Below are 60,948 nucleotides of genomic sequence, written 5' to 3' on the forward strand. Positions count from 1 at the left end.
TGACACTCCCGCCGCCAAATGGGACAACCTGCTGCACACCGTTGGGGGCGTAACGTTCACCCCGACGTCTGTAGACACGTGCGCGCCCATCAGCACGTGTGAGTGGGAAACGTGACTCGTCAGTAAACAGTACATTTCTCCACCTTGCACGTGCCCATCTAACCCTCTGTTGGCACCAAAGCAGACGGTCCGCCAGATGACGTGGGGTCAATACATGACGTCGAACAGGTCTTCGTGCAAAAAGTCCAGCCTCCCTCAGTCTGTTGCGTACCGTTTGATCTGATATTCTGCGTACCCCAGGCATCTGTGTGGTTGTAGACGTGGCTGTGGTAGTGCGGTCTCGGAGGTGTCGCAGCCGGATTTATCGATCTTGTGCTTGGGTTGCCACCCTTGGTCTTCCTGACCTTGTTCTGTCGTCAATTCTGTTGGTGTTGTTGTATCGGGTCCACAGTGCGGATATTGTCTGTCTGGATACGCCAAAGTGCCTGGCCACTTCTTGCTGAGTTGCTCCAGCTTGTAATCTCCCAATGGCGTTGTTCCGTTGAGCTGCATTCAGGCTTGGCATTCTGTCACCGCCTCTACTGCCGTTATAAGGACTGTATAAACAGCCGTTGATGTGGATTTTTATACCCATTCATCAGGGGGGCCTGCATGCCTAAATGCAGGATCCTGTGCTGCGCGTTTTTATAGGCGGTTGCGTTTGGATGAAGCTGTAAAATTGATCCCCAAACGCTACGTTTATGTGCTTTGCATGTGTTTTCGCGAATTATAGACACATCATCTTTCTGTTTGACTTATTTGGTTCTCATTTAATGTAATTATTTTAGATATTTGGCAAAAAGTGTTTTTACATCTATGTCAAGTTTCTTTTTTTGAAGAGTATATTTTAGAAAGAAGACGTTAGTTTTTCAGATTTCTGTATTTGGTCAAAATATATTGGAGATAATGTGTTATATTATCTGACAGGAAATTCCGACGCGCCACCTGGCGCATTAGTGTATCGGTGTTTGCCATTAAATAAAAGCGGCAAAAACACAGTTAATAATCTGACATAAAAGGTTTCCTGTTAAGTTAAAGTATAATACAACATCTTGTATAAGTCTTATGAAAGGATTAACGTTGCAATTTCCGATAGGGGCCACCAAGAAAGTCTTGTTTTTTGTTGTTTAACGCCGCGCTCAGCAATATTCCAGCTATATGACAGCGGTCTGTGTAAATAATCGAGTCTGGACCAAACAATCTAGCGATTGATATCATGAGCATCGATCCACGCAACTGGGATACGGTGACATGCATTAACCAAGTCAGGGACCACCCGATCCCGTTAGTAGCCTATTACAACAAGCATTGTCGCCTTTTACGGCAAGCTTGGGTTGCTGAAGACCATCTCTTCCCCGGATCTTCACGGGTCCTTCCAGACTTGTAAACAGTAAACTGTTCGACATTAAAACAAAGCACGGTGATGTGTAATAGATGGTTTGCAAATATTTCCGGTAATCTGACATTATTGATAAAAAGAGAATCTTACATAATATAACAACTGTATGAACATGAGATGATTAAAGTAGCAAAAGGAAGCCGAGGAGACGGGTCGAAAAATGAACTCAAATTGTAACGTTGCTATGCTATGAACTTACAGATATGGAACATTTTGAACTTGAACTCTACTCATCAAAGAGTTCAACCAATGGGTGATCAGGAAAGTAGTATCTCCAAGGAGATATCGTTTGTACGTATACTTACACAAACGGTATCTCCTGTGAACGCCAGACCTGGGTGAAAACTTACGTATGAGTAGAACCATTTCTTTGAGAAGCTGTTGTCAGGTACCTTATTAAAGTGTTGACAAAACAACGCTCTGACTATAAGAGACTACCACAAATCCTCAAAAGGCACCCAAGCAAACAATTACGACATGATTTCAGTCGGTATGTTATTGTTGAGGTACCAAATGAAATTCAATAAAATATTACAATTATCGCTTTATGGCCTTGTTCATAGAAAAACGAAATATGAGCTGAAACATGTACTGGGTGTTTACCACAAGGAATAAACCCACCAAATAAAGTAAAATATGAAAGAGAACCAAACCTGTCGCACCGAGCACAGTAGCTACCAGTATACACACCAGTGCACTAGCCATCGTCCTCCAAAATGAGCTACTGTCGTGTGTTGCAATGATATCCTCCAAATCTTGAGAGTATTTGGGAGAGGGTATCCATGGTGACCCTTTTTTTAATACTAATGCATTGGTTTGAGTCAACATGCATTGAACGGACAACGGGTGAATATAATATACTTTAAATCGATGCTTCAAAACCTCTGTGCTTTAAACATATTTCGTGCATATTAATATGAAGCACTACATTTACCTGCAGACATTGTTTACTTTAAAGACGGTGACATTATCTTACTTTCATACAGGCTTTGTATCTAATTGATCTTCGTGTGTACAAATCCAGATAGAGATGAGGCGGGTATTGCCATGTATTATTTGCATAACTACGTATGTTTACCTTTTGAGACATAGCGCTCATTAAGAATACACGAGGCTCATTAAGAATGAAACGAGTAAACACCACTTATCATATAATGAGTAGGTTTCTCGGCAGGATAAAGCCAACGAATAAAAACGATACTGGGATAATTGCTCTCATTATCAAAAGAATAGTCTGGTGTACTGGGGGTCGGTGTCTAACGTAGCTAAGTCATTTTACAAGTTTTAGCAACTTCGGAGACATAAATTGCGAATCAATTTTGCGAGCACACTAGCCAAGCGCGGGATCAGTTTCAATATCTGTGCTTGTAGACCTCTGCGGCTTGGAACACTTTCCTCAAACTATCAGTTGGATTTGGCTATGTCCTAATTGTTGCCATGTTTCGTTTTGTAGCTGTGTGAACCTCTGACTGCACTTCGTGACGTTATGACAGAACAGACAGACTCAACAAACGTGACGTCTCATAGAATATAGGGTTAGAGTAGCTTCCCTTTGATAAATGGCAGTTACTCTAGCAGACAGATCGATGGATTGCCGCGTAAGGCAAGCATATATATATATATACAAGTAGAGATTGTTGCAGAGCATCAATAGCTCCCCGCAATATAATGTTATGTCAGAGGAAGGAAGTGTAAGCTATGGAAGGAGAGAATTTGTGTTAAGTACAAATTGGTTGGTATTAATGTACTTAATACAATAAAAAGCACATTAAAAGAAATAGTGTCTTTAATTGGTCAGCACAAAGAAAACTGGGCCTGTCAGGCAAAACTTGATATATACCCACTATTAGTACCAATAAAAAAAAATCCTATATAGATAACACAACAAATGTCATTCTAAAGCATGCTATTGCAGCAAATGTCAATATTTCTGGTCAAAATGTTGGTTGGGTTAAATAAAGCAAACTTTTAAAATAGTAAACACAAAAATGTAATGAATCCACTCTAAATATACTTCAGTTCAAATGTAAAAATTCACGCAATCATTAATAGATTCCCAGTTATCTAGCAGCAAGTTAGGAACATACAGTTTGGTCACGTTATCTATAAATATTGAGAATTATCTTACATATTGTAAAAACAAAGGCCATAGGTCACTTTTCTCAAAACTTCGTTTAAGTAATCACAAACTAAAAATTGAAAAAAATGAAGATATACAAAAACACCAACCCCATTTGAACAACGTCTCTGTGACACATGTGATGTCTCAGAAGATGAACAACATTACGCACTGTCTTACATAATACAACCATGAAAGAGAATCACAAATAATCCCCAATCATGATAAAGAATTTGGTACACCCTGTTAAAAGGAGCAGATGCTTAATAAGTTTACCAACAGTTTTCTAGAAACAACTCCCAAGATCTGTTATCATATCAACAATTACAAACAAATTCCTTGTACATGTATGTACAACTTTACCATAGTTTTGCCCAATTCTCATATTGTTTCCATATCATTATAATACACTTGTTATTTAAATAAAATTGTTATAATGTACCTACTTTGAATGTTGAATGTTCCTGTGTTTTTTAATTGTAGTTTATTGTGCATGTATTTTGTAGTTTGTGATTGTGTAACATTGCCACTGTTTCTTCATGGAATGTTCCGCAATACATATCTCATCTAAAACATCTTTGTTGTATTATAGTTTTTTACAGTAGTTTACGGGGGCATGGTTGGCCCAGTTGCCGAAGGCGCTGCAATTCGCTAGGCAGAGTTGTGTCCCTTGGGCACGCCAGAAACCTATGACAGTGTGTTTGAATCTCGGTTCGCCCCGATTTTGTTGTCAGCACAAAACCCTTGCTCGTTGGTTTCACCAAAGTGGTGAACGTCTAAGACCTGCATCACTTCAGACTTTCCTCCCACATCAAGCTGACACGGAATACTATTCAAGACGGCGTTAAACCCAGCTACCTCACTCACTCTTGTGTATGGTTCCGTTTGGTTAACTGGGTTTGTGTTGTGATTGCTTCCGGCTTAGATTTGAAATTTGTTTAGAAGAATGTTACTATGTTCAACCCAAACATCGTGAAGATATCATGCAACCGTATTATCTTTTTGGAAAATAATTGCAAACTACAGACCAACCTGTTGATTTCCTATGTATCCAGAAGCAAAGAACATATACAGGTGTATGATCTCTGCTGGAAGTTAATTTTTTTTGTCAAAGCAATAAACCATGCAGAAACGTAAACCGCCGCATGAAACGGTATGTTCCATACATTACATACAGTGAAGTATTTAAAACAATGCTGTGCTCAACTATGCACAGCAAGCGCCATACATGTGATTATGAAGACAACTAATAAAAAAATTCTCATATCAAACCCGTTGTTTTACATGTGTTGTTTATTTAACAAAGTCATAATTTATAGAAGCCTGTTATTTAATCGTGTTGAACAATATGTTGCAATAGCAGTGTGAAAATTGAGTGCGCGTGACAGGCTTGGCCTAAATTCCTTCCTGGAACGTTTCTCGATGGCTGCCTGAATAACATACGATACATTGCAAAGGTAGTGCGCAATTGAGTTGTTCGGGTAAGGGAGATAATCACTCACTCTCAGTGATACAGCTTGAATAAGATACGATGTACAGCAGTGCGTGATATATCACTTCTATACTACACCTTTAGCTAAAGGAGATAATCGCTCGATGCGCAATAGTATATTCTTACAAAATATAGACCGGTTAAATTTAGCGAAATGGGATCATTTTTAGCTCTTTTAAAAACAAAATGAACAAATTTCATGGGTTATCAGCATTACGAAAAGTGACTAAGTGACTAAGTTACTGAGGTCTTGCATGGTGTGACCCTCAGCTTTGAGTCGTTTGATGCCGTTTCTAAGTAAAAAAGTAATCGTTTTATCCTCATGGGCGGACCATTTGATTTCATCTGCTCGTAGATACAGAGTATTTCGTTAGCAAAGCCATAATCTTTGACATAGAGGCATGAGAGGCGGTATGTCTGTAACACTTATTTATTAATAATAATTTCATCTCTCCCCTTTAGATGCTCTATAAATAGGCTATATCATGCAAGTCACTGTGTTGTATGCCATGTTTGTGATATGCCTGAAACCCTTGTTGACTGTGCTGTATGCCAGGTTTGTGATATGCCTGAAACCCTTGTTGACTGTGCTGTATGCCAGGTTTGTGATATGCCTGAAACCCTTGTTGACTGTGTTGAATGCCAGGTTTGTGATATGCCTGAAACCCTTGTTGACTGTGCTGTATGCCAGGTTTGTGATATGCCTGAAACCCTTGGTGACTGTGTTGTATGCCAGGTTTGTGATATGCCTGAAACCCTTGTTGACTGTGTTGTATGCCAGGTTTGTGATATGCCTGAAACCCTTGTTGACTGTGTTGTATGCCAGGTTTGTGATATGCCTGAAACCCTTGTTGACTGTGTTCTATGCCAGGTTTGTGATATGCCTGAAACCCTTGTTGACTGTGTTGTATGCCTGGTTTGTGATATGCCTGAAACCCTTGTTGACCGGTGTTGTATGCCAGGTTTGTGATATGCCTGAAACCCTTGTTGACTGTGTTGTATGCCAGGTTTGTGATATGCCTGAAACCATTGTTGACCGGTGTTGTATGCCAGGTTTGTGATATGCCTGAAACCCTTGTTGACTGTGTTGTATGCCAGGTTTGTGATATGCCTGAAACCCTTGTTGACTGTGTTGTATGCCAGGTTTGTGATATGCCTGAAACCCTTGTTGACTGTGTTGTATGCCAGGTTTGTGATATGCCTGAAACCCTTGTTGACTGTGTTGTATGCCAGGTTTGTGATATGCCTGAAACCCTTGTTGACTGTGTTGTATGCCAGGTTTGTGATATGCCTGAAACCCTTGGTGACTGTGTTGTATGCCAGGTTTGTGATATGCCTGAAACCCTTGTTGACTGTGTTGTATGCCAGGTTTGTGATATGCCTGAAACCCTTGTTGGCTGTGTTGTATGCCAGGTTTGTGATATGCCTGAAACCCTTGTTGACCGGCGTTATATGCCAGGTTTGTGATATGCCTGAAACCCTTGTTGACCGGTGTTATATGCCAGGTTTATGATATGCCTGAAACCCTTGTTGACTGTGTTGTATGCCAGGTTTGTGATATGCCTGAAACCCTTGTTGACTGTGTTGTATGCCAGGTTTGTGATATGCCTGAAACCCTTGTTGACTGTGTTGTATTCCAGGTTTGTGATATGCCTGAAACCATTGTTGACTGTGTTGTATGCCAGGTTTGTGATATGCCTGAAACCATTGTTGACTGTGTTGTATGCCAGGTTTGTGATATGCCTGAAACCCTTGTTGACCGGTGTTGTATGCCAGGTTTGTGATATGCCTGAAACCCTTGTTGACTGTGTTGTATGCCAGGTTTGTGATATGCCTGAAACCCTTGTTGACTGTGTTGTATGCCAGGTTTGTGATATGCCTGAAACCCTTGTTGACTGTGTTGTATGCCAGGTTTGTGATATGCCTGAAACCCTTGTTGACTGTGTTGCGAAATGTCCATTAAGTAGCATCTTATCATACAACAAATAACAAATGGTGTACAATTAACAATTGCATTACAAAATTAACTAGGTTCACAAATCAATACAAATTACTGCACAGCAATTGCAATGGCAGTACACAATAGAATTGTTGTACAATATGCAATGGCAGTATAAAATGTGCTTGCAGGGGAAATGACAATGACAATAATAATAATCACCTGGCCGCAACAGTTGTCGAGCTTCCGAGATAGGCCCTGGCTCGGAATCGAGGGTGAAATGAAATTTTCACATGTAAACTGGCCTCCATGTAATGAGCGAGTGTGAGTGAGTGAGTATGGTTTTGAGCCGCTTTTAGCAATATTCTAGCAATATCACGGTGACGGACACTAGAAATGGGCCTCACACATTGTACCCATGTTGGGAATCGAACCCGGGTTTTGGGCCTGACGAGCGAACGCTTTAACCACTAGGCTACCCGACGGGGGACACCAGAAATGGACTTCACACATTGTACCCATGTCTGCGTGAAACAAGACTCACTCACTCACTCTAATATTATTGCGGTAGGATAGATATCTTAATTTTGTTTGTTAGTTGGTGAAGTCGAGGCATTGAGTATATGCTCAAGGCGACATTGTTTAATGATGCTGAATGCAATATATAGATACAAACTTGCAAATTCCCCCCCCTCTATGTTTTTGTATGAGATAAGTACGCGATAACTAGCAAAGAACGAATTGTGCTTGTGTTGGTCGATAAACAGCTCCCACTCGTCGTTTATTTCTTATATGAGATACTAGTATCACGCGACTATGCTTGTCGTAAGAGGCGACTAACGGGATCGGGTGGTAAGGCTCGCTGGTTGATGCATGTCATCGATCCCAATTGCTTGGATGGATGCGCATGATGTCAATCCTGGATTGTCGGGTCCAGACTCGATTATTTACAAACCGCCGGTAGAATAGGTCTTCAGCAACCCATGCCTACCGTAAAAGGCGACTGTGCTTTCCGTAAGAGACGACTAACGTGATCGGGTGGTCAGGCACGCTGACTTGGTTGATGCATGTCATCGTATCCCAATTGCGTGGATCGATGTTCATGATGTCAATCCTGGATTGTCGGGTCCAGACTCGATTATTTACAAACCGCCGTCATATAGCTGGAATATTGCTGAGTGCGGCGTTAAACAACAAACAAACAAAAACTATATGAGATATCAACATCATGTACAGCCTCTTTAAGGGCGATAATAAAGTGTACAAGCTTTAACCATATTTACCCGTATTTAAATAATGATGACTCCCTGAATAGCATCCAACCTATGCAATATTGGACAAGTCCATTTTGGGCACAGGTGGCTATTTCCCGCATATTCTCAAAATGCTGATGTCAATTACCTGTACCTTTGCTCCTAATACCGTCATACCTCCTCCTATTGGATGCGATCGTTCAGCCTTCGCGTTTATCTGCGTTGTCCAGCTTTGGGGAACTCACTAGACACTCCCCTCTTAAAAAACGTCCCCCAATAAACGACATCAAGTTCCGAGTATGTTCGAATCTCCAGGAATGACGTTCTTATAGAACAATTTGTTCTTCATTGTTCTTTGCGCTTATCGCGTAGCTATCTTATTTTTCACGATAAAACAGTGTTCTATCATGACGTCATCTCTGTAGATTCGAACATGTGCTCGCAACTTGATTAGTCGTAAATTGGACGACGTTATTTCTTAGAGGGAAGAGGAAAGCGTTGTTCCCCATTCATAGTTTATTAACCATACCGAAAAAAACAAACAAAGCCTAAAACATTTGAATTTTCTTGTCATATAACGTATTTCAGCTCATAACCTGATAAATAATTAACCTTTTCACTAATGGTGTAGCTTTATGGTGGTCACGAGTGGCCCATTCATCTCAAGCGTCGCCATTCGATGTGCAGAGTTGCGTCCCTTGGGCGCGCCAAACACCCGTGATTGTGGGTTCGAATCCCGGTTATGTTTCGAGGTTTGTCAGCAAAATACTCGTGCTCATACGTTTCACCAAAGTGGTGACGTCTGAGACCTGCTTCACATCGGGATTTCCTCCCACATGAAAGTGACACGCAATGACATAACTGGAATACTGTTAAAAGCGGAATTATATCCAACTCACTCACTCACTTAGCCACAGACAACATAACGAAAATGTTAAAGAAGTTTTTAATCAACGTGAAGTGCACATGACAATCTAGGGCTCTCTCACAACCACAGACAACACGATATTGTAGTCGAGAAACACAGATTATGGACCACACACGACTTGAATACATGTGTTGTTATACAACGTTGACTATAACAGTTTATTATACACTGCAGTGTGAAAGGCTGAGCTTTTCTGTAGTTGAGAAAAGCGATATTGTCATTGCAGTGAACATAACACTTGATATCTCACTTCAGTGAACATAACACTTTGACGGAACTATTTTCACGTAAGAGTTAACTCCCCTTAAATTGTCTCCCTTTATTGTAAGTGTCTTATCCCGTATACAAAAAAGTTGACCTCCTTTTTACGTTAGTTCCACATTGACAAGGCAAAGTAATGACAGATGGTAATTTAAGGAGTTAATATCACTTCTTGCCGTTTGTTATTCTCTCGAAAATGTTTCGTTATGAACTGTAATTTTCTCATTTAACTCGTCAATTGAGACTGATCGTTTCGCAAAGCGCCATTTTTGTCACTTGACCAGCGTGTATTCTTTCGCTTCCAACAGCGGTCTCCTAGTTTTGGAGAATATTTTATTTGTTGAAGTTGATTTTACAAAAATACCATATTTAAATGTATGATAAAGTATTTTCGTGACCCTTAATATATTTTAAAAACTTTTATAGTATACCATTACGGAGAATCTGTCTCTCAAGAATTAATGTTGAAACTTCCTCGCCATGGCCCGGAACTTAAAATAGTAGCTCGCCAGGGACAGATAATCCTTAATTCCTCTACCCGTGAAGATTCCGGGGTAGAAGATGTCTTCAGCAACCCATGCTTCCCGTAATAGGCGACTAACGGGATAGGGTGGTCAGGCTCGCTGACTTGGTTGATGCATGTCATCGACCCAATTGCATGGATAGATGCTCATGATGTCAATCACTGGATTGTCTGGTCCAGACTCGATTATTTACAGACCGCCGTCATATAGCTGGAATATTGCTGAGTGCGGCTTTAAACAACAAACCTTCATTTCTCAGTGCTCGGTTTCTCTGTAAATAGTCCACACTGACGTAAGCACGTGTATTCAAGTCGCGTATGTGAGTACGCTGGAACCACACTCTGGTGCAGTGATGACTGTACTAGGCTGGCCACAAGGAACTCTTGGTCGGAGAGTGCGTTGGCACATGTACATATTCTATAATTAAAGGTATGCAGTTATCCATACCAATTCATCGTTTTGCCTTATTAAAGCTTACAACCAGAAAACATGAATTTATACGGCGCTATACATGTACGTCAAAATGCATAAATATTCAGTCTTTTTTTTCGTTCCCACGACGTAAGGTATCTTACGAATGGTCGGCGTTTTCCTGTTGCTGTCTCAAAATACACGTTTAAATCCATGGTTTCATGTTTCTACTAAAGAAGAGTAATGTCACTGACGAAAAAGAAAAAGAAGAACCGACATTTACACGTGAACCGAGAGGAATCGCGTTGAGCAAGCAGGGCAGGAAGTGTTTTAGCTAGTGGTAACGGACGGCTTATGACAGGCCATTATTGGCCAATTGGAAATGTCAAAATAAAAAGTTACTATAGTTACCGGTTTTGGATTTGGGATATAGTCGAGTGCTCTGAATATGTGTTGAAAATCAGATGCGGAAAAGAAATAACGATTGTCTGAGTGAGTGAGTATGGTTTTACGCCGCTTTTAGCAATATTCCAGCAATATAACGGCGGGGGACACCAGAAATGGGCTTCACACATTGTACCCATGTCGGGAATCGAACCCGGGTCATCGGCATGACGAGCGAACGCTTTAACCACTAGGCTACCCGACCGCCCCGTAAATCAGTGGAAGGGAATTGGCTATGTGATGGTTATTGAATAATATCAGATCATCGATATACCTGAAGCTTAAGTTAAACGTCTTGGCCAAATTCCCTTGTTTTAATTTTGGCAATTCGAGCAGATATTGAGTTATCTGTCAGACAGTCCAGCATTTCACACCCTGAAGCTGGAACCACTAGGCTACCCGACCGCCCCAACATTTGTCCGAAATGCAGAGGGTATTTTCTCTTTCGAAAGAGACTTTTTTTTTCTATAGCGGGACGACATACATTGAGTCCAATGAATGTGAGTGTGAAATTGTTTATATATTTTATATTTTAATTTTTTTCTTGACACTTGATCACCTAAAACAATACCTTTATGAAATTAAAAAAACTTGCTTCAAAGGGGGACTCTGTTCCAGGAAGAGGACTTTCCCGAGGCAACAGTGTCCACCAGCCTATATCAAAGCCTAGCTTCCACCCTTGCCATTTCAAACCCACTTTTCTTGACTCTATCGACGGCGCCCCGTGTAGAACAAGAGTTATGTCCCTTGTGGTAAAAACGCAATAGCCAATCAGATCGATGTTCTTATTTCAAACGGCTTCACAAAGATGACTACCAAATCAGACGACCTGATCGATGAAATAACGAAACGATTTTAAATTTTATCCCTGAGAGACAAACAAAATGATAGATTACCACAGTAAAGATACCTACTATTGCCACATTTCGCTTTAACAATGATAGATGCTTACATACTACACAGTATCAAGTAACACTTCACATTGCGGCCACATTAACGCTCAACAGGGGGCGTCTAAAACAAGTGTTTAGTTGTTCGAGTTAAAACTCAATGAAGTTTCCACTCAAATATATAAAAGCACTATGACGAAAAAACTTACAAATATTTTAGGAATAATTTCAGAGAAAAATTGGCAGGCAATTGCTGTGGCCATAGCAGAGACTACATTTTCGGAACTCGGAGCCAAAACCCCTTCAAGGTATTCTTTTCACCTGTCCACATTCTCGAGCGTCATTGCCTGAGATACAATATTCTTATAGTTTCCGTTTGAATGGTCATTTAAGGGTGGGCAGTTACATCGTAATACACGCCTAGAGACTGAGACTGTGCTCAACTGGTTAACACACGCAGCAACAAATATTATAGTTGTGACTTCAAAGGGCATCCTTTTATGTCACGTGACCACGATTTCCTCCGTTGTTTAGTGCTCTCTAAATATTCATTTTAATTAACTTTTCGATATAAATAACTTAGACTTGCTAAAGGTGTAAATTTGAAGCATTACGTAATGATATGACAACGCACGATTATAGGATTTTCCTATTGAATTGAGCTCTTGTCCTCCTGATTATTAGTATTGGTATTTTGTTCGGGACACAATGGTGTGTTCCTTCACATAGTTTTATTTTGTCATCAAGTTCAAAGGAAGTTCCGAAAAGACCAAAATCTTTTGTTCGGCTGTGACAAACATACGGTCCCTATGACAGTTTAAACTTTTTACGTGTGTTTTACGTCCAGCATGTGTTGGAGTATTTGTCACCTGCATCGTTTTTACGATTTCCCTAATAATGAAATATGCTCACGGAAAAATATAAGGGAACATCTAAGAGATACCGACAATATATTGACAAATCACATTCTAGTATTTCACTGATGGCTTTGTTGATACGAAGCATTTATGTTGAACACATTGATAACTCATCTTTGCTATATAGACAGGTATTTTCCCCGTACCGTAGATGATAAATGAAAGTGTTCACCGGTAGAAATGACTGTACATCTACGTCACACATGACGTCACACAGATTGGAACTACACCAGATTCAAGCGCTTGTCCTGATATATACAATGATAAACTTGAGTTCCAGGTCCAGGTCCAGTGGATCCTCACGATCTCTGGTCCAAGCCGAGCTGTTTAAAGTTGTCCAAATACCGATCGTATTCGTCGGAAGTCGATACCAGCAGGGCGGGCGGGATCTACAATCATACAAGAGTCACGTGTATTAGTGATAGTGAGTGAGATGGGTTTAACGCCGCTATGAACAGTATTGCAGTTATATCACTGTGTGTCAGCTTAATGTGGGAGGAAAGCCCGAAGTGATGCAGGTCTCAGACGTTTACCACTTCGGTGAAACCCACGAGCACGGGCATGGTGCTGACAAACCTCGTTACATGATTGGGGTAAACCGGGATTCGAACCCACAATCATAGGTTTCTGTCGTGCCCAAGGGACGCAACTCTGCACGGCGAATTGCAGTTCCTTAGACGACTGGGCCACCCGTGCACCCTGTATTGGTGACATGTAATATGACATTTAAACCCTTACCTATAAAGATCGCATAAATAAATGTTATCTGAGTGAAGTATCCGTCCACAGGTGAAAGTAACAAAACACGACTGAAAATGTGAGATTTTAATCAGAATATGTGTTTTAACATACTTTATTCTTCTACAGGGCCCTCTTCTAAAAATGCATATTGTGAGGACTACCACCCTGGTATCATCCCCTACAATAATAATAAGGCGGGGCGGGGGTAGCCTAGTGGTCAAAGCGTTACCTCATCACGCCGTAGACCCGGGTTTGATTCCCAACAGTGGTACAATGTGAAGCCCATTTCTGGAATATTGCTAAAAGCAGCGTAAAACCATACTCACTCACTTACAATAATAGGGATGTCCCTGTGGGGATTCCGTGTTAGACTATAAATACCAACTAACCTATACTTGTAAGAGGCGGGTAAATGTCTTTAACCTTAAATGCAAATGTGTGAAGCCCATTTCTGGTGTCCACCGCCGTGATATTGCTGGATTATTGCTAAAAGAGGCGCGGGGACACGGGTGGCCCAGTCGTCTAAGGCGAATCCCTTGGGCACACCTGAAACCTATGATTGTGGGTTCGAATCCCGATTCGGCCCAATTTTGTTTCTAGACCTGCATCACTTCGGGCTTTCCTCCCACATTAAGCTGACACGCCGTGATATAACTGGAATTCTGTTCAAAGCGGCGTTTAACCCAACTCACTCACTTACATAAAGCTGCGTAAAACAATACTCACTCACTCACTTACTCTTACGACATTCGTAACTGTTTCGCGAAACCATCGTAGTTGTCACAGATATTTACGACAGTCGTATTGCTCGGCCCGCTATCGACTCTCGAATGTCGTATTGACTGCGTTAAAATGACGATACCCTCTTAAAAGTGTGGCTGTGAAACAGGCCCTACCTGAGAGAGTTGATGGTAGGCTCTGGCGTGGAATACTGTTGCAGAGATGAGGAGATTGTTATACGGTTGTTTCTCCATCTTCCAGTCCTGGCCGAACCCGATGAGGATCTCTGCGGACGGTGGTGGACATTCCCCGTTCAGGGCTCGCTGCAGGGTTGGGAGGAAGTAGTCCTGGTAGTCGAACACCTTCACCGGCGGCTTGTTCCGGTACAACTTCATCGGCTGGTCATAGGGACTTTGGGGCTGTGACACGAATATGACTAATCTGGAGAGAAAGAATAGGCGAGGAATGAACAATTGAAAGATTATTGCACTTATATATCGACGTGCATACATGTGTGTGTGTGTGGAGGGGCTGCTTGTACTAGTCCGGACTGATGCCGATTTTATCATGCTAGCCCACTGAGATACCATGCCGTAGTTTAACATGGATATCTCAGATGCACAAACAGCATACTGACTCTAGCGCTTGTTTTATCCCCTTAATGTCGAGAGGGCGGTCGGGTAGCCTAGTGGTTAAAGCGTTGGCTCGTCACGCCGAAGACCCGGGTTCGATTCCTGACATGGGTAGAATGTGTGAAGCCCATTTCTGGTGTCCCCCGCCGTGATATTGCTGGAATATTGCTAAAAGCGGCGTAAAACCATACTCTCTCACTTAATGTCGAGAACCAGGCGGGGTAACAACAACCACCGACCTTTCGCTCTCCGGACAGACGCTCCATCCACTGAACAACGGAGGCGTTCAGAGAAGGAAGATGAGGGAGTTGGGGATAGGGATGTAAGGCTATTTAAGGTATCCTGGGTTATTTAGAGTATATTAATCCCAATTCTATTATGAAAAAGGCCCTGGACCCATCCGCCACTATAGCCTCGTTTCGGAAGTGCCGTTACAATCTCGCGTATCACTCATTTGGCACAGAAACTCTCTCGTTCATTTTTGGGTGGTGCCACACGAATCAGGTTCAAAATATGGTGACGAATTTGTCAAAATAAACTGCCGGCCGAAAGAGAATATTCACTTGAACATTGGATTTGATCAAAAACTTACAAACGTTATCAAAACGTTAGTAGTCTGAAAACAGTTGCCGAAACGCTGCAAACTTGAGGTCCAAAACACATCTATGGTACCCATATCAAATACATCACCATCGAATAATCATTTCTTGTTTGTCATTTTTAGCCACCATCTTACATGGGTGTTTGCTAAAAGTAGTGTCCCCGGCCGCGTCATACCAAAGGACGTTCAAAGATGGTACTTGTTGTTACCCTGCCTGGCGCTCGACATTAAAGGGCTAAAACAATGACTGGTCGGCTCGGAGTCAGTATACTGTGTCTGAGTGGGGTATTCGTGTTAAACTGCGGCATGGTATCTGAGTGGGCTAGAACTATAAAATCGGCATGAGTCCGGACTAGTACAAGCAGCCACCCCCCACCCCTCCACACACACACCTCCTCAACAAATACGCCAACACGCAAACACTACGCACGCCCACCCACTAATACCGTTATACAGCAAGGATCTATATCGTAACGTCGCCTTAACAGTAAACAAATAAGTTGGTATCCATAAATTGTGTTTACTTTGACTGAACTTATCGTTTAATCGGTACACCGACAACTACATACTACTCAAAATATTCAAAATAAATCACAATATTTTCTTTTTTGTCAGATACTCCCGGAAACAATTCGTTATTTCCCAGTTCACTTTCACGATGAGTTCACTTTCACGATGACTCAAGCAATCCTACAGCTGTGTATATATTACTGATTTTCCTCCTAGCAGGATATTGTCAATCAGCTCATTATCTCAAGTGGCCAACCTGCACTTCCTCGTGGCGTATACGTCTCCGTTGACGGACTCCAGGATGAGACCACGGTCCAGCACATTCAGCAGCTGGGTCGTCAGGGTGCTCTGTCGGTGGTTGTCGATCATGTTGTCGCAGAGTGGGAAGTGCAGCTGGTCGAGACCCGCAGGGCCGTACATCTAGTGGCATAACAATACAGATTTATGTCATAGATCTAGTGGCGTTACAGTACAGATTAATGACATAGATCTAGTGGCGTTACAATACAGATTATGACATAGATCTAGTGGCGTTACAATACAGATTATGACATAGATCTAGTGGCGTTACAGTACAGATTAATGACATAGATCTAGTGGCATTACAATACAGATTATGACATAGATCTAGTGGCGTTACTATACAGATTAATGACATGGATCTAGTGGCATTACAATACAGATTAATGTCATACATCTAGTGAAATTACAAGACAGATTAATTACATGGATCTAGTGGCGTTACAATAAAGATCCATCGAACATGGTATATGTTGATGACGTATGTCTGGTGACATCGAACCATGTATATGTTGATGACGTATGTCTGGTGACATCGAGCCATGTGTATGTTGATGACGTATGTCTGGTGACATCGAACCATGTGTATGTAGATGACGTATGTCTGGTGACATCGAGCCATGTATATGTTAATGACGTATGTCTGGTGACATCGAACCATGTATATGTTGATGACGTATGTCTGGTGACATCGACCCATGTATATGTTGATGACGTATGTCTGGTGACATCGAGCCACGTGTATGTTGATGACGTATGTCTGGTGACATCGAACCATGTGTATGTTGATGACGTATGTCTGGTGACATCGAACCATGTGTATGTTGATGACGTATGTCTGGTGACATCGAACCATGTGTATGTTGATGACGTATGTCTGGTGACATCGAGCCATGTGTATGTTGATGACGTATGTCTGGTGACATCGAACCATGTGTATGTTGATGACGTATGTCTGGTGACATCGAACCATGTGTATGTTGATGACGTATGTCTGGTGACATCGAGCCATGTATATGTTGATGACGTATGTCTGGTGACAATGAAGCATGTGTATATATTAATGACGCATATCTAGTGACATTGAACCATGTGTTGACATAAGTGACCCTCACATTCGGACAAAATGATTTTTTTTATTTGGGTATGAATAAATGGGGTTGCCATGTTACTGTCCAAATATGGCTAACAGTCAGGATTATTTTCATGATAAAACACTACTTTGCCTCAAGGAGAAACATTTTCCGAGGCTCAAACACATGACTGGTATTAGTTTAGTATCATGAATAAAACAAATATAAACACGCTTGTCTTGCCACGTGCGTCATACCATCTGTCGGGCACTGAAACCACTTGACGTCCTAAGGACATTGCCATGTATTATTTCCTGTTTATGGTAATCTGAACTTGTATGCACAATTGACATTAGTATGTGCACTTAATCCATTACTGGTCGATCGAGGCACTTCATGACCATTGAGCAAATATCAGTACTTCGGTTTACTCGAACAAAGAACCACTTGACACACGTTCTACGTTCCAGTGACATTGAAGGTATCCTCGTGTGTGGCCCTTTTGGGGTTGTTTTGTTAACCAGTTGCCTACATCAGATGTTATTTGGTTTGTTCGTTGTAATTTAACGCCGCAATATTCCAGCTGTATATATGACGCTACCATCGAGTCTTGACCGGACAAACCAGTGATTGATATTATGTGCAATGGTTGACGCTGTCACGAGAACGAAGACACACTATCTACTAAAGTCACGGAGGCTCGCCACCCGTTCCGTTAAAAATTCCCTTACGACTTGCCTAGGTTGCTGGGGGCCAGTTCTAACCAGGAATACCTACTGGGCGTTATTAAGATAACACGTAAACATTTCCCACATCTACAAATTATCAAGCACAGTTCCATTGATCTCACTTTCCCTTGTCCATTCCTCATTAAAAAGGACCCGTGAAGGTCCGGGTAGAGAATAGGTCTTCAGCAACCCATGCTTGCTGTAAAAGGCGACTATGCTTGTCGTAAGAGGCGACTAACGGGATCGCGTAATCAGGCTCGCTGACTTGGTTGATGCATGCCATTGCGTAGATCGATGCTAATGGGGTCAAGCAGTGGATTGTTTGGTCCTGACTCGATTATTTACAGACCGCCGTCATATCGATGAAATATTGCTGAGTGCGGTGTTAAACAACAAACATTAATCCTCATTTCAAGGTAGTGTGTTCCTCAACAAAACACTCCCAACCGGTGACCCCAGTCACCATCAAAGTTCTCATCCATACATATCAATTCTGATGACGACCACTATTGAGGCTTATCAAAACCAGAATGAACCACCGCATGGACGCTTGTTTCGGAATAATGAGTGAGTTAATATTTAACGTCACATCGCACACTATACAGTCGTAGTGTGCGCAGTAAGACAGTACGGTATAAAATAATTGTATCTCTCAATGAGAGAAAACACAAACTTGTGATTTTAAATACGTTTACGGCAATACTGCAATTCAGGGGAAACTTCGATAGATTGTAACTTAGACATGTTAACTTTGTTCAGGACAGTCGGACATGTTAACTTTGTTCAGGACAGACGGACAAGTTAACTTTGTTCAGGACAGACAGACATGTCAGCTTTGTTCAGGACAGACAGACATGAGCTTTGTTCAGGACAGACGGACATGTTAGCTTTGTTCAGGACAGACGGACATGTTAACTTTGTTCAGCACAGACAGACATGTTAGCTTTGTTCAGGACAGACGGACATGTTAACTTTGTTCAGCACAGACGGACATGTTAACTTTGTTCAGGACAGACGGACATGTTAACTTTGTTCAGGACAGACGGACATGCTAACTTTGTTCAGCACAGACAGACATGTCAGCTTTGTTCAGGACAGACAGACATGAGCTTTGTTCAGGACAGACAGACATGTCAGCTTTGTTCAGGACAGACAGACATGTCAGCTTTGTTCAGGAAAGACAGACATGAGCTTTGTTCAGGACAGACAGACATGTCAGCTTTGTTCAGGACAGACAGACATGAGCTTTGTTCAGGACAGACGGACATGTCAGCTTTGTTCAGGACAGACAGACATGTCAGCTTTGTTCAGGACAGACAGACATGAGCTTTGTTCAGGACAGACAGACATGTCAGCTTTGTTCAGGACAGACAGACATGAGCTTTGTTCAGGACAGACGGACATGTCAGCTTTGTTCAGGACAGACAGACATGAGCTTTGTTCAGGACAGACGGACATGTCAGCTTTGTTCAGGACAGACAGACATGAGCTTTGTTCAGGACAGACGGACATGTCAGCTTTGTTCAGCACAGACAGACATGTCAGCTTTGTTCAGGACAGACAGACATGAATTTTGTTCAGGACAGACAGACATGTCAGCTTTGTTCAGGACAGACAGACATGTCAGCTTTGTTCAGGACAGACAGACATGTCAGCTTTGTTCAGGACAGACAGACATGAGCTTTGTTCAGGACAGACGGACATGTCAGCTTTGTTCAGGACAGACAGACATGTCAGCTTTGTTCAGGACAGACGGACATGTCAGCTTTGTTCAGGACAGACGGACATGTCAGCTTTGTTCAGGACAGACAGACATGTTAGCTTTGTTCAGGACAGACAGACATGTCAGCTTTGTTCAGGACAGACAGACATGAGCTTTGTTCAGGACAGACGGACATGTCAGCTTTGTTCAGGACAGACAGACATGTCAGCTTTGTTCAGGACAGACGGACATGTCAGCTTTGTTCAGGACAGACGGACATGTCAGCTTTGTTCAGGACAGACAGACATGTTAGCTTTGTTCAGGACAGACAGACATGTCAGCTTTGTTCAGGACAGACAGATATGTTAGCTTTGTTCAGGACAGACAGATATGTTAGCTTTGTTCAGGACAGAGAGACATGTCAGCTTTGTTCAGGACAGACGGACATGTCAGCTTTGTTCAGGACAGACGGACATGTCAGCTTTGTTCAGGACAGACAGACATGAGCTTTGTTCAGGACAGACGGACGTGTTAGCTTTGTTCAGGACAGACGGGGATGCTAACTTTGTTCAGGACGGACGGACAGACATGAGCTTTGTTTAGGACAGACGGACATGCTAACTTTGTTCAGCACAGACAGATATGTTAGCTTTGTTCAGGACAGACAGATATGTTAGCTTTGTTCAGGACAGAGAGACATGTCAGCTTTGTTCAGGACAAACGGACATGTCAGCTTTGTTCAGGACAGACGGACATGTCAGCTTTGTTCAGGACAGACGGACATGTCAGCTTTGTTCAGGACAGACAGACATGAGCTTTGTTCAGGACAGACAGACATGTCAGCTTTGTTCAGGTCAGACAGACATGAGCTTTGTTCAGGACAGACGTCTAGACATGTCAGCTTTGTTCAGGACAGACAGACATGAGCTTTGTTCAGGACAGACAGACATGTCAGCTTTGTTCAGGACAGACAGACATGAGCTTTGTTCAGGACAGACAGACATGTCAGCTTTGTTCAGGACAGACGGACATGTCAGCTTTGTTCAGGACAGACAGACATGTCAGCTTTGTTCAGGACAGACGGACATGTCAGCTTTGTTCAGGACAGACGGACATGTCAGCTTTGTTCAGGACAGACAGACATGTCAGCTTTGTTCAGGACAGACAGACATGTCAGCTTTGTTCAGGTCAGACAGACATGAGCTTTGTTCAGGACAGACAGACATGTCAGCTTTGTTCAGGACAGACAGACATGTCAGCTTTGTTCAGGACAGACGGACATGTCAGCTTTGTTCAGGACAGACAGACATGAGCTTTGTTCAGGACAGACAGACATGTCAGCTTTGTTCAGGACAGACAGACATGTCAGCTTTGTTCAGAACAGACAGACATGTCAGCTTTGTTCAGGACAGACATACATGAGCTTTGTTCAGGACAGACAGACATGTCAGCTTTGTTCAGGACAGACGGACATGAGCTTTGTTCAGGACAGACGGACATGTCAGCTTTGTTCAGGACAGACAGACATGAGCTTTGTTCAGGACAGACAGACATGTCAGCTTTGTTCAGGACAGACAGACATGAGCTTTGTTCAGGACAGACGGACATGTCAGCTTTATTCAGGACAGACAGACATGTTAGCTTTGTTCAGGACAGACAGACATGTTAACTTTGTTCAGCACAGACAGACATGTAAGCTTTGTTCAGGACAGACATACATGGTAACTTTGTTCAGCACAGACAGACATGTTAGCTTTGTTCAGGACAGACGGACATGTTAACTTTGTTCAGCACAGACGGACATGTTAACTTTGTTCAGGACAGACGGACATGCTAACTTTGTTCAGCACAGACAGACATGTCAGCTTTGTTCAGGACAGACAGACATGAGCTTTGTTCAGGACAGACGGACATGTCAGCTTTGTTCAGGACAGACAGACATGAGCTTTGTTCAGGACAGACGGACATGACAGCTTTGTTCAGGACAGACAGACATGTCAGCTTTGTTCAGGACAGACAGACATGAATTTTGTTCAGGACAGACAGACATGTCAGCTTTGTTCAGGACAGACAGACATGAGCTTTGTTCAGGACAGACAGACATGTCAGCTTTGTTCAGGACAGACAGACATGAGCTTTGTTCAGGACAGACGGACATGTCAGCTTTGTTCAGGACAGACAGACATGTCAGCTTTGTTCAGGACAGACGGACATGTCAGCTTTGTTCAGGACAGACAGACATGTTAGCTTTGTTCAGGACAGACAGACATGTCAGCTTTGTTCAGGACAGACAGATATGTTAGCTTTGTTCAGGACAGACAGATATGTTAGCTTTGTTCAGGACAGAGAGACATGTCAGCTTTGTTCAGGACAGACAGACATGTTAGCTTTGTGCAGCACAGGCGGACATGTTAGCTTTGTTCAGGAGAGACAGACATGTCAGCTTTGTTCAGGACAGACGGACATGTCAACTTTGTTCAGGACAGACAGACATGAGCTTTGTTCAGCACAGACAGACATGTTAGCTTTGTTCAGGACAGACGGACATGCTAACTTTGTTCAGGACAGACGGACGTGTTAGCTTTGTTCAGGACAGACGGGGATGCTAACTTTGTTCAGGACGGACGGACGTGTTAGCTTTGTTTAGGACAGACGGACATGCTAACTTTGTTCAGCACAGACAGGCATGTTAGCTTTGTTCAGGACAGACAGACATGTTAGCTTTGTTCAGGATGGACAGACATGTTAACTTTGTTCAGGACAGACAGACATGTTAGCTTTGTTCAGGACAGACAGACATGTTAGCTTTGTTCAGGGCATGTTGGTCCCGGTCAAACGTGTCTGTCCTGAGGATGCTAGCACTCCTGTCAGAGTATCTGTAGTGTCTCGGTCTCACCTCTTCCTGTAGGTTTTCCACCATAGTGTCCATCATGGGCCCGTAGAAGAGCCGGCAACCGATGGGGTTCTTCACGTGGTGTCCGGCTACCTCTGTGTGGCGGTACTTGAGCTTGACGATCACCTCGTGAACTGGGGACATGTGCAGTATACATTAGTACATGAGTACATAGAGCACATTACATGAGTGTTCATGTCATACGACACGAGTTTCTTAATATCGGAATTTAGACACATAATATGACATAAACACGAATATGATGTCCTATTTATTATCGAAGAAAATATCTGCATACAGAGATGAATTTTCTCTAAAAACATACGAACAGCAAGTCGCAACAGCAGCGGAACCACAATTTGACGAATGACGCCAACAATCTTCCGCTATGACGTCGTTTCTAGTGTGACGTCATTCCGACCTCACGTCACAATAAGATTCGAATGACATCAACATTGCCGTCAGAATGACGGAAACAATACACTGTTGCCTCTAGACGTAATATGACCCTAGGGCACATATGATTATTGTGATTTGGTTGGTTGGTTTGTTGTTTTACGCCGCACTCAGCAATATTCCAGCTATATGAACCCCAATATGTTTGCCCTCGGAGGTAATAAAAGTCGTTTTACGACACAGTCAGTAATATTCCAGCTTCAGGTATATCGATGATCTGATATCATTCAATAACCATCACATAGCCAATTCCCTTCCACTGATTTACGGGGCGGTCGGGTAGCCTAGTGGTTAAAGCGTTCGCTCGTCACGCCGAAGACCCGGGTTCGATTCCCGACATGGGTACAGTGTGTGAAGCCCATTCCTGGTGCTGGAATATTGCTAAAAACGGCGTAAAACCATACTCACTCACTCCACTGATTTACCCATCTGAACTAGAAATATAAGAGGCCAGTGACGCCGTCTCATCTGTTTCATATTTAAATCTATGCATTAAGATTCAGAGTGAAAAAAGATTATCCACAAGATAGAAATATGACAATAGGGATGACTTTAACTTCCCAATAGTCAACTTTCTCTTTATATCGAGCAATATTCCAGCAGCTCCATTCTTTGGTGTCCACATTTCACACTTTTGGCGATCAATCGAGCATGCCCTAAGTACGGTGGCCCATAAGGGACATGGAGTATGTTTTTCAATTTTTTGATGTTTCACTTACTTTTATCTTACCCTTTAGCAAATTAACACAAATTGTCATACAAATATGTAATAAATCATGTTTAAAAACAACCGAAAACACGGAAAATGTACTTTCAAGTAGCTATTGAGTCGCTGAAATGTGAAGCAAAAATGTCAAAAACTAAAATGGAAATGTCAAAAACCAAAACGAAAATGTCAAAAACCAAAACGAAAATGTCAAAAACTAAAATGAAACCACAGAAGACTATTTCCACCGCGGTGTTAATATTATCACCGCGGTGGAAACATTTTTTTGTATTTTCATTTTAGTTTTTGACATTTTCGTTTTTGTTTTTTGACATTTTCATGTTAGTTTTTGACATTTTCGTTTCACTTTTCTACGATTCAAAATCATCTTTACACATGATATATCACATATTTGTAAAGCAAATCGTGTTAATTTGCAAAAGGTAACGACAAAAGTAAGTGAAATATTAAAATATGGACTCCATGTCCCTTATGGGCCACCGTACCTAAGGACCTGAGAGCCGTTGTACAACCCGATATAAGGTGATCGTAACTTCCACACCTTAACAGACTTACGACAGTCGTAGCGCTAAAGTTGTGTTGTACAACTCCACCTTGTTTCTAATTATCGGTCTCATACGAGAAGCGCCACGGGCGCTCTACACACAGACTTACGTTCAGGCTCCTTGTGTAGGCGTCTTAGCATCATCAGCTGATGAAGGGACGAGTCTGCTATGGGCATCCCCCGCTCGCCGTGGCCGTGATTGTGGGCAGATGGGGCTCCAGTATGGGCGTCTGTAGGGTAGGGCCTTTCGTCAATCACAAGGTTGTCTTCTAACGAGATAATACATTGAAACTTAAAACCACAAACCAAATGCTAAAACGCATCTTGAAACAACCCCTTCAACTCTTTGAAACGCGTACATACACCCTTCAACTATTTTTATTATTGAGAGTAATATATACGCTGCAAAATCAAAGTTTCTGTACTACCCAAGACCACAGGGACCTCCACTTGTGAAAACCTCGTGCATTCATCCTTGAGACATTTGTGGCTTACAATATTATATATTGGGGCCACTGCGTAAATATCTTCTCTCATCTACCTTGACTTTTGACTATTGCAAAAAGCAGGACACATTTTGCTTATTCGAAAGGTATAGCGGGCTTGGGGTGTTGGACTTACAAGGTTAATTTCAAACTCTGAATGAATTAAATGAGTGATCCAGTGAGATGGGTTAAAAAACCGCTTTCAAAAATATTCCAGTTATATCACGGCGTGTTAGCTTGATGTGGGAGGAAAGCCCGAAGTGATGCAGGTCTCAGACGTATACCACTTAGGTGACACCCACGAACACGGGTATGGTGATGTCAAATCCAGAAACATAATCGGAGCGAACCGGGATTTGAACCCACAATCAGAGGATTCTGGCGTGACCAAGGGACGCAACTCTGCACAGCGAATTGCGGCGCGCCCCTTGACTGTATGAGTACCGACCGTACACTCCGCCTTTAACACACTAATGTATGGAGACTAGTACTTCACCTGTATCCATCTCTTCCTCTTTGAGGGTGTAGGTCACATGTGATGCACCCACGGAAGGGGCTCTCCTATCCGGTAGGGGGATAAGATCTTGGACATCGATGCCCCCTAGATCCGACCCCAGACTGCTGACTCGGATGCCTGTCTCGCTCTCTGCAACATAGGCAGGTGTACAGTTATACCAAACATCCACGGCTCCTTTCTTGTTCAGTACAGTCAAAGTTTATTTCTCGGAAAACCCACCAACTGTGGTACAAGAGTATACATATATATATACACATCATGTAACCAATAAAGGTCCAGTTGGCAACATACTTAAGTGATTTAGACACATTTATGTAATAATGTATTTAAATGTAGAATAAATCTGGACGGGTATTTTTAGGAAATAATTATTTACGTATTTGACACATATTTTGCCCGATATAACAATTTTTTGGGATATAAAGAAATCGTTGTTGGAGGAGAGCTTCACACCTTAAAATATTGTGAAACTCGTCTCAGCAGATGAATTGCCTAGTGAACAGACATGTTCTCCTCTCACCTCACCATCGGCCGGTTTTAATGGGCTATTATGATATGATGTGCGAAATTTTCAAATAGGTAAATATATATATTTTTTTAACGAACTTTTTAAATTATGGTAATTCTTTAAAGTGTTGGTAATAAGAGCCTTTAGAATTTTGATAAATAGATATGTTAATAGATAGTTCAAATTCTACACCTACCTCCTGAAATAGTATCCGATACTGTCTTAGGAATATTGCTGGTCATCTGGAAATGAGGTTGTTACATTAATAACATTTACCAACACACTTCCTTACTCTGATAATATATTTTACTGACATTATAGCCTGATAACAGCATTTACTGACATACTTTAATCCTGAACAAAAGCGTATTACCCTCGTGTGTTTCCGCATCGTAAATATTATATACTACTCAAAAGAAGTTAAAGAAAACCCGATTCTTCCATATTACTATAGTTACATGGCATGACAGATGGACTATAGTAGTATGAAAGAATCGGGTGTTCTTTAACTTCTTTTGAGAAGTATATCTCAGGAATAGCAAAATATGTCACCAAAGGCTCGCATAAAACATAATGTATTCCTTATAATCACGTATGACGTTTTCGCCAAGGAAATACACTCGTCTAGTACTAAAATTTACTAACATATTACATATTTATTGACAGCCTCCGTGGTCTAGTGGTAGAGCGTCCACCCAGAGAGCGGAAGGTCCGGGGTTCGATCCCCGGCCGCGTCATACCAAAAGACGTTAAAAGATGGTGCTTGTTGGTACCCTGTCTGGCGCTCGGCTTAAGGGGATAAAACAAGGACTGGTCGGCTCGGAGTCAGTATACTGTGTTAAACTGCGGCATGGTATCTCTGTGCTAGCACTATAAATCGGCATCAGTCCGGACTAGCACAAGCAGCCACACACACACACGTACATGCACGTCGCTATATAAGTGCAATAATCTTGGACGCGACGTAAAACCCAATTACACCTCACCTCACATATTTATTCGGTGCACACATGATGTTCATATTACAAACGTAATACTGAGTGAGTGAGGGACTTCAGTTATATCACGGCGTGTCAGCGTGAAGTAGGAGGAAAGCCTAATTGATGTAGGGGGGAAGCCTGTTTGATATAGGAGGAAAACCTGTTTGATGCACGTGTTTACTACGAGTATAGGCATAATGCTGACAAAACCAAGAAACGTAGCCAGGGCGAATCTGTGATTCGAACCTATAATCATAGGTTTCTGGAACTGGACACAGCTTGTACAGCGTAATGTGGCGCCTTAGACGAGTGGGCCAGTCGCCCCTCAAAAGAGAATATAAACTTTCGATCGAAAAGCCAGTCACATAAGAAAGATATAAGATATCTTATATAATATCTTTGATATAAGATCAAATTGCCGCATTACTGAGACAATTCGATATGACGTCATCCATTGTTCATGATGTAAAACCTCATGACGTCATCAGCACAATAGGTTGACCGCGGTGGAAATGCCCGTGTATGTTTGATATTCATAAATATTCGTAAAATCACAATTGGTAATATAAAGAAACACTTAAATAGATATCCACCTCTTGTGAATACATGCTGTACTGAATATCAGTCTCGATACATAACCATTCATTGAAAAGGAACAGCCAATACCCAAGTCCTTGTAGCTGGTTGGGTTTTCTCCGAATGTAAAGCGTCTTTCATTGAATGTTCGAGTACTTCAAATACACTGAAGTAATACGGTCTCATGCTGGAGCCTAATACTGAGGCCCAGCGCTAAAGTCGAATCCTGAAATCTTATGTGATAAACTATCAGGACGTACCTCTTGTTTAATGGCGGAGGAGTGGGCGTAGTGGTCGTCAGCCTCATAACGTGGTGGTACGCCGTTACGGCGGTGAGGTGATTCTTGACCTGGTAAATGAATAATTTTATATAAACATTATTTTTGTTAAATGCGGTGGGTTTCCTGTGTTCATGCATGACAGCAGTTTATTAGGGACCTACAAAAGCCTTAGATGATGTTCAAATTGTTTGGCCAGGTTAGTGTGGGGAAGTTCTAGTTCTTGACTGGCTCATTGCATTACAGTTCCTCGGCCATGCCATCTTGTTGCACGCAACGCCCTCCAGTACCACACTGAGTTACCTTAGCTCAGGTAACTGTCAGATTTCAACATCCACTTACCCTTTATGGATATGATCCTGTATCCAACACTCACCCTTCTAGGGCAGGATCATGCAGAAAACACTCACCCTTCTAGGGCAGGGTCATGCAGAAAACACTCACCCTTCTAGGGCAGGGTCATGCAGAAAACACTCACCCTTCTAGGGCAGGATCAGGCAGAAAACACTCACCCTTCTAGGGCAGGATCATGCAGAAAACACTCACCCTTCTAGGGCAGGATCATGCAGAAAACACTCACCCTTCTAGGACAGGATCATGCAGAAAACACTCACCTTTCTAGGGCAGGATAATTCAGACAACACTCACCTTTCTAGAGCTGGATCATGTATCCAACACTCACCCTTCTAGGGCAGAATCATGCAGAAAACATTCATCATTCTAGGGCATGATCATTCAGAAAACACTCACCCTTCTAGGGCAGGATCATTCAGAAAACACTCACCCTTCTAGGGCAGGATCATGCAGAAAACACTCACCCTTCTAGGGCAGGGTCATGCAGAAAACACTCACCCTTCTAGGGCAGGATCATGCAGAAAACACTCATCCTTCTAGGGCAGGGTCTTGCAGAAAACACTCAACATTCTAGGGCAGGGTCATGCAGAAAACACTCACCCTTCTAGGGCAGGATCATGCAAAAAACACTCACCCTTCTAGGGCAGGATCATTCAGAAAACACTCACCTTTCTAGGGCAGGATCATTCAGACAACACTCATCTTTCTAGAGCAGGATCATGGATAAAACACTCACCCTTCTAGGGCAGGATCATGCAGAAAACACTCACCCTTCTAGGGCAGGGTCATGCAGAAAACACTCATCCTTCTAGGGCAGGATCATGCAGAAAACACTCATCTTTCTAGAGCAGGATCATGGATAAAACACTCACCCTTCTAGGGCAGGATCATGCAGAAAACACTCACCTTTCTAGGGCAGGATCATTCAGACAACACTCATCTTTCTAGAGCAGGATCATGGATAAAACACTCACCCTTCTAGGGCAGGATCATGCAGAAAACACTCACCCTTCTAGGGCAGGGTCTTGCAGAAAACACTCAACATTCTAGGGCAGGGTCATGCAGAAAACACTCACCCTTCTAGGGCAGGATCATGCAAAAAACACTCACCCTTCTAGGGCAGGATCATGCAGAAATCACTCACCCTTCTATGGTAGGATCGTGTATCCAACACTCATCCTTCTAGGGCAGGATCATGCAGAAAACACTCATCCTTCTAGGGCAGGATCATTCAGAAAACACTCACCCTTCTAGGGCAGGATCATTCAGAAAACACTCACCTTTCTAGGGCAGGATAATTCAGACAACACTCACCGTTCTAGAGCAGGATCATGGATAAAACACTCACCCTTCTTGGACATGATAATTCCGATAACACTCACCTTTTAGGGCAGGGTCATGTATCCAACACTCACGCTTCTTGGACATGATAATTCAGATAACACTCACCCTTCTAGGGCAGGATCATTCAGACAACACTCAGCTTTCTAGGGCAGGATCATGTAGAAAACACTCACCCTTCTAGGGCAGGATCATTCAGAAAACACTCACCCTTCTAGGGCAGGATCATTCAGACAACACTCACCCTTCTAGGACAGGATCATGCAGAAAACACTCACCTTTCTAGGGCAGGATAATTCAGACAACACTCACCTTTCTAGAGCAGGATCATGTATCCAACACTCACCCTTCTAGGGCAGGATCATGCAGAAAACATTCATCCTTCTAGGGCAGGATCATTCAGAAAACACTCACCCTTCTCGGGCAGGATCATGCAGAAAACACTCACCCTTCTAGGGCAGGATCATTCAGACAACACTCAGCTTTCTAGGGCAGGATCATGCAGAAAACACTCACCCTTCTAGGACAGGATCATTCAGAAAACACTCACCTTTCTAGGGCAGGATCATTCAGAAAACACTCACCCTTCTAGGGCAGGATCATTCAGACAACACTCACCCTTCTAGGGCAGGATCATGCAGAAATCACTCACCCTTCTATGGTAGGATCGTGTATCCAACACTCATCCTTCTAGGGCAGGATCATGCAGAAAACACTCATCCTTCTAGGGCAGGATCATTCAGAAAACACTCACCTTTCTAGGGCAGGATCATTCAGACAACACTCACCGTTCTAGAGCAGGATCGTGGATAAAACACTCACCCTTCTAGGGCAGGATCATTCAGACAACACTAACCTTTCTAGGGCAGGATCATATATCCAACACTCACCCTTCTAGGTCAGGATCATGCAGAAATCACTCATCCTTCTAGGGCAGGATCATGTAGAAAACACTCACCCTTCTAGGGCAGGATCATGCAGAAAACACTCACCCTTCTAGGGCAGGATCATTCAGACAACACTCAGCTTTCTAGGGCAGGATCATGCAGAAAACACTCACCCTTCTAGGGCAGGATCATTCAGACAACACTCAGCTTTCTAGGGCAGGATAATTCAGACAACACTCACCCTTCTAGGGCAGGATCATTCAGACAACACTCAGCTTTCTAGGGCAGGATCATGCAGAAAACACTCACCCTACCAGGACACGATCATGCAGAAAACACTCACCCTTCTAGGGCAGGATCATTCAGAAAACACTCACCCTTCCAGGACACGATCATGCAGAAAACATTCACCCTTCTAGGGCAGGATCATGCAGAAAACACTCACCCTTCTAGGGCAGGATCATGCAGAAAACACTAACCCTTCTAGGACAGGATCATGCAGAAAACACTCACCTTTCTAGGGCAGGATAATTCAGACAACACTCATCTTTCTAGAGCAGGATCATGTATCCAACACTCACCCTTCTAGGGCAGGATCATGCAGAAAACACTCACCGTTCTAGGACAGGATCATGTATCCAACACTCACCCTTCTAGGGCAGGATCATGTATCCAACACTCACCCTTCTAGGGCAGGATCATGCAGAAAACACTCACCGTTCTAGGACAGGATCATTCAGAAAACACTCACCCTTCTAGGGCAGGATCATTCAGAAAACACTCACCCTTCTAGGACAGGATCATGCAGAAAACACTCACCTTTCTAGGGCAGGATAATTCAGACAACACTCACCCTTCTAGGGCAGGATCATTTAGACAACACTCAGCTTTCTAGGGCAGGATCATGCAGAAAACACTCACCCTTCTAGGACAGGATCATGCAGAAAACACTCACCTTACTAGGGTAGGATAATTCAGACAACACTCACCTTTCTAGAGCAGGATCATGTATCCAACAACTCACCCTTCTAGGGCAGGATCATATATCCAACAATCACCCTTCTAGGACAGGATCATGCAGAAAACACCCATCCTTCTAGGGCAGGATCATGCAGAAAACACTCACCCTTCTAGGGCAGGATCATTTAGAAAACACTCACCCTTCTAGAGCAAGATCATATATCCAACACTCATCCTTCTAGGGCAGGATCATGCAGAAAACACTCACCTTTCTAGGGCAGGATCATGTATCCAACACTCACCCTTCTAGGGCAGGATCATTCAGACAACACTCACCTTTCTTGGACAGGGTCCTGTAGCGACACTCACCCCTCTTGGACAGGATCCTGTATACAACACTCACCCTGCCTTGGCAGGATCCTGTAGTGACACTTACCTTTCTAGGGCAGGATCATGTATCCAACACTCACCCCTCTAGGTCAGGATCCTGTAGACAACACCCATCCCTCTAGGGCAGGATCCTCTAGACAACACCCATCCCTCTAGGGCAGGATCCTGTAGACAACACTCACCCTTCTAGGGCAGGATCCTGTGTACAACACTGATCCTTCTGGGACAGGATCATGTAAACAACACTCACCCTTCTAGGGCAGGATCATATCACCACCTCTTTTTGACAGGAGTTGAAGGAAGCTGTCGCCAACATTCACTCACCTTTCTTTGGCAGGAACCTGTAGACTCTGAAAGGGCTGTTGCCGTCCAGGTTGCTCATGTCCTTGATCTCCTGGATGTCAGGAAGTTTGTTCAGGGCACAGCGGAGCCTTGTCTTCCAACTCGGCCAGTCAGGCTGGTCGATCCCGTCCCGGAACCGCCCAGTGTGAATTGCCCACTCCTTTAACATGAATGACATGTAGTTAATGCACTGTATCTTCTGGTGATGCGGTTCACCTCAATGTCAAGGCGAAGTGAGGTGAAATGGGGTTTAACGTCACGTTCAAGGTTATTGCACTTATACAGACGTCTGGACTAATGCCGGTTTTATAGTGTGAGATACCCAATGAGACACCATACCGCAGTTAAACATGGGCACCAAACTCAGACACAGTATACTAACTCCAAGTCGACCAGTCCTTGTCTTAACCCTTTAAATGCCGAGCATCCGGCAGGGTAACAACAAGTACTATAATCGTCTTATGGTATTACGCGGCCGTGAACCGAACCACCGACCTTCCGCTCCCCAGGCAGACGCTCTAACCACTAGACCACGGACGCCCCCAGGCTCAAGGAATACACAAGGTACGGTGGGTTGATAGTGATTCATATACACCTGATAATGATATTGACGGAATCGTACAATGGACAATGGATATTTCTGATGACTTGAGATTTCTTTTGTCGCTTTTATCTGAGTGAGGTAAGATAAAGTATTACTGAATGAGTAAGTGAAAGGGTTAGTGGGGCACAGAGGGAGAGGGGGCTATAGAGATAGAGGGGGAATGAGTATTTGACTCAAAGAGCGAGTGGCAAAACGCATTCCGGAGGAGATAGTTGAGTGAGTCAGAGACGGAATGTGTGTATGTGTCATTTGGATGCGGAATAACCGATGATAAAAATAAACTAAAAACCTTGCGGTTCGCATGTACTACATGAACATCAGCACCTACCTTGAATATGAGTGAGTCGCTCTCAGACCAGTCCTGTTTCCCCCCATGTTTCCAGGGGATCTTGAAGATGTACTGACCACGGTCAACCCACTCCAGGCCGGGGAAGTTACCGCTGTTGATCTTTGCCTCCAGCCACGGCCGAAGACGTTGTCGGTTCTGGGGCTCGTTCAGGTGTGACGACGACATCACTCTGAAGCAGTCATAGGACATCGTATACGTTAGATTACTATGTGTAATAGGGGCATATGATATCAAAGTGGTTATTTTGCGTTCTGCTCAGAGCGAGCGAGCGAGTATGGTTTTACGTCGCTTTTAGCAATATTCCAGCAATAACACTGCGGGGAACATCAGAAATGGGCTTCTCACATTGTACCCATGTGGGGAATCGAACCCGGTCCTTCGGCCTTTTCTATGGGGGTCCAAATAATACTATTTGGCAAGTTACTTAGGATCCCTTACACAATATATGTGAACTTTCATGGACAGTTTCTGAGTTACCATGAGGTGTTCAATACGTTTCTATGGTAACACCAAAGACAAATAAAATTGGAATATTTCCAAAAAGACACAACGTGATCACTTAAACACCACTGGTTTCAAATTTCATGAATTCATATCGTAATGGTTCCATAACCAAACGTGACGCGATGAGAGGCTTATCCGTATAGACCAGTATTACCTACGTGTATGTGTTAGCCTGCTAAACGATCACTTTCCAGTATTTGACCCATGAATGAGTCGCTGGGGGACGGGGCGGACAGGCCGGTGAAAAGATTATATAATTGATAAATAATTGATTGATGAATAAACAGAACACATAAATGAATGAATAAGGGCATCAGTTATTTCTTAAGCATTAAGTATTTACTCACATGGCATCAGTCACATTGAGTATTTGACCATTTTCTATGGGTATTGAATTTATTTGACTCCCTTGGATCCAGTCTATTGGCGATGATTAAACCAACGAAAAGACATTTTATGAAAAAGATTTCCATAAAAAATACTGTTTCTGGTAACTTCTAATTTTCTTCTGTTCACAAACTGCATCAAATGTGTCACATGTCGCATAAGCTCACAACAGAGGTACATATGTCAGTTGCAACAAGAAAACAGCGTCATCACTATACCCCGCCATGGGGCACATTAGAATTTTGTTTGTTCATATAGGAGTGAATATAAACTATAAAGCCTTAAGAAGAGACATGCACTTGGGCCGCTTTATGTCACCAAAAAAGAAGAAGATAAAATGTGAATTCACACAAAAGGCCCCTTCTCTGGAAAAACGTAACTCAGTCTTGATAAGTATATCTTGGATAAACTAACTTCAGTAGCACCCGCCACTCACGCAATTTTCAAGGTAGAAATGTTTGTTTGTTGTCCTCCTGCCATACGACTGTGGCCGACAAGCGAGTGTTGACCAGACAATCCAGTGACACTTTGGCGCGCTTACAGATACCAGTGATATTAAGGTGTCTTGTCAGAGTTTTGAAACGAACCAAGATATATATTTAACAATCATGGGCAAAAAATAAATAAATAATAACGTGTGTAAAATACATTTTTGCTCAAGAGACGTTTACACTGGTCACACCTCCTCTAGTCGTGTTGAGATATGCATTATTACTAGGTAAAGCACGCATTATTCGCTTATGTTTTTGCATGACAGATTCGGTCCCGTTTCCGCATTATTAGAGATATTTTCCATTCTGAAGTAACGCTTTTTGGTATAACCGCCCTGACACTCAGTGGCACTGCAAGGGATTTTTTTTTGTACCAAAAGCAACAAAAACATACTTCTTTATATTATTGTTTTCATGAAGTACAAGTGTGAAATTTAGTTGTACTGTTTGGGAAATCGAACTTGAATATATATATATACTATATATACATATATACCTCTACAAGTATATACTATATATACATATATACCTCTACAAGTATATACTATATATACATATGTACCTCTACAAGTAAATACTATATATACATATATACCTCTACAAGTATATACTATATATACATATATACCTCTACAAGTATATACTATATATACATATATACCTCTACAAGTATATACTATATATACATATATACCTCTACAAGTATATACTATATAATCATATGTACCTCTACAAGTATATACTATATATACATATATACTTCTACAAGTAAATACTATATATACATATATACCTCTACAAGTATATACTATATATACATATATACCTCTACAAGTATATACTATATATGCATATATACCTCTAAAAGTATATACTATATATACTTATGTACCTCTACAAGTATATACTATATATACATATGTACATCTACAAGTATATACTATACATACATATGTACCTCTACAAGTATATACTATATATACATATGTACCTCTACAAGTATATACTATATATACATAAATACCTCTACAAGTATATACTATGTATACATATATACCTCTACAAGTATATATTATATATAATTATGTACCTCTACAAGTATATACTATATATACATAAATACCTCTACAAGTATATACTATATATACATAAATACCTCTACAAGTATATACTATATATACATATATACCTCTACAAGTATATACTATATATACATATGTTCCTCTACAAGTATATACTATATATATATATATATGTACCTCTACAAGTATATACTATATATACATATATACCTCTACAAGTATATACTACATATACATATATACCTCTACAAGTATATACTACATATACATATATACTTCTACAAGTATATACTATATATATATAAATACCTCCTCTACAAGTATATACTACATATACATATGTACCTCTACAAGTATACCCTCTGTATACATACATGTACATGCCTCTACAAGTATATACTATATATACATATATACCTCTACAAGTATATACTATATATACATATGTACATCTACAAGTATATACTATATATACATATATACCTCTACAAGTATAAACTATATATACATATATACCTCTACAAGTATATAATATATATACATATGTACCTCTACAAGTATATACTATATATACATATATACCTCTACAAGTATATACTATATATACATAAATACCTCTACAAGTATACACTCTGTATACATATATACCTCTACAAGTATATACTATATATGCATATATACCTCTACAAGTATATACTATATATACATCTATACCTCTACAAGTATATAATATATATACATGTGTACCTCTACAAGTATATACTATATATACATATATACCTCAACAAGTATATACTATATATACATAAATACCTCTACAAGTATATACTATATATACATATATACCTCTGCAAGTATACACTCTATATACATATATACCTCTACAAGTATACACTCTATATACATATATACCTCTACAAGTATATAATATATATACATATGTACCTCTACAAGTATATCCTATATATACATATATACTTCTACAAGTATATACTATATATACATAAATACCTCTACAAATATATACTATATATACATATATACCTCTACAAGTATACACTCTATATACATATATACCTCTACAAGTAACCACTCTATATACATATATACCTCTACAAGTATATACTATATATACATAAATACCTCCTCTACAAGTATACACTCTATATGCATATGTACCTCTACAAGTATACACTCTGTATACATACATGCCTCTACAAGTATATACTATATAAACATATACACCTCTACAAGTATACACTCTTCATACATATACCCCCTCTACAAGTATACATTCTATATACATATATACCTCTACAAGTATATACTATATATACATAAATACCTCCTCTACAAGTATACACTCTACATACATATATACCTCCTCTACAAGTATACACTCTTCATATATATATTCCTCCTCTACAAGTATACACTCTACATACATATATACCTCCTCTACATGTATACACTCTTCATACATATACCCCCTCTACAAGTATACATTCTATATACATATATACCTCTACAAGTATATACTATATATACATTAATACCTCCTCTACAAGTTTACACTCTACATACATATATACCTCCTCTACAAGTATACACTCTTCATACATATATTCCTCCCTACAAGTATACTCTACATACATATATACCTCCTCTGCAAGTATACACTCTACATATATATATACCTCCTCTACAAGTATACACTCTTCATACAGATATACCTCCTCTACAAGTATACACTCTACATACATATATATATACCTCCTCTACAAGTATACACTCTTCATACAGATATACCTCCTCTACAAGTATACACTCTACATATATATATACCTCCTCTGCAAGTATACACTCTACATATATATATACCTCCTCTACAAGTATACACTCTTCATACAGATATACCTCCTCTACAAGTATACACTCTACATATATATATACCTCCTCTGCAAGTATACACTCTACATATATATATATATACCTCCTCTACAAGTATACACTCTTCATACAGATATACCTCCTCTACAAGTATACACTCTACATATATATATACCTCCTCTGCAAGTATACACTCTACATATATATATACCTCCTCTACAAGTATACGCTCTACATACATATGTTTGTGGGGATACTGGTCTACTATGAATATTTGTGTTTTACTTTCGATCAAAGCTACGCAACGACCTCGCCTTATATTCAAATGATGTGATAGCGTTACCTTTATCATCAAGGTAATATTTTTTTGTTTTCAAAAGATTTACTAGTCATTAGGAAGTCGTAAGAAATTACACACGCGCACAGACACACGCACGAACGCACACACTGACAATAAGCTTCATTTACAAACCAAATAAGGAAACGCACATCTACTCACAACTCCGTGTGACCCATTTAAGTGGACGTCGTGTATCGTTATGCGTCATGACTCCCGAAATAATATAATGACATTACAACCTGTGGCGGATACAATGCAGCTACACCACAATTCGTGATCACAAAGTCTGAAATAACACCAGGGACAGAATCAATAACAAAACGGTTAGGTGACACGCTTCCTTGTCACTGAAAGGCAAACGATCTTTGATTTTTTTTTTGTTTAACGCCGCACTCAGCAATATTCCAGCTATATGACGGCGGTCTGTAAATAATCGGGTCTGGACCAGACAATCCAGTGATTGACATCATGAGCATCGATCTACACAATTGGGATCGATGACATGCATCAACCAAGTCAACGAGCCTGACCACCCGATCCCGTTAGTCCCCTTTAACGACAAGAATAGTCCCCTTAAGGACAAGCATGGGTTGCTGAAGATCTATTTTACCCCGGATCTTCACGGGTCCACCACGTTGTTTTAGTGCTAATGTCCCGCATTGACCTTAGCACACATTTAGCGACTGAATGAATCGCCAAATCAATAATACCAAACTTTTATCAACAGGGGGGCACGGGTGGCCCAGTCGTCTTAGGCGCCGCGATTCGCTGTCCAGAGTTGCGTCCCTTGGGCACGCCAGAAACATATGATTGTGGGTTTGAATCTCGGTTCGCCCCGATTATGTTTCCAGGTTTGTCAGCATACCCGTGCTCGTGGGTTTCACCAAGGTGGTAAACGTCGGAGACCTGCATCACTTCGGGCTTTCCTCCCACATTAAGCTGACACGCCGCGAAACAAATGTAATACTGTTAAAAGAGGCGTTAAACCAAACTCACTCACTCATCCAAATTTATCAACAGAGTTGACGCCCTGTTAATTATCGGATAAGGAACAGGCATACGCCCAACCATTTGGGGAAGTACGATGACACGCAATCAGCCAAGTCGCCAGGTCTGAACATCCGATCCCTTGAAGGGTCTAACAACAAGCACGGGTTATATTTCTTATCAAATTAAACGACATCTACTTTGGTCCTTTATTTTCTGCAGTGTTTGATTTGTTGGATGGAGAGAAGCACAACGAGCTTCATGAATCACAATCAAATAGCCATACCAGGTGTTCGCGAAAACCTGAGCATATCCTGCTCCATCGATGCTACCCGTCACAAATACACGCAAATGCAAGTCAAGTGTTCACCGGAACATATGGTACAGGTCAAAATTGGGAACATCATTTTGGTCACCGATGCGACTCATTTGAAAATTGGGCGCACGGGTGGCCCAGTCGTCTAAGGCGCCGCGATTCGCTGTGATGAGTTGCGTCCCTTGGGCACGCCAGAAACCTATGATTGTGGGTTCGAATCCCGGTTCGCCCCAATTATGTTTCTAGGTTTGTCAGCACCATACCCGTGCTCGTGGGTTTCACCGAAGTGGTAAACGTCTGAGACCTGCATCACTTCGGGCTTTCCTCCCACATTAATCTGACACGCTGTGATATAACTGGAATAATGTTAAAAACGGCGTTAAACTCAACTCACTCACTCACTCACTCATTTGAAAATGTGATCAACTTGTCTATATATAACATTTTGAAAGCGTTACTGAGGCCTTGGACACAGTAACCCTGTTGAAACTGCCTTAGAGCAAGAGTCGTATGACGCTCTTTGAAATCTTCGTAGAAAGGGCATGCTCGATTGTACCTCAAAGTTATATGTCGACACATCAAAGTGAAATATAGTCAACTATGTAACATTGCAACATTCGTATAAATTGATCGATTGTTACATAACTAGCTCTAGCTGACTGTTGTATCATCCGCTTAGTCCGAGTTTCGAGCTTGAAGTGCACTTCGTTCCATTATCAACGTCATAAAATTTAAAAAAAATTAAATTCTCTAATGTTTTGATGTTGCAGTGTTTGATGTTGGGTTGTGGGAAGCACAACGCCCTTCTGGGATAAAAAAGCACCCGCCCCCCCCCCCCCCCCCCCCCCCAACACACACACACCCACACACCCACCCCAAACATGCATGTGCACCTGGGATGTAATCTTCCCCGGATTTCCCTCGTTGCATTGCCCAAACACTCGGTCTAAAGATATACAGATGTTATCAAAATCATAAGGCGTTTCGAACATCTCATGTATTAAAACACGTACTAGACACACCAGTGAGTTTAACTTAACTGCCGGGATAAAGAATGTCTTTGTTTGTTTGTTGTTTAACGCCGCACTCAGCAATATTCCAGCTATACGACGGCAGTCTGTAAAATAATCGAGTCTGAACCAAACAATCCAGTGATTGACATCATGAGCATCGATCCACGCAATTGAGATACGATGACATGCATCAAACAAGTCAGCGAGCCTGACCACCCGATCCCGTTAGTCGCCTCTTACGACGGGCATAGTCGCCTCTTACGGCAAGCATGGGTTGCTGAAGACCTATTCTACCCCGGATCTTCAAGGGTCGTAAAAGAGTGTATACACCCTAGTATGATGTAGCTAAAAATGAAACAAAAAAGAAAAGATTACTCGATGACACGGGTATCATAGAGTTGTGTTTTAGACCTTCAGTTTCAGTTTTTAGCCTTGTAGTTTTGAAAATGTCAATACATATTGGGTCAAATTCAATTTTCAAGTCTATACTTTCTTTGGCTCGGCAGTTTCCATCAAATAAATACTGTCGTTCAAGTAGCACGGCCTAGACTCCATTCAGATGGCAAGCGTTTAAAATTGATTGGTCTTCAAATAGAGGGTCCCACAAACATTAATATTGCATCAAATGACATTAAACAGACACTTCAATTGCTGTTATGATGCTGTAAGTGGGCTAGGGGAGAAGAGTGCCGGTGGCTTGACATGTAGGTCATGCGTGGGACAGGAAGTTTTTCAATCATACTGACGCGCTCTCCGAGAATAGCCTTCACAGATAACCCCTCACACCCGGAAAGAAGGCATTCCTGGGAAATAGCTGTTTAAATAATTAAGTCAAAATGATTTGATTAAAAGTACATAATAACAAGTTAGAAAAGTGTCGGAGACAAAAGCAAGGTCGCGAGGAATGATGAATGAAATCAAAGTCCATAGTCAAGCTCTTCAACGACTTCGAAGTTTTCCGTGTAGCAAGGTCACAATCATTACGTAATGAGGTTTTAGGAAATAAATAAATGTAATATAATACTAATATGGTAATTGTGGACATATTGGAAGCTTGTGCGCGTGATTCATAATATTTCATATGACAATAGAGTTCAAGCTAGGAAGTTAATAGTAAATGAATGTTGGTTAACGCCGCAGGCAGATCATCTAGCCCTTATTCAAAGTCTTGTTTCCACTCTTGCCACATCAAGCCCACTATCCTGTGCTAAGTATGATTGGACTATTAGATAGTCCAATCACAGAACGTTTCACAAAATCAACATCCACGACTGGTACACCTTCGTATGAAAGTGATTTACGGTTGCCTGTCATTGTTGACATGAATATGTCTTTTTCATCTTTTAACCCCCCCCCCCCCCCAACAATTGCCGATGTTTTTGTGTCAGGGTTATATCGCGGAAGTTTTCGTTATTTGGTCGACTAGGTCGTCGCCTTTGGTAGTCGCCATCTTTATGAAGCTATACGAGATAAGAACATCAGTCTGATTGGATATCGCGTTCTCATTACAAGGGGCACAACTCGTGATCTATTCGAGGTTGCGCCAAGGTCGAGCCAAGCAAAGTGGCCTTGATGTTGCCAGGGTAGAAACTAGGCTTTCATATAGGCTCGTGAACACGCTCGCCTCGGAAAGATGCAGTCAGATGTGACGCAAACCTGTAAATAAATCTGACCCGGCTAAACCAGTGTCAGACAGCATGGACAGCGCAATCAGTCACGTTACAAAGAATGACCACCGACACCCTATCAGTGGGATCTTATGACAAGCCCTCGGAACGTGTAACCTATACCGTCTCCTTACAAAGGAATCCAGTCAATACCAATCTAAATGAAGCGCATGTGTTTTATTGATTGGCATTAGTAATAACACTAGCAATCTAATGCCTATAAAACATAACGCTCGGAATTTTATGGATACGATGACGTCATAATGTGTGATGCGACGTTAAGTGCTTGTCACGACACAATAACGTTAACACCGGCAGCAATGGGTATATGAAATTGTCACAGATAAGAAAACTGTTTCAGCGAAAATAGATTTCAATAACTTGTTGACGTAATGGGTGAATTGATAATACACAAATCGCCAATGCCGATCACCATTGTTGACGTAAAGTGTAATGATGTCACAATAGGAGTGATGTCACAGGCTGGATGACGATTGACATCTTCCCGAGGCAAGAGAGTTAACTGACAATAAAAGTCCAGTTTCCACCCTTGCCGAACTAGGCTGGAATTACTGGACTCGATCGTAGCGCCACCAGTGGCTATTACCAGTTATGTCCCTTCTAAGCCTCTCCTATGGACCAATCAGATTCCACCTCTCGTATCACTTGCGTTTGCTTCACACAAAATGGTGGCGCCCAGTCAGGACGATCTGATCGATAATCAAGATCTATATTGTGATAAAACGGGCCTTACATCGCGAAATGCATCAAATCACGTGAGCACATTGATTAAAAACATGAAAGGATTTTGAAATACCTGCTGACAGCGAGTTGGCGGTGCACATGCTTGCAAATCCTGCAATCGATCGAAATCTGCACGACAGTTTACCAACCGGATTTCGATTTCGGTGCGCGATTTTGATTGGACTATGCATAAACTCGTTAGTCTAGCCAAAATGTAACTCCATAATCCCAGCCTAGTTCGGCAAGGGTGGAAACTGGACTTTTATAGTAAGTTAACTCTCTTGCCTCGGGAAGATGGATGATTGACGACTTGTCGCGATTGTAACATTCTCGACAAAACTCGATTCTGGATTCTAGAAACATTGTGAAATGAAGATTTTAAAGATATCACAGAGGCCACAGTGGTTGCGTGGCATAGACACTCATGTATGCCTAATAGTAAAGTGAGTGAGTGAGTATGGTTTTACGTCGTTTCTAGCCATATTCCAGCAATATCGCGGCGGGGGACACCAGAAATGGGCTTCACACACTGTACCCAAGTGGAGAATCGAACCCGGTCCTTTAGCGTGACGAGCGAACGCTTTAACCATTAGGCTACTCCACCGGCCGTATATACCTACTAGAAGTCAGACCGTCTGTAGCGGGTGGCGCGGAATGTCGGTGGTTCGATCCCCGGCCGCGTCATAACAAAAGACGTTAAAGAATGGTACTTGTTTCTACCCTGACATGCGCTCGGCAGTAAAGGCATAAAACAAGGACTGCTCGCCTAAGTAAGAGTTCATATTCTATGCCTGTGTGGGATATCCATTTTAAAAAAACTGCGGCGCGGTATCACAGTGGGCTATCACAAAAAAATAGATAACGGCATTAGCCCGGACTTATACAACTTATACAAGCAGTCTCTCTCTCAGTGTTTTCAAATAGTGTTGACCACAGTCAAAGTGTGTGAGTGAGTGAGGTTTTACGCCGCTTTTAGCAATATTCCAGCAATATCACGACGGATATCGGAGCCGTACCAATTTACACATGTCAGAGGGGTGACCACTTTGTAAACGGCATTGTTTGTTCATGACTACATGGGGTGTGAGGAAAATATTGACGATATCAAAAAGGCTTAATTCGCGAATATTTAATTGGTAATGAATGTTTGTGTCTCACAAAATGCAGTTTATGACAGACGAGGAAGAAGACATAAGTTCAACCAGAGCTGTCTGCAGACAGCCTCCACGGCTATAAGTGCACCATGGACGTGACTGTCAATTCCTTGTATCAGTTGAGCAATTTATTTGAAAACCAGTTGTGTTGAACACAGTAGTAGCTAAACACAAGACTCATAACTCAACGCCATCTCACTGCCGCAAATATTTAGTGTCTTATTTTAATTGTATAACACGATACAGAGAATATCGTGCTCAAGGGCGAATCCAGCATTTTAAAAAGGATGGGATCCAAAATATCAAAATCCTCTCTCATTGCAGAGATCCTCGTTTGGTTTTCCAAATCCCCCACCCCCTACTCCTTCTGGATCCACCCATGATGCTAATTATTCGACATTAAACGGCCATTTAGTACAAGAAGTGCTATATGTGTAAAACAAAACTAAATACACATACACATAGTTTGCATAAATATATTTCATGAACTTTAATGTTTTTTTGTGATACAATGTAATATGATCAGAGACAATATATATTAAAGAAAAAAAAAAAATTTCAACTAGTTTATATATACAGTACACTACGGTTATAACGAACTCAAAGGGACTACTAATTTTAGTTCGTTATAACCGTAATTCGTTATAAGCATATATACAGCATAACTACAGCAAATAGTCGGGACTAAAAAGTTAGTTCGTTATATCCGTCAGTTCGTTATAAGCGTGTTCGTTATAACCGTAGTTTACTGTATATTCATTTATACCACCTACCTGTGGTGAGAATAGTCGTACCCAAGATGCTGCCTGAGATCAGTGGGCGGGGGCGGGTGCTGCGGGTGCTGCGGGTACAGAGGGTGGTAAAACATGGGTGGCGTCGTCAACATGCTGACTCCAAACTCGATGAACAACAGAGACAAAAACCTTAGTATTATCCAACCTAACTCGCTAAATATAAACGCGGGTATCCTCGGGTCTAGCTCCACTGTCAATATATACGCCACTGGCTACGTGCGGACCACGCCTCTCCCCCGCAAAATGAAGTGTACTTCCCCGCCCCTAAGTGTTCAATGGGGCTGTCCCGATCGGACAATTCAAGCCAGGCACGCCGCAGTTTCCCCTTCTTGACAAATGTAACTGCGCTCTCGGTTTCGATTCCTCGGAAATGAAAGCATTCTGAGTCAAGGCAGGTGTCAGCACAACATGAGATCGTTTGAGAAGCTACTGAAACATAGCTTTCCATCGCATGTTCACGTTGGGGCTTTGTGGTATACCTTATATGTTCAGACTGTGAAGCACGGGTTGTCTGAACAAAGGATATCCTACACTCCACGATGAGTGCGAGCGTGTACTCATTATTGATAAAGATGTTCCATATATTCGGTAGATTAAATTTAGATCAAATTTGAATAGAATAGATAATTAATTTATTAATTTTCATTTGATTGATTATTATGCATGGGGGCAAGAAATATCTTTCCGCTAAATTAAGGTCAGTTATATATGTATATTTACCAATTGAATCAGCTCGTGATTTCGAGTCACGCGATACACAAATACTTCCTCCAGTGGGGGTTTAAAGGGGGTGGGGTGGGTATTTGGAAGAGGAGGGATAAACTTTATTTCCGGGAGCAAGATAAAATGGACAGATATCAATTGTAGGTCGTCACATCAAGCACGTTTGATTCGAGTAGTTTGTTACATGATTGTTCTAATGGAACGTTTTTTGACGAAACGATCAGAATGAGTGGCTGAGTGTAGTGAGGTGGATGAGCGTCGTTTGAACAGTATTCACGTTTTATCACGACGTGTCAGCTTAATGTGGGAGGAAAACCCGAAGTGATGCATATCTCAGTCGTTAACCAGAACCTACGAGCGCGAGTATTGTGCCAGAAACCAAGAAACCAAATCGGGTCGAACTGGAATTCGAACCCACAATCATAGGTTCCGGGCGTGCCCAAGGGACACAATTCTGCACAGCGGCGTCTCAGACGATTGGGCCCCCCGTGCCCCCCGATAGGATCACATATGAGCTGCACATTGGTTTAGGTAGTAAATCTATCCCATAGCAAACATCATCAAACGACAAAATAATGATAGCATGAAAGCATAGCCGCCATCAGAACTTATTTTTTGCATAATTGTCAACGGGTTAGCACAGTAGTAAGAGTGAGTGAGTAAGTGAGTGAGTATGGTTTCACGCCGCTTTTAGCAATATTCCAGCAATATCACGGCGGGGGACACCAGAAATGGGCTTCACACATTGCACCGATGTCGGGAATCGAACCCGGGTCTTCGGCGTGACGAGCGAACGCTTTAACCACTAGGCTACCCGACCGCCCCACAGTGGTAAGAGTGTGGGATGGTCAGACCTTTGAGTTCGATTCTCCTCATGGATAAGTGTGTGCGTCCCATCGTGACGTGGCTGTAACATTGCTAATAGCGGTGTAAAACACTAGCCAATCACGCATGTAGAGTACTGAGGTGTTTATTCAATCTATATGTATAGTTTGGTTTCCTAATGATCAGTTTTTGGGTAAATTCGAAATTGACTGCATCAGTCAGAATTATGTCACATAGAGTCCCACCAATTTGTGTTGCTCATGGGGCACTGACTGAGACGTGAGCTAAGGATATACAGAGTCGCGTCCCTTAGGCCTGCCCATCTTCCCGAGTCAAGGGAGTTAACTGACTAAAAGTCCAGTTTCCACCCTTCCCGAACTAGGCTGGAATTATAGAGCCATATTTTGGCTAGACTAAAAAGTCAATGCATAGTCCAATCAAAATTGAGTAACGAGCAAATAATGATCCTTGTTATATCCGAGCTCAATGATTGTCCAAACGTGTCCCCATTACTCATACTATGCACCAAGTAAAACAACATGGATCAAGGGCCGTAACTCTGTAAAATAATTTACAGGACCAATTTTCGAAATTAGTATTAACAAGTATCTCGTAGGTAAGCATGGAAACTTCTATTACTGTAACTTTAGTAGTTTCTGAGTCCCAATTGCAGACACTATGCTCTTTGTTGAAAGCACGGAGCAAGGGCCATAGCTATGTAAAAAAAATGATATACAGGACCAATTTTCGAAATCAGTCTTGACAAGTATCTCTTAGATGAGCATTCGAACTTTCATTCAAGTTACTTCAGTTGTTTCTGAGAAAACGTCTCCACATTGAACACACTACGCACCAAGTAATATAACATGGGTCGTAACTCCGTAAAATAATAATTTACGGGATCAGTTTTCGAAATCAGTCTTGACAAGTATCTCTTAGATGAGCATTCGAACTTTCATTCAAGTTACTTCAGTAGTTTCTGAGAGAAACAATTTCCCCATTCCACACAGTATGCACTAAGTTGAAAATCACGGGAAGAGGGGCCATAACTCTGAAAAAATGTATTTAAGATCATGACCAGTAATATCAGTGTGTAACATTTCATTTCTCTAACTTAAAAAGTTTTTAAAAAGAACTGACACAGAACCTAGATTTTCGAAACGATCTTAGCTAAGATAAAAAAACTTACGTTCAAAGATAAGATATCTTAAGGTAAACCTGTCGCAGATCGTTCAGAGCTACGATACCTATCGTAACTCTGACAGAGAACTCATTTGTGTTAGAGATCGAAAAAGCGGGTGTTTCCCAATGACGGCTCCAGATAAAGGCAGTATCGGCGTATGTACGGATGAAAATATATTTAAATACAATTTTGAAAACGTATCAGATACCCATCACAGCATACATATACGGTCTAACATACATTTATAGACGCATTTCCCCCCAAATATATTCTTATTTTAAGCAGGGTATTTTCTTCGTAAAGAGCACACTTTATTTTCCTAAAAACACAGCTGTATAAAGGGGGTGTGCATTATACACGCCATAATAAATTTTGATGGGTTTTTTCTAGAACGCAAAGATATTACCGGGAGCACGTGAGACCGGATATACCATGTCAAACAATCTGTACTGAAGTACGCAAATGAATCACGTAATTACACTGTCTGGTTACAAAAAGTATTCATTGTATATCTGGACTTATGTTTGTAACCTATTATATTAAACAAAAATTCAATATTGTTTTCATTAATTTCGGCAAAATCGTGCGTGAAATGATCGGTAGATCGCTCAGCAACTACGGTCAGATTACCGTTACTGACGCCTTGAAACGAACTTTGATACATATATCATAAATGCCATGCTTTGACTCTTTAAGAGTCATATTTGTTGTAGTTTGACTGTTATATGTCAATATATTGTTTTTGCGAGCGCAACGGTCAACGGTGTAAGATTATATTGTTCCATACGTAAGAAATATCCGGCAATAGCGATCAGGTGCACCCAAGTTAGTGCTACGCTTATGGTTAATATTTTGTTAAATAAAGTAAAGCTGCAACTAAAAAAATACGATATTGGAATATATTATTCCTGATAAAATAATACTTTCAAGTACAACTCTTCTGATCATTACATCAAAATACTCTAAAGTTATATTATTGGGTACTTTTTAACGGAAACACCGGTAAATAGTGAGAAAACGTGTGTACAGCTGATTGCTGGTTCCGGCTTAGTTTACGAGACAACACACACGGTAATCTTAATCTCAGCATATGAAACATTGCCTAGTAGAACTGGAAATACCATTTAAACGGTAAATCATCATGGCTAGAGTAATGTTTTATCTCAATTTCAAATTTGCATTGACCAACTATGTTATTACCTGTTCGTTTACCTGACTTTGCTGAAGGGATACGATGTAAAATAATTCTGCTCTTAATAATCGAATTCCCCACCCCATCCCCACTAAAAATACTCAATACCCCATAGGGAGTGAGCATTATACAATAGCCATACATGTACAACAACGAAAAAAGGAAGTGTTTTTGTTTATAGACCTGTTTACACGAGACAGAGAGCATGGTCTCTACTAAAATGAATTACAAGATTAATCCATACAATTCCATTCAGCACTCGAAATTTTCTCTATAGTTTTGCTGACTTTTACTGACTCCCGATGCTAAAAATTATCTGGCATTATGTGGCGGGGGATAATAAAACGAGATAAGCCATTTTTGGACTTTCCTCCCAAATTAAATGGATATGTTTTTTGTCCCTTTTATTTACTAGCGTAAGGCTTAATATTCAACCATAGATTATCCGAAGCGAAACACAGACAGAAATATACCACCCGACCGTTGACGCTTGATCCGTATCCGATTAAAAAACCCGGGAAAATATTTCTCATTTGAAACTGTTTTAAAATAAAGAGTTACCTCTTCCTCAGCGTTCCAGTGATACTTGATTACTCCCCCGCGTTATCCAATACTGTGTCACGTTTTTACTGTTACTGCAAATCGTTATCTGTTTTGATATCCCCGTATTTGTGTGCAGTTGAAACACAAGCCTCGAGAATGCATCCCACGCAAATATGTTTGTTTGTTTGTTGTTTAACACTGCACGCAGCTATTTTCCAGCTGTCTGTAAATAATCGAGTCTGTACCAGGCAATTCAGTGTTGACATCATAAGCATCGATCCACGCAATTGGGATCGATGACATGCATCAACCAAGTCAGCGAGTCTGACAACCCGATCCCGTTAGTCGTCTCTTACCCCAAGTATAGTCGCCTTTTACGGCAAGCATGGGTTGCTGAAGACCTCTTCTCTACCCGGATCTTCACGGGTCTACAAATACGTAACAATACACGAGGCAAAGCAGGGTATGAAACTCCCAAAAATTTCAGCCAGACCACAGGACTGGCTAGCTGAAATACTTGCCAGCCCTGACCAAAACCTGGCTGCCCACTATAATCATATGTTTCTCAGGATAAGCTAACGGGGTTTCTTTTTGTTTACTTTTTATCATTCATCTTTACATGTGAATTAATGCTTATCATCGGGAAATATTTTGAATATTTTCACATATGAAATATAACCCGACCGTCGGGCAGGGGGATTTGAAAATCTGGCAGCCCGAGTTGACATCAACCCGTCTCGGACGGTCGGGCAGGCAGGTATTTCGAACACTGGGCAAAGCCTTTATTGTTCATCAGTTGTTAACGGAGTTTGTCTCTCAAAACTTGAAGTCGGTGGTCGAAACAAAGAAATTAAAAACCAATCTCTTTCATCTTCTTGTTTGTTATTTGTCTTTTGTGTAAACATATGGTCGACAGGTATTGAAAAGAAATATAATTCCACCCATGCACAATGGCGACGATCCTGAACAATTATTTAAATATGCTGCCGTGGTACATTCTGTATCTTGTGCCGGGAAATGCATGACTACAAGTTGTGATGGATTTGTTTCTAAATGGGGTTTCAGATTCGGCGGTAATGAAAACAACTCTCATTTATTTCTGATTTTCTCATTCTTACTGTCGGCGGATCCGTAAACCAATTAATAAACAAAAACCGCCTAAAAATGAACACGTCAACTTTCTACCAATCCATAATTAGGTTTTAATACATCGTGTGTGGAAATCTCTCTCTATATATTAATCACAATTATCGCCAGGAAGTTATACGTGAGTGAGTATGATTTTACGCCGCTTTTAGCAATATTCCAGCAATATCACGGCGGGGGACACCAGAAATTGGCTTCACACATTGTACCCATGTCGCGAATCGAACCCGGGTCTTTGGCGTGACGAGGTACAAAGAGTGAAACAAATGAGTGTCCCTCGCCGTCATATATTGGAATATTGCTAAATGTTCACTCACTGTATTCTACGCATAGCTTGAGATTTATGTCACCGAAAGACATTAACATATTGTCATACAGTCTCTTTCGAACAATGGTAACACATCATGTTCTACACCGCTCGGACACAACTCGAACGCTTCCTTCCCCGTCATTGTCGGCATTGTGTGCATCACACTTCCGCCATTTTCCTTCCGCCAAGGTCAAGGTCATGCTAACTTCCAATTGTACACAATCAGTCTGTAACATGTTAAAACACACCTTTTTTGAATGATTTAATTTAGAACTTATTTCCATATATTAACTTAAGGTGTTATTTATGCCCTTTTAAAAAATACCGTTTGACAATTCGGACATCCCTTACAATACAATAGTTGATTCACCCTCAGCCGATAAGGAAGGAAAGCGGTAGTAATATTATTATGTGTATTCTAAACAATGTTTGTGCACCAAGTACTACGCAGTTGGCAATACAAAAGGAATGGGGGAACCGACCATTTCATATTCTGGAGGGGGGTGGGAGGGTGAAGGGATGTTTATAGAAAAAAATGAATTGTCCCAGATGATTCTGGAAAAAGATAATTATGATTTAGACTTATGATAGAACATATATATCCATTTAGAAATGCCCTTTGTTTCTCGTAAAATAGGAAGCAGCAAATAACGGAACAGTTCTGTGCATCTATCTATGACACCTAACATTGTCCAGAGTGGACGTCATATTCTACATAAAAAACACAGACCTTTTTTCATAATCGTAGGAAATCTCTGCTTAAAGCAGGGTCCATTTTACGATTCTGACTATGTCACAAGCATGTGTTAAATAACAACCACGCCGGGCGCTTTGTTCATCCATTCAATATCAACACAAACGTGGAACAAAATTAAGGTCTTGAACATTCTTTCAGGAAATCGTTCCTTAATATTCACTTTTCTTCTGTTTTGACTGATAATAAAATATGTGTAAACATGTAAACAAATAAGAAAATCTAAGCTGGATCGGCTGCAAAAATGGCCAGCAAGTATGTGCACGTCCGTAGATTCACGACGCGTGTGTGTGTGTGTGTGTGTGTGTGTGTGAGAGAGAGAGAGAGAGAGAGAGAGAGAGAGTGTCATGGGCATGGGCGTGAGTATGTGTGAGTGTATATATGTGTGTGAGTGGGCGCGTGAGTGGGTGTGAGCGTGAGTGAGTGTATATATGTGTGTGAGTGGGTGCGTGAGTGTGAGTGGGTGCGTGAGTGAGTGTATATATGTGTGTGAGTGGGTGCGTGAGTGTGAGTGGGTGCGTGAGTGGGTGTGAGCGTGAGTGAGTGTATATATGTGTGTGAGTGGGTGCGTGAGTGTATGTATATATGTGTGAGTGGGTGCGTGAGTGTGTGTGTGAGCGTTAGTGAGTGTATATATGTGTGTGAGTGGTTGCGTGAGCGTGTGTGAGCGTGAGTGTATATATGTGTGTGAGTGGGTGCGTGAGTGGGTGTGAGCGTGAGTGAGTGTATATATGTGTGTGAGTGGGTGCGTGAGTGGGTGTGAGCGTGAGTGAGTGTATATATGTGTGTGAGTGGGTGTGAGCGTGAGTGAGTGTATATATGTGTGTGAGTGGGTGCGTGAGTGGGTGTGAGCGTTAGTGAGTGTATATATGTGTGTGAGTGGTTGCGTGAGCGTGTGTGAGCGTGAGTGTATATATGTGTGTGAGTGGGTACGTGAGTGTGTGTGAGCGTGATTGTATATATGTGTGTGAGTGGGCGTGTGAGTATGTGAGTGTAGATACATGTATGTGTGAGTGAGTGCGTGTATGTGTGTGTGTAGTCCGGAATTCTACCCCACTGAGATACTATACCGCAGTTTAACACGAATACCCACTTAGAAATTACCACAAGGCCTACCAGTCCTTGTTTTAACCCTTTAATGTAGAGGCAGGGTAACAACAAGTACCATGTTGTAACATTTTGCAATGACGCGGTCTAACCACCGACGGGGGCGGTCTGATAATGCCATGAACAAACTTGGATATCTTTTAGTCATAACATTAACACACAGCTGAAGCCGTATGTCCAATGGATCTTCAGATCAAGAAATAAAACTGTATTCTTAAATATTTACAAAACCACAATATACATACATTTTGATTTGAACAAGATAAGATGTCTTCCTTAGAAGGAACCTAGCTACATGTCAACTTTCAGCTTCTCAGTCAACCAGTGTCAGAGTAGAAGATGGTAGAAAGCATACCAAAAGGGTAAAGCTCTTCCCACATCAGTCAGGTGAGCTAATACTTGTTCAGAGCGGCATCATACCAAAAAACACTGTCTACAACGTCAAATTAGTCAAATGATATGTGACGTTGGAAATAACGCCAATGCCATCATACGTAAGTCGTGTCTGCAGAATCTTTCAGAATATGTATGATGACAAACAAAAACTGGAAGAAGCGGTCGGTGACCTGGAGTATGTAAGGTTAAGGTCACCGCATTCACCATTGTCTGATGTCTCGGCAACAGCAGATTGGTCAAATGTTTCCCTGACCTCGAAAACAAGGTCAAGGTCACCATTACTAACTGGAACAGAAACACCCCTGAGACACATGGGCACCAAATGTAAGCCAAATTAATGCAGAGATTCTCAAGATGGCACGCTAACAAAAAAAACACCCAAAACCAAACGGGTCAAATGCAAGGTCATGGTTACAGTATGAACCTGAATCTGCAAACAACTCAAAGACACTGGCACTGTTGCGATGTCAGTTTGAATACATTGGCATAGAGTGAGTTAGTGAGTGAGTATGGTTTTACGCTGCTTTTAGCATTATTCCAACAATATCACGGCGGGGGACACCAGAAATGAGCTTCACACATCGAAATCGGAATCGAACCCGGGTCTTCGGCGTGACGAGCGAACGCTTTAACCACTAGGCTACCCGAACGCCCCCATTGGCATAGACGCATGAATACCCGTGCATGATAGTGACGAACTCATTTTATGAATGCAATTGAATATCTGTCATGTTATGCATAAACATTTAAATCACAAAATAATCGTCTCTCCCACGTTACATGATTTAACCATTTCCGTTCGATATATATAGAACAACAAGTTCCTCTTTGTAGATAACTAGTTCAAACTTCAAAGGGAGCACTAGAATGCGCAGTATTAATAACAGTTTCATAAAGGAAAACATACTGGGTTACTATGAATGAGTAAACCAAATGGCGAACCTGGAGAATATGTATACAGCGAAACCCCTTTAGCCAGGACACCCTGCTTTCTGGAGATTATTGTTTGGAACGTCAACATACAAGGGAATCCCGTTGGGTTGTCGGCAATGACAATGGATATTGTGCTGACAAACCAAGAAACATAATTTTGATTCAAACGTACGATCAAAGGTTTCTGGCACGCCTAAGACACGCAAATGTGCCTTGCGAATTGAGGCGCCCTACACGACGCAACTAACTGTGCCATGACATTGTACCGCACCTGGATATGTTTTCTACAGTTCAAAATGTCAACAAGGACACTTAGAAACGGCTGCTATCAACCTTGAGCATTTTGTGCATAAATACTTAGGAAAAACTAACACTATATCAAATGAGCTGAACAAACCATGACGTCATCATAAGGAACTCTGAAACTTACAGGCCACTTGAAGTTCAGTTCACTCGGTCTGGCAGTTACACAGGAGTGAGTGAGTGAGTGAGTGTGTGAGTGAGTTGGGTTTAACGCCGCTTTTAACAGTTTTCCAGTTATATCACGGCGTGAGTTACACAGGAAGTAGAACGCATTTGGAGGGAATCTGTGAGCATGGTCACAAAAAAATGAAAAATTAAAGATATCGCAAGAACTGGAACTTGGTTGATTCCGACTACTAAGTAGACATATACCAAATTTCATTACATTTTGAAAGAAAATGGCTGAGCAATGAGAAGTTATAGCTTTCAGTATGGCCCAGTTGAAATCATGGTCACAATTTCAACTATCTAAAACAAACGGAACAATTATGGCGAGCCTCATTGCTAACAACACACATACCAAGCTGCATTACATTCTTAAAGAACATGATGAATAATGTCTATAAATAGTTTTTTTTAAACATTGTGGCCATATTGAAATTCGGACTCAAACCTCTTGAATAAAGTATGTCGGTACTGGTGAGATGAAGCAAGTGAAATGTCAGCTTCATTGCTCGGGTGGTTTCTGAGAAGACATGTGCCAAGGAAAAAGATGCTCAAAGTGCAAAGGTGGTTGAGCAATAGCCATGGCGGCCATATTGAATTTCCTGAAAGGACAATATGAACAACTGTGTATCTGATCTTTGCCCTCATCATCCTTGCAAACTTGCAGCAGATATTTCAAAGTAACGTCGGGTTGGAATATATGTCAATTTGTGGCATGGCGGAGACGAAAGTACATCCAAAAAAGGTAGATATGTCTTTAGACCACTACATAGTGCGCGTATGACAAATATGCCACAAGCGGCCTTTTCAATATGGCGACCGGGTGGCATTATGTGAGTGAGTGAGTATGGTTTTACGCCGCTTTTGGCAATATTCCAGCAATATCAAGGCGGGGGACACAAGAAATGGGCTTCACACATTGTACCCATGTCGGGAATCGAACCCGGGTCGTCGGCGTGACGAGCGAACGCTTTAACCACTAGGCTACCCGACCGCCCCTTTGGTGGCATTATGGAAAATCGATTTACATTTTTTACGTTTTGGTGCATTCGTCAGTTCCAGCTTCATAGGTGCAGTGGATTCGGAGAATATATTTACAAATGACGCATACAGCACACCACATACAGCAATATGCACACAGCATACAGCACAACACAGTACTCTAACGACGGCACCATTACTGAGTGGACCGTTAACAAACATAAATTGTAATATTTCTAATGACTAGATTGAACTGAATTCAGATTTATCCGAGCCTCATTAGCGAGCCATTTTTTTGTGCAAGCCCATTTTGTCGAAATGTGGGTAAATTGACTTTGCGTCTGAATATATCAATGCGATTGACAAGAAACATGTTGAGTCCTTTGAAAAATAATACACATATCAACGATCAGAGAAAAGGATCCATGAAAATATTGGCGATGGTTAAAAGAAAAATTCAAGTCTCGTTTTAGCGGTTAAACATGACATTTACAGAATACTATCTAAGGGGGACACGTCAACAGCAATTCAAGTTTTTATGCAAATACACATTATCTGACCTACTCCAACTACAACACTGGCTCCACGGAACGCACATTCAAACCGCTCAGCAATCACGTGACCTGTGCATTGCGCGCAACACCACCTGGAATATGCACCCGCTATGTGGTCACGTGACCAGTGTACCAGGAAGTAGCATGTACCAGATAGTGTCTCAATATGCGGGTCACGAAACATCGGGACCGAACCCCGATATACCGCAATACATAAACGAACTTCAAGGTCAACTAAAGCTGTCGACTACTTGTTATCATCTTCATCGACGTTTTCTGTTTACCGTGCGTTACATGCTAATAAATCACTTCTAGTGCACAAATATTGTTTCTTAATGTTTCCGTATCCAAACTCAGCCAGCCAAATAATGTGCCATAACGAAACAAAGGCTTTAGTTTGGGGAGTAATGTGTAGCTTTGAAACTGAATAAATAAGGAACATATATCTTGAAAAGGTTTTATAAACACGTATACACACACGTTTTGACAAGCACACAGAAGTAAAATCTTACATTATTAAAAAGACAAGCATATATAAAAGCATATGAAAGAACTAGCTTACATTATTCAATCTCCTGTAGACCCAGCATGCAATTGCACAGCCTAAAACAATTCTGTAGATATAAGCTGATATATATATATATATATATATATATATATATATATATATTTCATTATTCAATCTCCTGTAGACCCAGCATGCAATTGCACAGCCTAAAACAATTCTGTAGACATAAGCTGATATATATATATATATATATATATATATATATATATATATATATATATATATAGACACACACACACACACACACACACACACACACACACACACACACACACACACACACACAACCTTATACTATTTCGTAGACAAGCACATATAAACACTACCTGACATTATTTTGTAGACAAACTTACAAACAAAACCTACCTTACCTTTTTTTGTAGACAAGAACACACTATTCTGTAGTCAAACATACTCAGGTACACTTGACAGGCATACGTAAGCACTGCTTTACCATGAATTATTCTGTGGGCACGCATACACACAAGCATTACCTCACACAATTCTACAGACAAGCATACATAAGCGCACTATAAAAACATTCTGTAGACAAGCATACAAACACACTACTTTATATCATTCCACAGGCAAGCGTTCACAGGCATAAATATAAACATTTTGTAGGCAAGTATTCATAAGTAACACTAAATTATGTAGGCATCCACACATCAGCACTACTTTATTCTGTAGGCACCCTCACATAGGCACTACAATATTCTGTAGGCATCCATAAATAAGCACTACTTTGTTCTGTAGGCATCCATAAATAAGCACTACTTTATGTAGAGGGGAATGTCCGAGTAACTCTCCATTCCTTAAAAATAATGGAGCAGAGGTCCCGCAGGGGCCGAGGCCCATTATTTTTAAGGAATGGAGAGTTAAGAGGATATTCCCCTACTTAAAACTCATCCTTACTTTTACACTTTGACTAAATATTCTGTAGTTGAAATTAAAACACATTTGTGACGTCATTCCATTGTTTAAACGCTCCATTATTTTTCAGGAAAGGAGAGTTGCTTGTCAACTGTACATTATCTTGAAGCAGCATTTGAATTTTTCGAGAAAGTTAAACGTATTTCCTGTAAGACTAAAATTCACTTAACACAAAGGCACAGGTGTCATCAACGCTACATGATTCAAACAACGGGAAGATGCTATATTACCGTGTCATAAATTCCAGTTGTTTAAGAACACGTCATCAGTCACTGTTAACATCTGTTCAATAGTGAGTGAGTACATCGGAAATGGGGTTCATATATGCCTACATCTCATACAATAATGACCGATAATTCCGTTTACTTTATTTTTACATATTTCTCATTCAAAACAAAAAGGCTTGAAAAGACATAAAAGAGATAAGTTGTACAGCCTCCTCTGTTTCATATTTAGTCGGGTAACCTTGTGGTTAAAGCGTTCGCTCGTCACGACGAAGACCCGGGTTCTATTCTCGACATGGGTACAATGTGTGAAACCCATTTCTGGTGTCCCGTGGTGTCTTGCGGGAATGTTGCTAAAAGCGGTGTAAAACCATACTCACTCACACATATTTAAATATATGTATAAATATTCCGAGTGAATCATATCTCCACAAGACGACATGACAAGAGGGATCACTTCACGTTTCCAATGCCAACTTCCCCTCTATGTTGAGCAATGTTTAAACACCTCCAGCCTTGGTTGTTTACATTTCACAATTTATGAGGTACAATCGAGCATGCTCTTTCCACGAGGACTGACAGAGCGTCGTACGACTCTTTCTCAAAAGCTGTTTGATCAAGGTTACAACATTCAATACCCCAGTTAAGCTTTCAAACAGTCGTCTGGTAGACATGTGGAGGACATTATTCCTATTTTGACTTGTAGTCTATGTTCCTGTGCTTTTTCAGGTCAACATGAGTGAGTGAGTGAGTTGGGTTTAACGCAGCTTTTAACATTGTTCCAGTTATATCACGGCGTGGCAGCTTAATGTGGGAGGAAAGCCCCAAGTGATGCAAGTCTCAGACGTTTACCACTTCGGTGAAACCCACGAGCACGGGTATGGTGCTGACAAACCTAGAAACATAATCCGGGGGAACCGGGATTCGAACCCACAATCATAGGTTTCTGGCGTGTCCAGGGGACGCAACTCTGCACAGCGAATCGCGTTGCCTTAGACGACAGGGCCACCCGTGCCCCTCAGGTCAACATGAGACTTGCCTTTGAATGTGTTAGTGACGGTTGTCACCGGTGGGGCAGGATGCGCTCACTATTTCGAGAACACCAGTTGATAGTGATTCATAAACACATGCTTGTGATATAGTCGTTTTGGATAGCGGTGTACAAAGTTTAAAAATCAGATATTGTTACAAAGTCAGAATCGTACAATGGACTAACGATTATTGAAATGGGTTTGTATTGAAAAATAATAATTTAAAAAATTGAAATAACAGACCAAGTAAATTTATGTGTTTTTATTTAGGGACGGTCATTTAAAAAAATGTATTTATGTATTTTCTGTTGCATATTACAATATAATATATCATGAATTTATAACCCAAAACCAGTAGACAGTGATATGTATTCAAGCTACACAAAACTAAACAGTTTCAACTCTACAACGAGTGCATGACGATTTGACAAAAACTTGTTGAAGAAGTTCTTGTTAGCATATATTGATGCTGTTGTCAGCATATATTGATGCTTTGTATCTGGTCGTGTAGTAAGGATAATGTTTTAATATTCTCTCGGTTTGGGGGAGGGGGGTGGCTAAGATTTACTAGTAATCGAAAAGAAATTAACTGTCACAGATGACACATAAAAAAAGAATTATGCTTCAGACCGTTGTTAAAAGAAATTGCCAGGCCAAAAAAGACATTGTTGCAAGACGTTTTTGTTTTTTTCAACAACAACACACACACACACACACAGACACACACACACACACACACACACACACACACAGACTCATAGTTTTAATTACAATTGTTTCCTGCGTATGCAGCTGTAGCTGAAAATACACACACACACACAGCGACACACGCACACACACACACACACAGACACACACACACACAGACAGAGAGAGAGACACACACACACACACACACACACACACACACACACACTCCATACAAAGTCCGAGCACCCTACCCTCGAATATCGAATGGTCGGTCCAAACGTGTTATTCCAATCCACTGACCGTTACAATTTACAAGTGAGATACACGTACGTTTATTGATCTATTTTACTAGCATTTACTTTTTACATTTACAAATACTTACTCATACATGATTTCATTATTTTTAAATTCTTCCGCATTTTCTTAAAATTAACAATTTTACACTAATTTCTTAAAAATCTTAACATATAGCAATATGATCTGTTCAAACATAATGCGAACACAGCGCTGAAGCCCTGGTGATACAAGTGCAGCTCAGAGCTGCTGGGTTGCATGTGGAACGGGAATTATAAATCAGCTCAAGTCATGTGACTTCAAATTCCCCTCTGAAAACCTCGGCTTTCAGTTTTGATATATAGCAACAACCGCCATATTCAACACCAGCATGCCTAATTGGGATGCAAACAGTATAGGTCTTTATGGTTTAACATTCTAAATCCAAAATACTCAAGACTTAATCCGAAATAAATAATCCAAAATAGGTAATACGCAATAACGAAACGATTACAACGATTCTAAAAATAAAACGAAAATGAAGGTACACCTGTTTCGTTATCGTAACGAGCAATAAGAAATGACATGGAAAAGACATATAATGATCTTAACAAACTAACATCCGTCGAAATTGTAACAAGTTTAAATTTGTCATATGAACAGGGCGAAGAGTATTGATAACATGGCCGGTTTGTGGATGGCGATCAACATAAATCTTAACATAGCTATGAACATGCCACAGCTTAATAAGGCAGGTGCTCAGATATATCTATGACCCAAATGTAAAACTGACTATTGCTTCGTGACGATGTTCGTGGAGTATAGTCTACGTGGACATTGCATATGATACATATATCACAACACGTATGCCGACTGGGCCGGGTCTATGAAATAGGACGCAGCGCTGTGTCTGTGCGCTACGCTGACCTCGCTCACTTCCGCATATGCAGCGAGATATTGCTATGATACCATTGACAGCTACCTACCTCTTAAGATACGGAAATAAATCTCGTGCAGCAGTTGATACCAGTTACTTCCAAATCGTGATGTTCGTCCCAATAATGCTAAACAGCCGCTAAAATCTTCTCTTCTCGGCGGTCTAGTTTCGCTTCTATGGGAATCCCCAAGAAACGACCTTTCTGGGAAATACCTGTCACGTGACCTCGATAACGATCCATGACCGAGACAGTTTTGTTAAGCGTTGACTGTAGGCGGTGAGTGTAGATTTCGTAGAATAATGGTACGGTATAGCATATGTATGATTATGTCATTGAATTAGGAAGGATATTGGTTTGGAAAATGTGGGGAGAAAGGCAGATGCATCCACAATCTGCATCCGCAAAAGTTATTTGATCAGGTTTACGAGATTCAAGGTGAGGTGAGGTGAGGTGAAATGGGATTTAAAGTCGCGCTCAAGATTATTGCACTTACATAGCGACGTGCATGCACGTGTTTGTGTGTGTGTGTGTGTGTGTGTGTGTGTGTGTGTGTGTGTGTAGGTGTGTGTGTGTGGGGGGGGGGGGGGGGGGGGGGAGCTGCTTGTACTAGTCCGTACTAATGCTGATTTTATAGTGCTAGCCCACTGAAATACCATGCCACAGTTTAACATGAATACCCCACTCAGAAACAGTATACTGACTCCGAGCCGACCAGTCCTTGTTTTAGCCCCTTACTGCCGAGCGCCAGGCAGGGTAACAACTAATACCACCCTTTAACGTCTATTGATATGACGGGGACAGGGAGTCGAATCCCGGACCTTCCGCTCTCCGGGCGGACGCTCTACCACTAGGCGCGCCTTATAACATTCAAGAACACAGCATAGCTTTTCAATTTAGAGGACTTTTCCTAATTTTAATGATGTCTGATGCAAATTTCCTGCAATTAGCACTGTTCCAAATATTCCCGTGTTTGTTCAGGCAAACACTTGCCTT

At 41.4% G+C, this 60,948-nt stretch overlaps 1 protein-coding gene across 5 annotated transcripts; it reads right to left on the bottom strand.

The window, feature by feature from the left end:
- Positions 1–11,007: 11,007 nt before the first annotated feature.
- Positions 11,008–60,158, bottom strand: LOC124142704 (interferon regulatory factor 6-like). Of its 5 annotated transcripts, XM_046511575.2 has the most exons (12): positions 60,004–60,158; positions 44,163–44,230; positions 32,794–32,983; positions 31,844–32,021; positions 27,570–27,658; positions 25,950–25,995; positions 25,225–25,374; positions 24,354–24,512; positions 22,520–22,650; positions 16,077–16,240; positions 14,254–14,518; positions 11,008–13,005 (listed from the first exon to the last, which is right to left on the bottom strand). In XM_046511575.2, exons 3-12 carry the CDS (start codon positions 32,977–32,979, stop codon positions 12,916–12,918), a joined length of 1,458 nt encoding a protein of 485 aa, XP_046367531.1. In that variant the 5' UTR covers positions 32,980–32,983; positions 44,163–44,230; positions 60,004–60,158; the 3' UTR covers positions 11,008–12,915. The 5 variants fall into 5 exon arrangements, with proteins under 5 accessions (XP_046367531.1, XP_046367459.1, XP_046367292.1 ...); XM_046511503.2 differs by lacking the exon at positions 44,163–44,230 and having other exon boundaries at positions 60,004–60,151; XM_046511336.2 differs by lacking the exon at positions 60,004–60,158 and having other exon boundaries at positions 44,163–44,644.
- Positions 60,159–60,948: the final 790 nt, after the last annotated feature.

The sequence above is a fragment of the Haliotis rufescens genome, unplaced genomic scaffold (genome assembly GCF_023055435.1).
Source record: "Haliotis rufescens isolate VD_foot unplaced genomic scaffold, xgHalRufe1.0.p SCAF_17, whole genome shotgun sequence".
NCBI lineage: Eukaryota > Metazoa > Mollusca > Gastropoda > Lepetellida > Haliotidae > Haliotis > Haliotis rufescens.

What these genes read in the sequence shown, in the direction of transcription:
- LOC124142704 (XM_046511336.2), bottom strand. Translation starts at nt 44,275, where the DNA reads ATGTTGACGACGCCACCCATGTTTTACCACCCTCTGTACCCGCAGCAC. An exon ending in CAGGTTCCTGCCAAAGAAAG is followed by an intron (nt 27,659 to 31,843) that starts GTGAGTGAATGT and finishes TTCATTTACCAG; the next exon opens with GTCAAGAATCACCTCACCGC. An exon ending in CCTACACAAGGAGCCTGAAC is followed by an intron (nt 22,651 to 24,353) that starts GTAAGTCTGTGT and finishes ACATGTCCCCAG; the next exon opens with TTCACGAGGTGATCGTCAAG.